Source organism: Pelodiscus sinensis, chromosome 6, assembly GCF_052426305.1.
Source record: "Pelodiscus sinensis isolate ZL-2025 chromosome 6, ASM5242630v1, whole genome shotgun sequence".
NCBI lineage: Eukaryota > Metazoa > Chordata > Testudines > Trionychidae > Pelodiscus > Pelodiscus sinensis.
Genome location: NC_143057.1, coordinates 12,167,078 through 12,238,610, shown reverse-complemented (window position 1 = coordinate 12,238,610; position 71,533 = coordinate 12,167,078). Strand labels below are relative to the sequence as shown.

The 71,533-nt window shown below is 45.6% G+C and overlaps 2 protein-coding genes across 3 annotated transcripts in view; both read right to left on the bottom strand.

Annotated features, from left to right (window-relative positions):
- Positions 1-1,170, bottom strand: part of NDUFB6 (NADH:ubiquinone oxidoreductase subunit B6) — a 6,448-nt gene extending 5,278 nt beyond the window's left edge. The window contains exon 1 of the mRNA XM_075931452.1: positions 829-1,170. Coding sequence (XP_075787567.1) covers positions 829-1,008 — 180 coding nt within the window. The 5' untranslated portion in view covers positions 1,009-1,170. The remainder of the gene's footprint in view (positions 1-828) is intronic.
- A 31,128-nt stretch (positions 1,171-32,298) lies between these two features.
- LOC102444904 (SUN domain-containing protein 3-like) lies at positions 32,299-63,909 on the bottom strand. Of its 2 annotated transcripts, none has more exons than XM_075931447.1 (13): positions 63,810-63,909; positions 50,798-50,906; positions 46,854-46,949; positions 45,248-45,332; positions 44,198-44,268; positions 43,094-43,155; positions 42,687-42,727; positions 42,062-42,221; positions 39,533-39,617; positions 38,824-38,939; positions 36,952-37,119; positions 33,676-33,765; positions 32,299-32,537 (listed from the first exon to the last, which is right to left on the bottom strand). In XM_075931447.1, exons 2-13 carry the CDS (start codon positions 50,883-50,885, stop codon positions 32,418-32,420), a joined length of 1,182 nt encoding a protein of 393 aa, XP_075787562.1. In that variant the 5' UTR covers positions 50,886-50,906; positions 63,810-63,909; the 3' UTR covers positions 32,299-32,417. The 2 variants fall into 2 exon arrangements, with proteins under 2 accessions (XP_075787562.1, XP_089635299.1); XM_089779173.1 differs by having other exon boundaries at positions 43,094-43,152.
- Between the last annotated feature and the right edge of the window lie 7,624 nt (positions 63,910-71,533).

The following is a 71,533-nucleotide window of genomic DNA, read 5'->3' as shown; positions in this document are numbered from 1 at the left end:
AACACATCTTACATCATGTTTCATCATCGACCCCACAATGGGAGGTTGATGGGAAAAATGCTCCTGTCAGCTTTCCTTGCGACTGCTGCAGAAATTGACATTGTGGGAGTCGATCTTCCAGAGTTTAATTTAGCAGGTCTAGAAAGGATTCGCTAAATAAAACACCAGAAAATTGACTGCCACGTCAATCTCCGCAGCAGCGAAGACATAGCTTAAGGGTATGAAGCACTTTGGTTTGCATGGGGTTATTAGGGAAAAATAACTCTAGAATGTAGTTAAGAAGCCTCCATAGGGAACAAGGTGGTGGCTCTGCCCCAAGATAGGTATCCCCTGTAGTAGTAAGACTTGCAGGGGAGAGGGAAAGGGGCTGGTGCTCCCTTCTAGTCTAGGCTGCCCCAGGATGGGGGAGGGAGCTCCCAGTAGGAAGGAGGGGAACCATCTGAGTCTAATTTGTCTCAGGGTGAAACCCACCTTCCCAAGCAAAGTAGGATTAACATAAGAACAGCTACACTGGGTCAGACCACAGGTCCAAACACCCCAATATCCCGTCTTCCAACAGAGGCCAATGCCAGGTGCCCCCAGAGGGAATCATCAAGTGACCCCTCTCCCGCGGCCCATCCCCAGCTTCTGGCAAACGGAGGCCGTGACACCCTCCATTGCTGGCGAAATAAACCCAGCGCCGAGCAGCCCGCGGCAGACCCCTCCTTCAGGGATGTCTGTGGCTCTTTCTTACGCGCCCCTCCAGTCTCGGCCTTCTCGACTCCCCTGGGCAAAGGCCTAAGTCCGGGTCCCGGCTCCCCCAGCCGGGCAGGGCCGGGCCGCGCTGACCTTGTGCCGCCAGAAGCCGCCGGGCTGCAGGAAGCGCTCCCAGAACGCGGCCACGGGCCCGAGCTTCGGCGGGGGCAGGACGGGCTCGCGCGGGCTCAGCTCCTGGTCCTTCAGCCAGCGGCGCCGCAGGGCGCGCAGCTGCTGCAGCCGCAGCTTCTCGTCGGGGGAGTAGCCCGCCATGCCGGGCCCCGCGGCGGCCGCGCGCGCAGCCCCGGGAACGCGACCTTGCCGAGGACAGCCAGACGGCAACGGGCGCTCTCTGGCAGCGTCACCGTCACGCACGCGCCCAACTGCTCACGGGGCCGCCCGCGCAGGATGTATCTCCGACACCGGAAGCGGCCTCTCAGTGCTTCCGGTATCGTGTGTTGTCAATCACAGGCTTCCGGAAGAGATCGTGCGTGTTCCGACCGAGCGCATGCGCAACGCAGTCCCTGTTGCCTGGCTCGCCCCCTGCTACTGGGAGGCCGAATCAGCAAAGGACATTTGGAGCCACTGCGCATGCGCTGCGCCAGGCTCACTTGTCCCTGTAGACTAGCGAAGAATGTGGGGGGCGGGGCAGCGGAGCTGATAGGGGCTTGTGCGTGGGACAGGGCTGGTGGGTGAGGAAGGGATACAGGCGCTGGGGGCAGTTAAAGGCTGGTGCATGGGGCAGGACTGAGGGGTTGGTAGCAGCTGGTGTGTGAGGAGCAGACGGCAGAGGAGTTTGCGAGCCCGTCCAGTTCACTAGCCCAGTATGGGATTGTAGGGGCAGCCTTGTGACTTTTTACACAACTCTGGGAGACTTGGCCTGCGGCTCCTTTGTGTGCTTTGCATTGTGTCTCACCTCAGACCAGACTCACTCGGACTAAGTTGGGTTTGGGTCCTCGGTCACCAGAGACTTTATTCTCTAAAGAACATAGAACAGGATTAGCATTCAGCAGCCTCCTCTCTGCTTGCAGCCTATGTAGGGTGACCATATTTTCTGAACCAAAACTAAGGTCGCATTAGCCAGGGCCCTGGCCTCATTAGTCACACCCTCTCATCCCTTAGGCCCTGCCCACCTATCACAAAGTACTATTCCTGGGCTACGTCTACACTGGCATGATTTTCCGAAAATGCTTTTAATGGAAAAGTTTTCCGTTAAAAGCATTTTTGGAAAAGCACGTCTAGATTGGCAGGATGCTTTTCCGCAAAAGCACTTTTGCGGAAAAGCGTCCGTGGCCAATCTAGATGCGGTTTTCCGCAAAAAAGCCCCGATCGCCATTTTCGCAATCGGGGTTTTTTTGTGGAAAACAGTACTATGCTGTCTACACTGGCCCTTTTGCGCAAAAGTCTTTCGGAAAAAGACTTTTTCCCAAACAGGAGCAGCATAGTATTTCCAGAAAAGCAGTGATGATCTTACATGAGATCGTCAGTGCTTTTCCAGAAATTCAAGCGGCCAGTGTAGACAGCTCGCAAGTTTTTCCGCAAAAGCACATGATTTTGTGGAAAAACTTGCCAGTCTAGACACAGCCCGGGAGGTAGTCCTTTCAGGGTTAAGATGACACATGACCGGAAGTAAAAGGTGTTGTGTGACCCTCTAAGAATTCTTCCCACTGTCCTCTGCCGATATGGATGGATTTAGCCTCCACAGTACTCCCCTTTGCAACTATACTGCAATTGCATTTATCCAACTTGCATTGTATTAACTCTGGGGTAGAGCCAGGAGTGCCTGTATTTCAGTGGTTCTCAGACTTTTTGGATTCTAAACCACCTTGATCAATGTAAACCTTTCTGAACAACCAGTTGCCCATTAACTCACTGTTAATTACATAATTATGATCAAGCCATTTTGCTAGTGCTGCAACTAGGAATAATAGTTTAAATTATTAAACATTAAGCATTTTAACTTTCTTGTGTTAGTTTATCAAACTTCATTTTAAATAAAGTAAATTATTAATTTATGACTAACACAAGGTTTCAATGTTTTCTTTATTTATGACAGGGGCAGGGAACCTTTTTTGGGTTGGAGGCCACTGTACACAGAAAAATCAGCTGGGGTCCACACAAGTGAGAAGCAAAAAAACTCCTCAAAAAATCCCCAACCCTCACTGATCTGCCCCACAACTGAAACACCTCACTCCTATGGACTAAGTCTAGACTGGCATGATTTTCCGCAAATGCTTTTAATGGAAAAGTTTTCCGTTAAAACATTTGCGGAAAAGAGCATCTAGATTGGCACGGACGCTTTTCCTCAAAAGCACTTTTTGCGGAAAAGCGTCCGTGCCAATCTAGATGCGCTTTTGTGCAAAAAAGCCCTGATCGCCATTTTCGCGATCGGGGCTTTTTTGCGCAAAACAAATCTGAGCTGTCTACACTGGCCCTTTTGTGCAAAAGCTTTTGCGTAAAAGGACTTTTGCTCGAATGGGAGCAGCATAGTATTTCCGCAAGAAGCACTGATTTCTTACATGAGATCATCAATGTTCTTGCGGAAATTCAAGCGGCCAGTGTAGACAGCTGGCAAGTTTTTAAACTTGCCAGTCTAGACACAGCCATGGTGTTTCAGCCACACAGAGCAAGGAGAAGGGACAGAGAGGAATGAGGTTCAAGGTAAAGATGTTAAGTTGTGGTTATCAGGCCAATGGTGTAGTTATCAGGTTGTGGTTATCAGACCAATTTGTATAAACCACATGATTAGTTGATAAGCGCCACTCTGTAGAGCCACAGTGGGGGTAGCTTCAGGAGCCAGCTCAAGCTGGGATTCAGCAGTCCTGGCTTGTACCGGCTCTGGGAGCCACCCATGCTGCAGCTCTGCATTTTAAATGTAGTAAGAGCTGCTGGACTCTTACTACATTTAAAATGCAAAGGCGCAGTGACCAGTGCAATCCAGGACTGCTCTGTCCCAGCTTGCACTGAGTCCAGCAGCTCCTGTTCACACCAGATAGCCCAGGCCACCATGGACAGGGGATACTTGGTGGTAGTAGCTCCTGTCCACGAAGGATGGGGGAGGGGAAGGGGAAGGGAGCTCCCCATTGGGACCCCTGCAGACTGGGGCTGCTGTCTGAGTAGCCTCTGCCCACGGTGAGCCTCAGCCTGCCGCAGGCAGAAGATACTTTGCAACCCTCCACCACTGCTTCTGAGAGAGTCATCAGGAGTGCGGGGCAAGGCAGCACTGTGGAGACGGTACAGGGAGGAACCAGCTTTTAAGCCAGCTCCCCCCCCAGCACTGGCTGTTACCCCCTCCTTACTGCCTCTCCTCTAGTCAACTACTCCCTAACATTCCTAGTTCAGGGCTTCCAGATTTACTTTTCTGGGATTGTGGAGTTAGTGGATTTTTTTAACCCCATTAGGGTTCAAAAAGGGGTTCATTGTGTGGGACAAAGCTACTAACGTGTGGGAAAGGGATAAGGTGCAGGATCTGGGCATGAGGTGGGGTGCAGAAGGGGAAGAGGTTGCGAGATCTGAGTGGGAGGATGCTGAGACAGGCTGGGGGTAGGGTCTCTGTCCAGAAGGGAGGGTGCAGCAGGGGATTTGGGGTAGGCTAGGAGTAAGGGTACAGGAGGGGACTTGGGGCAGGGTGTCTGGCTAGGAGGGACAGTATAGGAGCAAAGGATGGTGTCAGAGCAAGCTGGAAGCGCGGGTCTTGGCAGGGGGAGAAGTGTGAGTGAAGGGGATGTGGGTGTGGGATTTGGGCATGAGGGGAGATGCTTACCTGGCTTGGCACCCCCTTGCAGTGGAGAAAGCCTCCAGACAGCACGCTGTCATTCCCCCAGCAGGTAGGAAGGGAGAGGGATCTCAGTCCCCACCTCCCCCATGCAGCAGGGACCATAGCACAGCTGCAGGGCTTCTCGCTGGGCAGGTGTGGGTGCATGTGTGAAGAAACTCCAACCTTCCCTGCCAGACCAGGCTTGCTGCCATTCCCCCGGAGGGGTGGGGAGAGAGAGCAGCAGTGCACAGGGGGCACTGAGCCCAAGTTCACCCTGAATTGGTGGCAGCACCCCAAAAGGATGGTAGCACCCCACCTGGGTTCCATGCAGCCCCTGCCAGGGCTCAGGCAGCAGTTCAAAAGTGCCTAGGTCCAGGAGTGGCTACTCGGTGCCTTTTGTCTCGGACCCGGCCACCCCTCCCAATCCCAGCAGCAGCAGCCACCTACACACGTGGAGACAGCGGCTGAACGGCTGGACTGGGACCCCACGTAACAGATGCAGTCCTGTTGGGGAGGGAGAGGACTACACACTGCACGGTGATGGGACAATGGGTGGTGGAGTAGGAAGAAACCATGCTCCACCAAAAGCCCACCCCAGCCAGCAAAGCTCCAATGGCAGTGCACAGATTCAGTCACTTCTTCCCGCAAATCCGTGTCCCCATCAATTAGTGAAATGTCTGTTGGGGCTTTCCCGGGACATTTCACAACTTGATGGGGCACCAGGACAGAGTACTTAAAATCGGGACAGTCCTGGAAAAATCGGGACTTATGAGCAGCGTAAACATATGTCAGTGCTGAGACCCTGCCAGGGAGCTGAGGAAACATCCTGGCAGGAACCAGGAAGTTCTCCCAACCAACATGCCACAGTTTGTAGTCCATAAATTATAGTTCCCAGGGCTGCTCTTTAAGTACATTGGATCTTGGGCTACACTAATATCCAACCTAGACTTACAACTTGAGATCATTGCTATTTGTTCTGTCATCTGCCACTACTGAAAACAGCTTAGCTGCTTCCTCTTTAGAACCCTCCCTTCTAGTAGTTGCTATCAAATCCACCCTTGTTCTTCTGCAGATTAAATAAACCCAGTTCCCTCAGCCTCTCCTCATAAATCATGCACTCTAGCCCCTTAATCATTTCCATTGCCCTCCACTAGCCTCTCTCCAATTTGTCCACATCCTTTCTGTATGGAGGAGAAGAGTCAAAACTACACAATATACACAATATTCCAGATGCAGCCTCACTAGTGCCAAATAGAAGTGAATAATTACATCCCTCAGTCTGCTAGCAACGCTCCTACTAATGCAGCCCAGTATGCCATTAGCCTTTTTGGCTACAAGGACACACTGTTGACTCATATCCGAATTCTCATCCACTATAATCCCCAGAACTGCTTCTTATCCAGTCAGTCCCCAGTCTGTAGTGGTGCTTGTGATTCTTGTTGAACCACATCAGATTTCTTTAGCCCAATCCTCCAATTTGTCTAGGTCACTCTGGATCCTCTGCCTATCCTCCAATGTACCTCTCCCCTAGCTTAGTGTCATCTGCAAACTTGCTGAGGGTGCAATCCATCTCATCACCCCAGATCATTAATGAAGATGTTGAACAAAACCACTTTTAGGACCAAGACCTGGGATATTGCTTGATGCCAGCTGTCAACTAGACATCAAGACATTGAATGTGACCTATTGAGTCCAACAATCTAGTCAGCTTTCTATTCACTTTATAGGCCATTCATCCAATCCATACTTCTTTAAGTATAGTGTGTACTTAGCTGCAGAGAGTAAAATATGCTCTCTCTCACACGGCCAAGGAATTAGCATGTTGATTCCTTAAGGCTTCATTGTGTCCTTTTCCCTGGACAGTCATGGTTTGTTACATAGTTTGTTTTTAATGATATTTCTGAACTGGATACAACACACTGGATAGTGCAATTTTGAAAGCGCTATGGAAATCTCCAATATAATCGTGAGCTATGTTCTCCAAGCAAAAGCCTTTTCTTGAGTTAATTATTCTGAATCAGAATGAGTGTCAAACATGACATTCCAGTAATCCTTTCATTAGGCTGAGTGTGTCAGATAGCCTACCCTTTCCTCTCCTTAAACTTGAGAGTTTAATCTTGAGAACTTCAGAGGGTTCTCTCACTCTTAAGTGTTTCTGAACCTTGAGAAAAAAAGGGGGGGGGGGAGAAATGAGCTGGAAATTTTTTTAAAAGTGATGTTCATTGCCTTGTACTTGGGGGTTCATTTCCAACTAAGCACCAAGTGGATATGGGCAAATGCTGCCCCAATAGGATGGAGAATCAGACTGCTTGTTATGGTGAGAAGGTCTTGGGAAACGCAGAAGCCATTTTGGAATTTGTAAAACTAATACAATGAGGCTACATCAACATGACGAGTTTTCTCGGCAAAAAATATGTTAATGAGGGGCTCATTTGCATGAGTCAACCTCATTTGCATATTTTCTGCCAATCCGTTTTTGCAGAAAAACAAGCAGTATGGATGTTTTCTTTTTGCACAAAAAACCGTTTTCTGCAAGATCGGTAAACCTTTTTGTGGGCATAAGGATCTTGCAGAAAAAGGGTTTTGCGCAAAAAGAAAATGTCCACATTGCTTGTTTTTGCACAAAAATGGATTGGCAGAAAATATACAAATGTGATCATGACTCATGCAAATGAGACCCTCATTAGCATATTTTTTGCCAAGAAAACTCGTAGTGTAGAGACAGCCTAAAGGTTTACATTGGCTAAAGGAACAATACTGAGATGTTGGAAAGATAATGCTGTGGATAATGCTCCACTGGATATTTAAAGCTGTTGTGGCAAAGCTCCTCCTCTGTTTCGATGGGTCGCACATTTCCAGGCAGATTGCTCGCCTCAAAGGCTCACGGCAGCACTCAGTTTAGACACTTTCCGTAGGGGCACAAACTTGCTGTTTATTTAGCCACTTTCATCATTGGCCAGTGTGGGGAAAAGAGAGGAGACCAAGCCCCATAGTCTTTGTGCTCCTCCACGTGGTACAGAGTCAGACTCTCCCCCAAATTAGTCCTTCCCCTAGGATGTGACACACTCTTCAGGTCAACTCTCCCATGGCAAGTAAGCAGTTGATGGAGGGGAGAAGAATCCAGGGCTACCCTCCACTCTGGGTTTCAGCTCAGGAACCTTGTGATAGCAGCTGCCTGTAATGTCCCCAGTACCAGCTGCATGACAGCTTCAATTCCCTAGGCTACTTATCCACAGCCTCTCCCAGCACCTTCCTTTGCACAGGCCTTTCTTCCTGGTTCTTGATGACATTCAGGCCTCCAGACTTCCACAGTACTGTCTTTAAGCCCCAACCGCTCCAGGCCTTGGGTACAGTGAGCTAATAGGAGAGACTTTGAAACCAGGACATGTTGGACCTCCCTGGTCCGACAGCCTGGGGACCTGAGTGGTCTCGAAGGAGGGATTTTGCCAGACAAGGGGAGGTCATTTCTGCCTCCCCCCCAGTCCAGCTCCACTCCTGGTCTGGCCTCCCGACAACCTCCCCACGTGCAAGCAGCCCTGCTGGCCTGCCACAGCAGCCTACAGCCCCACCACTGAGGCTTTCAGGTTCACTGCAACAAACCACTGCCCTGCCACCGCTGCTCCCAGCCCTGACAACCCCGCTTTGGCAGCACTAGTCCACCCCCCCACAGTTCCAATGCTGGGACTCCCCCCAAACACTGCTGCGCAGCCACCAGGGTTCCCAACCCCCCAGCCTTACTGGGGCAGCACTGGTCCTGCTACTGGGGCTCCTGGCTCTGTCAGCCATGCTGCGGCAGCTCCACAGTCTGCTGCCATGGCTCCTGGCCCCACCACAGCAGAGCCACTGGCATTCTGGCCACCGACCCCTGCAGCAGGGCTGCTGGCCTTTCTGCAACCAGTCTAGATGGGTTCCTAGCCCCTGCAGGACTCCTGCCTCTAGCCCTCCACCAGGTCTCTGTGGTCCAGCAACAGCCAGGGGTCCTACTGGATCACAGATATTGCCAGACTAGGGAGTCCTGGTTGAGAGAGGTTCAACCTGTACTACTAGTTGGTTCTTCACTGATTCCAGATGCCCTGATCAGCCGGTCCTAACTAGGTCTAGAAAGTTCCTGATTTACTTCAGGTGTCTTCATTGGCCTGTTTGCCTTCATTGAGTTTGGCAAGTTCCTGATTGTTCTGGATTAAACCTTTTTACCTTACCCAGGGAAAGGAGACCTTTTCAATCGGGGACCAATATACTTGCCTTTGATTACTCTCCTGTAGCTATCCAGATTGACCCTATCACACCAAGGCTTAGTTCTATAATGTTTGTAGAGTACTTTGAGATTTTCAGAGAGAGGATCAAATCTAGATGCTCTTCAGATAAAGATACAAGGACAACGCACTGTTATGTGCCCAAAATTCTGACACATACAGCTTTATTAACAAATTCTAAACAACACAGTTCCATTCTACGGGGGCAGATACACTGTGACATTGATGAAACAGTAAACAGAGTTACTTACTTTGAAGGAGTTTGGTTACCAGTAAAAAGCTGGGCTGTGTCTAGACTGGCCAGTTTTTCCGGAAAATCAGACGCTTTTCCGGAAAAACTTGCTAGCTGTTTACACTGGCCGCTTGAATTTCCACAAAAGCACTGACTTCCTACTGTAAGAAATCAGTGCTTCTTGCGGAAATACGATTCTGCTCCCGTTCAGGCAAAAGTCCCTTTTGTGCAAAACTTTTGTGCAAAAGGGCCAGTGTAGACAGCTGAGATTTGTTTTCTGCAAAAAAGCCCCGATCGCGAAAATGGCGATCGGGGCTTTTTTGCGCAAAAGGGCATCTAGATTGGCCACGGACGCTTTTCCGCAAAAAGTGCTTTTGCAGAAAAGCGTCTGTGCCAATCTAAACCCTCTTTTCCGAAAATGCTTTTAACAGAAAACTTCTGGCAGAGGTAGTCATGGCAACACTTGCAATATTCTGGAGCACTGGGGATAGTTGGAAGGATGACTAGACTGTAGAGAGCTTAGCTGGAGTCTAAGTTTCAGCTGGAGCAGCTGGGCTTTTCGTTCTATTGACTGTCATCAGTTTTTTTCAACTAGTGAGGGTGGATTTGGGGCTTAGCTCAGAGATACTGGAGGAAAGCAAAGGCAGCCTCAAGGTATGCAGCTATCAGTGAATGGAAACTGCTGCATTCTGCAACTCCACAGTGAGTCTCATTGAACAGTCATTCTCTGCTCATCTTTCCTGGTGCACAGAACAAAGAGATGACACCACCCTAGAGATTACCTCAGAAAAAGGGCCCTTACTGAAATGGGAATTTATAGAAGAAGACCAGAATGGTTATTGAGAGGAAAATAAAATGCTGCAGACTAGCTAGTCTGAGGCCATGGGACTTGAGTTAACAGTTTCAACACTTAAAAACAATGACACAATTAATGATTTAACATAGAGACAAGGCTGCAATTTGCTCCATCATAATGTTGATCACATATATTCAGACATTAAAATCCTCATATGGGAAGACTTATTTATAAGTTATCAAGAAACCAAAAAATGTTCAGCATTCACTGAGGTTTGCCATTGTCACATACTGTTTAACTTGTAGCTCTAATATTTGAGTATTTCAAGTGCATCCAGAATGATTTTATCTATAAACTCTCACAAGATAGTAAGTTGTTTCAAACCATAGCACCTCCATCTTACTGTCAGCATTTGGGGCCAACAGTGGTGTGCCAATGAGCCAATGGCTTTGAGTTCACCTTAGACTGGACAACTCTTACAGATTTAGCCCAAGGTTTGGGTACCTGTCCTGGCAGCCCCAAAAGACAGAAAGGTCTGACCCATAAAATAAATGAACTTTAATGACATGTCAGACAATCCAGACCTGACAGACTGACCTTCAAAGGGCAAGCATCTGACGTGTAATCATTGCATCTTTCCAACACAGACTTTGTTGATCTGATGGCAGTTGATCTGTTGACATCACAGCAGACTAACCAGGATGGTTGCTGGCAGTTGACAACTGGCATTTGACAGTTTCTGGCTGCTGGCTCAGAGATAGAGGATCAGTATGACAGCGAGAAAATCCTCTTGGTTTCACAAAGGGGCAGCGGCTGAACAGTCCCACATCTTAGATGTTATGTGGGAAAGAGACTTTACTGGTACACGTAAAGCTGTGTAACCACTTCTAAGGAATAGTGATAGAAATGTAGCCGTGTTAGTCTGGGGTAGTTGAAGCAAAATGCAGGACAATGTAGCACTTTAAAGACTAACAAGACTAATAAACCATCTTGTTAGTCTTTAAAGTGCTACATTGTCCTGCATTTCACTTCTAAGGAGGCATCAATCAAGGGCTGAGCAGCTCAGCTAAACATAAAGGCCTTGACTAGCCTTGACTTAGGTTTCAGTCATCTAAAAATGACTTCCATCAGATTCGGATCAAGAAGCAACCCACAGGCAGCTATGTGGGCCGAATGAATGGTGGCCCTGAGGCGCTGGAGAAATGAAGTGACTGAATTCTATGTGAGGTCTGGTAGGAGGCGCCCTGACAAGTGACAGGAAGATAAGCAGCTTTAGGGAAATATGGGGGCCAGCGAGCTGAGTGTGTCCAGAAGAGGGGGCCAGAGGCCGGGTGGTACCAGGAGGACACTGACAGGATGTAAGAGGAGCTGTCCCAGAGTGAAAATGACTGGGACTACAGTCTGCAGCAGCAACCCCAAAGGCTGCACTAACAGGGAGCTGGAATGAAAGAAGCAATCCCCTAGGTACCCTGCAAATAAAAGGGAACAGTAAGCCTAAGGGGGCATTAGGGTAATGTGGGTCAAAAAGGGATGCATCCAGGAGGGCTGGATATCCCTTAAAAAAGAGAAGGCCTTAGAATTAGGTTCAGGTCAGGTCAGAAGCAATCTTTGCAAAAATGGGAAGTTACCAGCAAGCATGCAACCTGAGGGATAGTCAGCACAGTATCATACCAGTAACTGCCACATCTGGGTACCAAAATCAAGGGGGGCTCAACTACACACTGTCACCCACCACAAGACACTATCAAGTAGAAAATATAGCATGGTTAGACAAAGTGAAAGGTCTCCTAAAAGGCCTTACCACACTGAACAGCTTGCCATTAAACAGTCCAGTCTAGTGCACATGTTCCCACAAGAGGGCAGCAGCGGCTTATTCCTTGAACACTTCCTTAAGAGGATTGAAAAATCATTACAACTGTATTGCAAAACATGTCTTTGAGGCACTCTTTTAAAAGTGCCTCTGTGAGATTTATTGTTTAGGTGTTGCTGATGCTCAGTTATTCATAGAATCATAGAACTGGAAGGGACCTCAAGAGGTGGAGTCCAGTCCTCTGCCCACATGGCAGGACTAAGGGGGTTGCCAGGTGTCCGGTTTTGAACCAGACAGTTCAGTATTTGAGCTTTGTGTTCGGAAAACAAATTGAGGAAATAGAAATGAGAAAATAGAAATGTCCGGTATTTTCTAAATAAGATGTAATGTAGATTATAAGGTCGTGTCAAGTGTGTCCGGTATTTTTGTTGAAATCATCTGGCAACCCTACCAAGCACTGTCTAGAATTCTAGATCAGGGGTGGGCAAAGGGCCCTCTGTGGGCCAAATCTGTCCCACAGATGCCCTGCCACTCCCCCTGCCCCTGGCTAATCAGGGCCAGGGGGTGGGGGGATTGCACAGCAGCTAGAGAGACATGCCAGCTTAAAACAAAGGGGCTATATCTAGACTGGCATGATTTTCCGCAAATGCTTTTAACAGAAAAGTTTTCTGTTAAAAGCATTTGTGGAAAAGAGCATCTAGATTGGCACGGATGCTTTTCCGCAAAAACACTTTTTGCGGAAAAGCATCCATGCCAATCTAGACGCGCTTTTGTGCAAAAAAGCCCCGATCGCCATTTTCGCAATCGGGGCTTTTTTGCGCAAATCAAATCTGAGCTGTTTACACTGGCCCTTTTGCACAAAAGCTTTGGCAGGCTCCTTCCTTCCCGCACTGCTTCTGGCTGGGCTGGCACCTACAGAAAGCTAAAGACCCTCTGGCCCAGGGCACTGATTAGCAGGAAGAGCCAAGTCCTGCATGTTCCAAAGCCCCACACAGTGCTGGCAGGGGGAAGCTTCTCCACTGCTCACCTAGGCTCTGCAGTGGTGGGGAGGTAGCTATTTCCAGCCTGTTTGCACCCCAGGATCTGCAGCAGCCTCCAGGGCAAAGGCATAGCACTCTGTTCTAATACTGCCCTCACCCTAGGTCCTACCCCTATGCATACAGGGCTGCTCTATCCCCTAGGCATCCTTCCCTGCTGAGCCATCTCTTTGGTCCAGTTCACTAAAGACCCTGCAGACAGATTCTCCGAGACATGTTGCACAATGCATCCTTAGGGCTTAACCGCTTCTCGTCTGTACTGTAGCCAGGAGACAGAAAGTGGCTGGGTGATGTGAGTGGCCAGCAGCAGCGTATAGGTGTTAGCTTAAGAAAATATGGTTGCCCGGCTGTTGGGTGAGAAGGAATAGAGAGTGGTATGTACTTTAGGGAGCTACCCAGCAGCTGGGTGAAAAGAAACATGGGGTGGGGATTTGGATGCCTGGCAGTGGTAGGTGGTAAGCTGCATGAATGGGATGGGAGCTTGGGGCAGCAGTGGAGTGGGTTGCCTGAGTGCTGGAGACTTGATTCATCAAGGTGATTGGTGGTGCTGTGGCCAGGGCTTGACTGGAGAATGGAGGACCTTGAGAAGGAAAGGCTCCTGGGTGAATGGATGGATTGTTTGGGGCTGATGCATGGGGTGTGTGCTGTGGGATGTTTCCTGGGAGTGTACTGAATGTGTCATCCGTAACTGCTTTGTAGGTAGCATTCCCATCTCACAGGAGGGGAACATGCTTCCCTTCTACACCGAGCACTTTAATATTTACTGTCATTATTGTTTTGAAGTGCTTTGAGATCCTCAGCAGGAATGCATAGAAGTTACTTAATGACAGAATTGATTAGCACAGCAGTTCTCAAACTGTGGGTCAGGACCCCAAAATGGATCACAACCTTGTTTTAATGGGGTCACCAAATCTGGCTTGGACGTGCAAGGGCCAAATCTGAAGCCTGAGCCCACTGCCCAGTGGATGGCTTCAAAAGACTTTTTATCGGAAGCCCTATGACTTCATCTGTGGCCTCCCTTTTCAGGGCAGTTGGGATGAAGCTTTGGCTTTGGACCTGAGGTATCAGGGCTTGGGCAGGCTCAGGGTTTGGTCTCCCCTCCAGGGGTCATGTAGTAATTTTTATTGTCAGAAGGGGATAACAGTGCAATGAAGATTGAGAACCCCTGGATTAGCATATGCTACAAAGCAGCTTGAATGAGTATGAAGAGAATGTATAGATCTTATTAGTGAAGTTTCCCTTTACAGGAAAGGGTGTATTTGTATAATAATTTTTAGAAATGAATAAGTTGATCCTGGTAAATTGACTGCCTAGTAGTCATGGCTGGGTTCAGGCCCAATCACTCATTTGCATGCAGTAAGTTATAAACCATTTTTTAAAAATGTATGTTTTGAATGAATTCCCATTTCTCTGAACCACAACTGGCCCTTGATATCCTAAGAGGTAGGCAGTTCATTAATTTTTTCCAGTGGTTACTGGGGATAAAATGAATTTTGTTTCAAAGTCAAACCTGAAAACTTGGTTAAGGGCTATAGCAATCAGTGAGACTGCTGATGATAAAACTACAGAAGCAAACCATTTTATTAATTCATTCACACACGCTATTGTAGCTCCTGTTTTCTGCTTTGCAAATTTCTGTTTCCTTGGTGCTTTTTTCTTTTATTCTTTGTTTTCCATGCAGCTGCTTTGAAAGGTGCACCGGCTCATGTGGTATATTTATGTATCAGTAATGAGATGAGTGATTTGAGTTTTTGAAAAGCCCATGTGTTCTCTTTCCTGTGATTATGAATTTCATTTGCATTAGGATGAACAGGGTCTAATGATAAAGCTGTGTACTGACACTCAAGATTTTCTATCCCTGTCTTACCAACATCACTGCCTTCTACCTAAACACCATCATTACTGCTATCACTACTTTTGGCCGCATCATGTGCTCTAAAATCTCCTCTTTTATTTAAAAGATAATGTAAGTCTCTAGCTCTTGGGAACAAAAACAACTTTCAGAATTAAAGCTGAGTGTAAGGTAGCAGATTAAATTAAATGCTGATAAATGCAAAGTAACAGAAATGATTAGGGGTATGGAACAGCTTCCACATGAGGTGAGATTAATGAAACTGGGACTTTTCAGCATGGAAAAGAGACAACTAAGGAAGAATATCAAAGAAGTCTTTAAAATCATGACTGATATGGAAAAAGTAAATATGGAAATGTTATTTACTCTTCATACCACAAAAACTAGACCTCACCAAATGAAATTAATAGGCAGCAGGTTTAAAACAAACAAAAGGAAGCATTTCTTCACACAATGTACAGTCAACCTGTGGGACAATTTGCCAGAGGATGCTGACGTAGGCCAAGAATATAACAGAGTTTAAAAAGAGAACTGAATAAAGTATATAGTCATTCAATGCTATAAGCTAGGATGGGCAGGGCTGGTGTTCTTAGCCTCTTGCTTATCTGGGCTGTGAATGGGTGACAGGGGATGGATCACTTGATGATTACCTGTTCTGTTCATTCCCTCTGGCAAGACAGACCTTTTGTCTGACCCAGTATGGCCATTCTTATGTTAACCACTGCAGTGTTGGCTGAATGAGTCTTCAGACAGCCTGGAAGAGTAACCGAGAGGAACAACCTGACTCATCCATGCATGAAACATAATAATGACAGTTTAAATGTCTACCCTGTGCAACATTAGCGTCCTCATGGCCAAGTCTGTTCTGCAGGTAGCTCTGGCCAAGAGAAGACACACACAGGAATGCAGCAGGGAAAGTCCCTTCCATCCCACGGGTACTTGTTCCACTGCACCTGCCTCCCCACAAGGGGATACACACACACCAGAAGAACACAAAGAACATTGTGAAAGGAAATGTTTATTTGCAGAGGGATGAAAAGAGAAAAACAAAAGGGGGAAAGAAAGGAGCAGCAGTACAAATGGGTTGCATCTAACTCAAGGCCCAACAGGCCCAATGTAAAAGGGCGGAGCAATGTGTCTGCACAAGGGCTACGTCTACACTGGCACGATCTTGTGCCAGAGATATGCAAATGAGGCTAAGCGTGGAATATCGCTGAGCCTCATTTGCATATCTAATGAGCCGCCATTTTTCAGAAGAGGCTCTTGCGCCAGAAGGAGCTGTCTACAATGCCCCTTCTTGCGCAAGAAAAGCCCTCTTGCGCAATGCTGCTATGCTGATTATTTTCAGGAATAACAGCGTTGCGCAAGAGGTTTTTTCTTGCACAAGAAGGGGCAGTGTAGATGCTCCTTCTGGCGCAAGAACCTCTTCTGCAAAAATGGCGGCACATTAGATATGCAAATGAGGCTCAGTGATATTCCACGTTTAGCCTCATTTGCATAACTCTGGCGCAAGATCGCGCCAGTGTAGACATAGCCACAGAGTTCAGGAATCATGGGCAAAGTTCCATCTGGCAGTGAGGCTTGGGGGCTCCCAGTCATCTCTGCCACCAGCCAGCTTTCAACAACAAAGCCTTCTGGTGTCCTCTTCCATTGCTGTCTGCAAACCCACCTAGCATGACACTAGCTATAGCCTCTCGCTTTATTCCCAGTGTGTAGTCCCAAGTCCCAGAACACTTGGCCCCATGCAGCTTTGGGCAGCAGTGATAGTGGGTCCAGTTCCAGTTTGTCCTCCTCGCGCAATTCCTTCCTGGCACAATGCTCGTCCTTGCGCCTATCTTGGGTGTCCCTGATTGGCTGCTCTGTCCAACCCAGGCAGGTTCCTGGCTGCTTCACTCTGAGGGTCTGCTTGTTGCTCCTTGTCTAGAGTTCTAGTCACACCTTCCCTGTCACTATCCCCTTTCTCTCTCAGCTGCCTCCTCGTTCACTGCTCTTCCTCCTTCTGGAACCATCAGCACTTACCGCCTCAAGAAAAAGATTTAAAGGGGCCTTCTCTCTAAACACCAAAAGGTTACAATGGTTATCTATTTCACTTTAAAGCATGCCAAATGAAGAGAGACAGTCATGCTAACAAGTTCTATACAGTCTACCAGGAGCAGAGTCTCATGAGTAGCATTTGACATCAGGAGAGTATGGAGCTAAGGTATTGAGCAGTGCTTGGGAGAAAACCAAGTTGTTTTCCTTATTCTGGCCCATTTACAAAGTGCCTGTCTTCTTGGTATCTCTGTGCTTTTGTGCAGGAAAGCTCCAAAAGAGTCAACACAGTAGGTCTCACCGCCCTTAGAAGTAGTGCTGACTATCTGTCATTTCCACTTCATCCTTAAACGAAGTTCTTCTTTTGGATATGACAAAATAGGATTCTCCCTGCTCCTTGCCCCACAACTTAACATCTGTGCTCCCTTGTCTTGGTACCAGACCCAGAGTACAAATGGGAGGGACAGCTGCCTAAACTTAGGAGCTTTAGAGCAATGTACACCGGCTCTAAATTATCATAATTTAGGTTACACAGAGGGTCCTCCCTTTCACTACATAGCAGGCTAACAAAGAATAAGAGGGAGCACTGGTTGGAGTGCACTAATCCTCAGCCAGCAGAATTGATTCTAGCGAGCAATTGCAGCTGGGATAAGTCAGAGCAGCCCAGAGGCATTCTGTGACTTCTGGGACACAGCATGGTCTAGCACTAGTGTCACACCGATGATTGGGTTTTAGTCAGAATTCTGAGCAAGGCTCTCTGTATCCTAGATAAAATATTTAATCTCTCTGCTGGGTGTCCTCATCTGTCAAATGATTTTGAGACCTAGCTTCTTCACAGGAGTATTGTGAGGCTTAGGTCTATAATATTTGAAATCCTCAGAGATGGGTCATGTCCAGATGATCTTCAGAAGGAGATATAAGTGCAACGTATCGTAATGTGCCCAAAATCCACACCTGATGACAATACAGCTTTATTAACAAATCCCAAACCAATTCCATTTTAAGATCGCTGATATAATGATGAATTGTTGGTAACTGTAAATAGTATTATTTACTTTGAAGGAATTCTGGTCTTTTGATGCAGCATAGCATTTAGCGTATTTCCTAGGCACCAGGCAGTAATTCATAGGAACACCTTTAGTATCTGAACCTCCCAGCAAGTAGTGTTGGCTACACTGTTACATTCCTATTCACGTTTCTGTAGTGGAAGGGCCTATGTCACAAAAACATCTCCACAGCTAGCACCAAGTGGCATCCTTAAAGGGAGAGGCCAGGGAGTGACTGACCTGAAGATAGAATACCCTCTCTTCCTGCTTAGGGTGCGAGCACATTAGCAGAGCAGATTGAGGGAAGCTGACAAAAGCTATGCAAACTGATTTCATGAATAAATATGCAGCTTCCATCGCTGCACTTTGAATCTGGAATCTTTCAGAGGTGCCACACACGCCCATACACACCCTTTTTTCAAATATGGGATTGAGCAGTGTACTCAAAGCAGGGAGTCATCCACTTGTCACAGCGCTTGCCCTATTCCAGTCCTCTGGAATCTCTCCCATCTTCCATGACTTTTCAAGATGGTAGCGAATGGCTCAGACACTGCCTCAATCGGCTCCTTGAGTATTCTAGACAGAGGAGCCAACAGCCACCGTGCGTCCTGCGGCAAGGAGTGGGGGAAGGGGTCTGGCTCCATGCCCTCAGGTGGGGCAAGGCCTTGAGTGGAAAGGGCAGTCAGCCCTTAGCCCTCCGCCCCCCTCAGCCTTCAGCAGCAATTCAAAGGGGCCCAGGGCTCTGGCTGCCACTGCTGCCACAGTAGCAACGGTGACAGCCAGGAGCTCCAAGCCTCTTTGAATTGCTGGGCCCCCGGGCAACTTCCCCCTTTGCCATCCTCCCCTTTCCCCCATCAGCGGTCTTGATTCTAGGGTGCATTTCATCAGGACCTGGTGACCTGAAGGCTTCTGGCATGGCCCATATCTGAGAGTGCCAGTCCCAGGACAGATTGTCAAAGCAGGGCAGACACCCCATGGTGGTATGTTCTCGAATTAGATTTTTCCAACTCAGTAACAAGTGTGAATTCCTAGAGCCCTGTAACAGTCTTTCCATGGAACCATGGACAGTTGCCATGTGCTCTGCAGTTTATCTTGCCACCCAGGACTTCATTATAAATGCTCACTTACATCAAAGAGCACAAAATATTCAAATTGCATCCAGTCCCAAGAGACCAGGAACTCACCCCACATCAATTTGTACCTCAGATCTCACACCAAAGACAACACTTGTAGCTAATCCTGGAATAAAATAACTAAAGGTGTATAAACTAGGAAACAAAAATACAAGAGTTATGTACAGGTTAAAGCAAGCAAGTATATATTCACAAATGAGTTTCAGTTTGTGAGTCAAAAGATGTAGGAACCTGTCAGCATTAAATGTCTTTCAGTGCTTAACTCTGGGGAGCTCTGCCTTTTTGTTTCTTATAGAATCATAGAACCATAGCACTGGAAGAGACCTCAGAAGGTCATCAAGTCCAGCCCCCTGCTCTAGGCAGAACCAATCCCAACTAAATCAACCCGGCCAGGGCTTTGTCAAGCCGAGACTTAAACACCTCTAGGGATGGAGACTTCACTACTTCCCTAGGTAACCAATTCCAGTGCTTCACCACCCTCCTAGGGAAATAGTTTTTCCTAATATCCAACCTGGACCTCTCCCACCACAACTTAAGACCATTGCTCCTTGTTCTGCCATCTGTCACTACTGAGAACAGCCTCTCTCCATCCTCTTTGGAACCTCCCTTTAGGAAGTTGAAGGCTGCTATCAAATCCCCCCTCATTCTTCACTTCTGCAGACTAAACAGACCCAACTCCCTCAGCCTCTCCTCATAAGTCATATGCTCCAGCCCCCTAATCATTGTGGTTGCCCTCCGCTGGACCCTCTCCAATGCATCCACATCCTTTTTGTAGTGGGGGGCCCAGAACTGGACACAATACTCCAGATGTGGCCTCACCAGAGCCAAATAAAGGGGAATAATGACATCTCTAGATCTGCTGGCAATGCTCCTCTTAATGCACCCTAATATGCCATTAGCCTTCTTGGCTACAAGGGCACACAGTTGACTCATATCCAGCTTCTCATCCACTGTAACCCCCAGGTCCTTTTCTGCAGAACTACTACTTAACTGGTTGGTCCCCAGCCTGTAACAATGTTTAGGATTCTTCTGTCCCAAGTGCAGGACTCTGCACTTGTCCTTGTTGAACCTCATTAGATTTCTTGAGGTCCAATTCTCCGATTTGCCTAAGTCACTCAGGACCCTATCTTTGCCCTCGAGTGTATCTACCTCTCCCCCTAGCTTAGTGTCATCTGCAGACTTGCTGAGGGTGCAATCCATCCCCTCATCCAGGTCATTAATAAATATATTGAAGAAAACCGGTCCTAGAACCGAACCTTGGGGCACTCCACTAGAAACCGACTGCCATCCTGACATCGAGCTGTTGATCACTACCCGCTGGGCCCGGCCTTCTAGCCATCTTTCCATCCATCTTACTCTCCATTTATCCAAACCACATTCCCTTAACTTGCTGGCAAGAATATCGTGGGAGACCGTATCAAAAGCCTTGCTAACATCAAGGTATATCACATCCACTGACTTTACCACATCCACAGAGCCAGTTACCACATCATAGAAACTAATCAGATTGGTCAGGCACGACTTGCCCTTTGTGAATCCATGCTGACTATTCCTAATCACTTTCCTCTCTTCCAAGTGCCTCAAAATGGATTCCTTAAGGATCCCTTCCATGATTTTTCTTAGGTGTAGCCCTTGTAAGAGATAGACATCAAAGAGATAGAAAGAACTATCATGAAGATTTTTTTCATTTCCCGCTTCCAGCATGCAAAACCAATTCGATGAGCCCTTTTGCCTGTACTTCTCCATGGGCGAATGGGGCAACCAACAAAGCTTTTTTCCTACAGTAGCCCACTCTTTCCATCTGAATTCACAAGTTCAGAGCAGGCATTTTTACTGTGATAAAACAAACTTGTGTTTTACCTTCTACCATGGAATGCAGACATTACAAGTGAGATTAATGCACGCAACAACTTATAAGCATTTCATACATTTGAAACACTAAATATATTCATATAAGACTAATGTCTCTTATGAACAAAACTAAAGGTTGGAACTCTTTAAACTGGGATTCCTTGGTCCGGCACCATCTGTGGTCTTGGAGCCCAGCCGGGCTGGCTGCAGAGGGACCGGCGGCCAGAAGCTCTGCCACTGGAGTCTGGTTGAGCCCTTGGCAGAGTACATGGAGCACCAGCTTGCTCCACCAGAGCATTGGTCTGCCAGCCCCAGCAGCAGGGCAGTGGTCAGCCACAGTGGACTGTGGACTGCTGCAGCAGGTCTGGCAGGACCAGGAGCCCTGGGTCAGCAATGGCAGAGCTGGTGGAGTTGGGAACTTGGCATGGCAGCAGGCTTGCTGGAGGGGCAACAGGACGGTGGCAGGAGAAGGATGGGATGCAGCAGGGAGGCTGATGGCTGCCAGGAAGCTGGGCTGAGGAGCCAGAAATGACCTCCCTTGGTCCAGCAAAATCCCTCATTCAGACCAATCAGGTCCCCAGGATGCCAGACCAGGGAGGTCCAATCTAATGTACACAGGTGAGCTAGTTTGTTTTTAGCTATGAATTTATCAGCTCTCAGTGAAGACCTACAGCACAGGCCAGAGCTGGCACTTGGTTTGTCAGCATCACAAAAACCTAAATATGGAACTTGAAGTCTAATTTCAAGCATCCATTTTCACCAGTCCTGGCCATGGTCTTCTCATTTTAGTGCATATCCTCTGCTCCCCCATACTCCTTCCTTTGCGAGGATTATACATGCCCCTTGCCTATGTGCATATGGAATCCCCAAAATACAACAGACAGAATTATTCTCCATCCATTTTCAGAGGGGGAAAAGCAAAGTGAACCTAGATTTGGTTCTATGTATGCAGCATTTGGAGTTCTTCTTCAATCACTGTAACAGGGCTAATGAATTGCCTGGTAAGTCGCCACAAACATCCAGAGAAGAACAGATAGCTATAGCTAAATTGTTTGTTCTCTCTTGCATTAACATCTGTATAGCAAATAAAAACTGTTCAGATAGCATGAGCCTTCAGACCAAACCACTAGTGATATCTGTTTTGCCATCAACTGCCCTCCCTAAAGGAACATCTATTATGCTGATTAACTCCAGTTTTATTTTTTTTCTTTTATAATACAAGGCATCCTATTTTGGATAGTATGGTTCATTTGTTCTGAAGTGTATTTTTTTAAAATGATGCTCAACTTGCTTCTGATTAGTACAGCCTATTTGCAGCTTTAATGAAATGATTAATTGATTCAGCAGGGTATGCAGACAAAAAACAGATACAAAATAAACCCCTTCAAATAAGATCACTAACAGGAGGTAGTCCCCATGGAAACAGGTTAATTATAAGGCTGATAAGAATATGAAAGGATGGCTGATTGCATAGTTCAATAGTGGGAAAAGGATTTTGTTTTGAATACAAAATTGTTAGCCAACTATGCACCAGATCATCAGCTGGTATAAAATCAGCAAAGATTCACTGAAGTCAATAGATTTATCTTGATTTTCACGACTTGGGGATCTGGTACCTAGTTTTCTAATTATACAGAACAGCCAAAAAGTTGGAACAGAATTAAAAGTAGTGGAATGACACTGATTCTAAATGATGGTTATTACTCACTGATGCCTCAGTGGCCATTCACTTGATAACGTGAAACATATGGCTTAATATCATATCTACTGTCTGTGCAATGCCATGTGCAAGTGAGTTGTTTGGAAGAACGGCAGAACTACAGCTCTTAGAAATTACAGGCTGGATCAGGCTGTCAGGAAGAACTAGAAAAATAATCTTTAAAGGTGATGGGGGTGTAAAATGTGCATAGCTGTGGCATAGATAAGCTGCATTAAATCACAACATACAGTAAAACTCCAATAGTCCGTCATCCAATAGTCCGGCACTCCTGATAGTCCGGCATCAAAATGGCAAGAGCCTACTGAGTGAGCTTTGGCAAAAAATGAGTCACAAGGTAACAGCAGCAGCAGCTGAACTGAGCAAAAAGGGTAAAAAAGGCTTTAAAAAACTAAAACCTTACAGTATACTGTATACAGTATGTACAATAAGGGCTAGGAACACTTTATATACAGTATATAATGTATACAGTATATATATAACTAGCTTATAAATACCTCCTGATAGTCCGGCATATCTGATAATCCGGCACCACCTAGGTCCCATAGATTCCAGATTATCGGAAGTCTACTGTATATGGAAGCAGAAGCTACAAGGTGAGTAGGGAAGGGTGGAAAAGGGATATTTGGTATTGCACAGAGAAACAAGAGAATAAGGGTATGTCTGCACTACCCCGCTAGTTCGAACTAGTGGGGTAATGTAGGCATACCGCAATTGCAAATGAAGCCCGGGATTTGAATTTCCCGGGCTTCATTTGCATAAGCGGGGCGCCGCCATTTTTAAATCCCCGCTCGTTCGAACCCCGTGCCGCGCGGCTACACGCGGCATGAACTAGGGAGTTCGAACTAGGCTTCCTAGTTCAAACTACCGTTACTCCTCGGGCTACACGTGGCATGAACTAGGTAGTTCGAACTAGGCTTCCTAGTTCGAACTACCGTTACTCCTTGTGAAATGAGGAGTAACGGTAGTTCGAACTAGGAAGCCTAGTGCGAACTACCTAGTTCGTGCCCCGTGTAGCCGCGCTGCATGGAGTTCGAACCAGCGGGGTTTTAAAAATGGCGGCTCCCCTTTTATGCAAATGAAGCCCAGGAAATTCAAATCCCGAGCTTCATTTGCAAGTGCGGTATGCCTCCATTACCCTCCTAGTTCGAACTAGGAGGGTAGTGTAGACATACCCTTAGTTACCAAGATCATGTTATCTCATCAAACCATCCCCATCATAAATCCATCTAGTTTAATCTTGAAACCAGATAGATCTTTTGCCCACACTACTTCCCTTGGAAGGCCGTTCCAGAACCTCACTCCTCTAATGGTTAGAAACCTTCGTCTAATCTCAAGTCTAAACTTCCTACTAGCCATCTTATATCCATTAGTTCTTGTGTCCACATTGGTATTAAACTTAAATAATTCCTCTCCCTCCCTGGTATTTATCCCTCTAATATATTTAAAAAGTGCAATCATGTCCCCCCCTCAGCCTTCTTTTGGTTAAAGTAAACAAGCCAAGCTCCTTGAGTCTCCTTTCATAAGACAGGTTTTCCATTCCTCGGATCATCCTAGTGGCCCTTCTTTGTACCTGTTCCAGTTTGAATTCATCCTTCTTAAACATGGGAGACCAGAACTGCACACAGTATTCCAAATGGGGTCTCACCAATGCCTTGTATAATGGCACTAACACCTCCTTATCCCTACTGGAAATACCTCGCCTAATACATCCCAAGATCGTATTAGCCTTTTTCACGGCCATGTTGCAATGGCGGCTCATAGTCATTCTATAATCAACCAGGACTCCGAGGTCCTTCTCCTCCTCCGTTACTTCCAACTGATGTGTCCCCAGCTTATAACTAAAATTCTTGTTATTAATCCCTAAATGCATAACCTTACACTTCTCACTATTAAATTTCATCCTATTGCTATCACTCCAATTTACAAGATCATCCAGATCTTCCTGTATGATATCCCGATCCTTTTCTGAATTGGCAATAGCTCCCAACTTTGTGTCATCCGCAAATTTTATTAGGACACTTCCACTTTTGGTGCCAAGATCAGCAATAAAAAGATTAAATAAAATTGGCCCCAAAACTGATCCCTGAGGAACTCCGCTAGTAACCTTCCTCCAACCCGACAGTTCACCTTTCAGTATGACCCGCTGTAGTCTCCCCTTTAACCAGTTGCTTATCCACCTCTCAACTTTCATATTAATCCCTATCTTTTCCAATTTAACCAATAATTCCCCATGTGGTACTGTATCAAATGCCTTACTAAAGTCGAGGTAGATTAGATCCACTGCATTTCCTTTATCTAAAAAATCTGTTACTTTCTCAAAAAAGGAGATCAGGTTGGTTTGGCACGATCTACCTTTTGTAAAACCATGTTGTAATTTGTCCCAGTTGCCATTAGCCTCAATGTCTCTAACTACTTTCTCCTTAAAATTTTTTTCCAGGATCTTACATATTACAGATGTCAAACTAACAGGCCTATAGTTACCCGGGTCGCTTTTTTTCCCTTTCTTAAAAATCGGAACTATATTAGCAATTCTCCAGTCAAATGGTACAATCCCTGAGTTTAGAGATTTATTTAAAAATTTTGCTAATGGACTTGCAAGTTCATGTGCCAGTTCCTTTAATATTCTTGGATGAAGATTATCTGGGCCCCCCGATTTACTCCCATTAAGCTGTTCAAGTTTGGCTTTTACCTCGGATATGGTAATATCTACCTCCTTATCTTTAGTCCCGTTTGTTAACTTACCATTATCCCTAAGCGCTTCATTAGCCTCATTAAAGACTGAAGCAAAGTATTTGTTCAAATATTGGGCCATTCCTAGATTATCCTTAACCTCCACTCCATCCTTAGTAATTAGCGGTCCTACTTCTTCTTTTTTTGTTTTTTTCCTATTTATATGGCTATAAAACCTTTTACTATTGGTTTTAATTCCCTTTGCGAGGTCCAACTCTACCTGACTTTTAGCCTTTCTCACTTTATCCCTACATGCTCTAACCTCAATAAGGTAGCTTTCTTTACTGATCCCTCCCATTTTCCACTCCTTATATGCTTTCTGCTTTTTCTTAATCACCTCTCTGAGATGCTTGCTCATCCAGCTTGGTCTAACACACCTGCCTATATTTTTTTTCCCTTTTCTAGGGATACAGGCTTCTGACAGCTTCTGCAACTTTAACTTAAAATAATTCCAGGCCTCCTCCACTTTAAGATCCATAATTTCTTTAGTCCAATCAACTTCCCTAACTAATTTCCTTAATTTACTAAAGTTAGCCCTTTTGAAATCAAAAACCCTAGTTTCAGATTTATTTTTGTGTATCCTTCCATTTAATTTAAACTGAATTAGCTCATGATCACTTGAGCCTAGGTTGTCTCCTACAACCATTTCATCTATGAAGTCCTCACTACTCACCAAAACCAAATCTAAAATAGCATCCCCCCCTTGTTGGTTCAGCAGCTACTTGATGAAGGAATTCATCAGCTATCACATCTAGGAAAATCTGAGCCCTATTATTATTACTAGCACTTGTTCTCCAGTCTATATCTGGAAAGTTGAAATCTCCCATGATTACACAGTTTCCATGAGTATTTACTTCATTAAAAACATTAAAGAGGTCTCTATCCATATCCAAATTGGATCCTGGTGGTCTATAACACACCCTAAGCACTATCCCAGGGAAGGATCTGATAGTTTTCTTCTCCAATGTGATTTTTGCCCAAACAGACTTTGTCTTCTCCATTCCATCACTTTTTATTTCTTTACAATCTACCTCATCTTTGATATACAATGCGACTCCACCACCTTTACCCTTATTTCTGTCTTTCCTAAACAGCACATACCCTTCAATACCTGTACTCCAGTCATGCCTAGTATTCCACCATGTTTCTGTTATTCCTATAATATCTGGTTTCACTTCCTGAACCAATAGCTCTAGTTCCTCCTTTTTGTTACCTCGGCTCCTCGCATTGGTGTACAAACATCTTAATTTTTGCTGTTTGGCCTCATTCACATTCTTTACCCAATTTGGCACAGACGTTATACCTCCAATATGACCTATTAGACTAGTATCCATCCCACCCTTCCTCATGTTCATTCTCCTATCCCCAGCTATATCCTTTCTTACTTCGTTTTCCTCCCTCTCAGTGTTAAAGTCTGGCGTAGAGATTACCTGGGCATCTCCCAACCGTCTCCCCCAAATTCCTAGTTTAAAGCTCTCTTAATCAATTGAGCCAGCCTCCATCCTAGAAGTCTATTTCCCTCCCTACTTAGGTGAAGTCCATCTCTAGAGAACAGTCCTCTGTCCATAAATGCCTCCCAGTGACCATACATCCCAAAGCCCTCCTTATAGCACCACTGCCTAAGCCATCTATTGATCATCATAATCCTGTCACATCTTAGTTGCCCTTCTCTAGGAGCAGGCAGATGCCTAGTTTTGTCCCAGCCTCCAGGTGTGATTTAGGGCAAGCCACTTAATTTCTCTGTGTCTTAATTTGTCATTTGTAAATTAGGGATGATATTTCCTTTATCCAACCCTCAGTCTATTTTATGTTTTTCTATAGCATCTAGTACAATGGAGCCATGATCTCAGGGCTCCCAGATGTTACTGTCATACTACAGTAAGGCTGCATCTAGACTGGCAAGTTTTTGCTTTTGCGGAAAAACTTGCCAGCTGTCTACACTGGCCGCTTGAATTTGTGCAAGAACACTGACAATCTAATGTAAGATTGACAATCTTACATTACATTGTCAGTGTTCTTGCGCAAATACTATGCTGCTCCTGTTCGGGAAAAATCCCTCTTGCGCAAATGTATTTGCACAAGAGGGCCAGTGTAGACAGCTAAAAACTGTTTTGCGCAAAAAAGCCACGATGGCGAAAATGGCGATCGGGGCTTTCTTGCGCAAAACTGCGTCTAGATTGGTACGGACGCTTTTCCGCAAAAAGTGCTTTGCGCAAAAGCATCCATGCCAATCTAGACGCTCTTTTCCGCAAATGCTTTTAACGGAAAAACTTTTCCATTAAAAGCATTTGCGGAAAATCATGACAGTCTATACGCAGCCTAAGAGTAATGTGTATGAATGGATAAAAGCTGTGATAACTTGATCACAGTCCTCAAGATCATCTGTGTGACTGTCTTTAGCACAATAGCATAGACTCATAGAACACTAGAACTGTAAGGGACCTCAAGAGATCATCAAGTCCAGTCCCTGCCCTCATGGCAGGATTAAGCATCATCTAGATAAGGGCTACTCAGCATGTGGCTTGTGGGCTGCCTGCGGCCCATTTGTTTGTGGCCCGCAATGCGGTTTGGGTTTATGTGGGGCTCAACACATGGCCTGCAGGTGGGGTCCTTTGAACATGGTCTCCTATGGGAACACGCTCCATACCGGTAAAACAATATAATGATCTTCTGTTGCTATGCGTTTTAGTTGTTAAATTCCTCGACTGTCATTGCTCATTAAAAGTGCTGTCAGATGGGTGGAAATTGGGTAACTGTTGCATGTTATTAATATCAGTAGAACTGACTTAAATGGGGCCTGTGTGTTGTATATTCTTGCCTTAATCTTTGCATTCATGACTGTCAGTGTGAAAGATGCTATTTGCATATACTTGCATGTATATTCACATGTATATGCAGCCACACTTAAGTTGCGGCCCTCATCATGTGCTGTGAGTATCATTGTGGCCTCTAAGGCTTCCGAAGTCGAGTAGCCCTGATCTAGATCATCCCCGACAGATGTCTATACAACTTGTTCTTAAATATTTCCAGTGATGGAGATTCCACAACCTCATTAGGCAACTTATTCCAGTGTTTAACCACCCTGAGTGTTAGGAAGTTTTTCCTAATGCCCAACGTAAACCTCCCTTGCTGCAATTTAAGCCCATTGCTTCTTGTCCTATCCTCAGAGGCCAAGGAGAACAATTTTTCTCCCTCCTCCTTGGAACACCTTTTTAGAAACCTGAAAACTGCTATCATGTCCTCTCTCAGTCTTCTCTTTTCTAATCTAAACAAGCCCAATTCTTTTAGTCATCCCTCACAGATCATGTTTTCTAGATGTTTAATCATTTTTCTTGCTCTTCTCTGGTCCTTCTACACATCTTTCTTGAAATGTGGTGCCCAGAACTGGACACAATACTCCAACAGAGGCTAATCAGTACACAGTAGAATGGTAGAATGACATCTCATGCCTTGCCCGCAACACTCCTGTTAATGCATCCTAGAATTATATTTGCCTTTTTTTTTTTTTGGTGTGCAACACAGTCGACTCATATTTAGGTCCATTACAACCTGTAGATTGCTTTCTGCAATACTCTTTCCTAGACAATTGCTTCTCATTCTCTATGTGTGAAACCGACTGTTCTTTCCTAAGGGTACGTCTAAACTACATGGCTCCGTCGACGGAGCCATGTAGATTTGTTTGTTTGGCAAAGTCAAATGAAGCCGCAATTTAAATGATCGCAGCTTCATTTACATTTACATGGCTGCCGCGCTGAGCTATCAAACAGCTGATCAGCTGTTTGTCCGCTCAGCGCGCTAGTCTGGACGCTCCCCTGCCGACATCAAAGCCCTTTGTCGGCAGCCCCGGTAAACCTCATCCCACGAGGAATAACGGGGCTGCCGACAAAGGGCTTTGATGTCGGCAGGGGAGCGTCCAGACTAGCGCGCTGAGCGGACAAACAGCTGATCAGCTGTTTGTCAGCTCAGCGCGGCAGCCATGTAAATGTAAATGAAGCCGCGATCATTTAAATCGCGGCTTCATTTGCCTTTGCCTATGTGTCTAATCTACATGCCTCTGCCGACAGAGGCATGTAGTCTAGACACAGTCTAAGTGTAGTACTTTGCAATTGTCTTTATTAAACTTCTTCCTATTTACCTCAGACCATTTCTCTAGTTTGTCCATCATGAACCTCTGGCTATGCGATTTGCTGCTGTAGGGTTTTATTTTGATTTATTTTTAAGTGTAGGCATACCCACAATGTTTTGGAAAGGAGCTAAATACAATTATTTACAGGAGAAGCTGAGTCACAGAATGAGGAGGTGACTTGCCCAAAGTCATTCAACAAGCCAAGTAAAACACCCAGGGGTCTTGTGAACCCTAATCTCTATTCATGGAACCCCAGAGCTCTATCTAGGAGGCTACAGTGCTCCAGATGTTAATAATTCAATGTGTATGTAAAGAAAGCTTTCTATGGTGGCCTTTAGTAAAAATAATTTACAAAGAATTAGGGCTAGGGTTAGGCCTAGGCCAGACAAGAAAACTTCTTGACTGGTAACAGGCCAGTAAAATAATTAGAGAAGTCTAGAGTCTCTTTGGTAGAAGGTGGAGAAAGATAGTTGTTATGAAAAACACTTTATGAACCAGTGGCCACAATGCCAAGAGAAGTATATCATGATAATTGGAATTGGCATCAGAGGGCCTGTGTTCTCTCGATAGATTGTGTGGTTCCCCCTCAATAACAAACAGCGAATACAAGGTGTTAGGCAGATGCTCTGGCCAGATGTCCATGCCCCACTCTGATGAAATTCCACACATTGTTGAGCCACTTGCAGTGCTTGTACCTTCCAGTCAGAAGCCCGATATCCACCCCTTCCAGGTTTTACATAGAAATCCACCGGAAATCAAAACAAATAGTCTTTCACTGTCACAGTATTCTCTTCTTTTCCCCTGTTGGTGGAGGGTGCTTCCTCCCTGGGCTAAATACTATCTTCCTTTCTATGAGCCTCTAGCTCTTCTGTAGCCCCTCTTCAGGCGCCATTCTCCATTCATCTCTTCTGGCTCAGCAACCATTGGCCACAATGATGTAGAGAGCTTGAGAAAGGGGCCTTCCACTCTTACCATGTTTTGCAGCCCATGCCCCTAATTAAGTGCAGTCAGTACTGCCAGACCCTTTCCTACTCTCACCACCCTCCTCAAGGTGATTCTATGTTCTGCTGCTATGCCATTTTCAGGAAAACCATGACAGCCACCGTCATCTCCCTGGCAGCTCTCAGCCTTCTGCCTGCCTCTAAAGCTAGGCCTCCTCTAGCCTGAAGCACCAACTTACCTTATCTCCTGCCCAGTTGCATGACTTTCCTCTGGGACCATCGCTTCAAATCCTTCCTCATGCCCAAATTTAACACATTCCCTCTGCCTTATAGACCCAACCCATCCAATGATGCTTATGGCATCTGCTCTTCATTACTGATGGTACAAGCTACAAACTCTCAGCCAGGCCTGCTTCCCTAGCTGTCACAGTGCATGGAGTGTGACTGACAAGCTGCTCTCAGGCAGCAGCAGGCATGGTAAGTGTAAGGGGGAGCCCAACATATGTGGAGATAAAGGACAGAGGGGAAACCCTAGCAGAAGGGGAAACCTCATAGTAGCAGGCAGCATTGCTACCTTCATAGGAGACTGTTTGCTTGGTACTGTCATGCAAATATCCCAATGAATGCCCCGCTCACAGGGAGCTATGACCCTCTCCTCCACACAACAAGAACCCTTACTCTGTCCAATCACTAGTACCAAGAGTCTCTCAGCACTTGCACCAAGAGCTCCTGTCTGTCTGCCTTCCACTGCTGGCCTTGGGCTAACATGTAGCCGTAAGCAGCTGCTAAGGAGTGGGTGCTACTGATGCCCAGTGTTTGTGAAGTTTGGAAGGAAGGCAGTGATGGGGATGGCTTGACTTTGGACTAGCACGGACATCAATCTCATCCCCTAGCTCATCACCACCTATGTCTCCATTACCCAGAGGAAGGAGCAGGCTATCCTTAGATGGATTCTTACTGTGTCTTGGCTCTCAGCTGCAGCAAAAGTCAGTGTGAGGCTCCCACCTCAATGCAGTCTAGGTGGGGGAGAGTAGGGAACTGCAGTCATGGTGCAACTCTAGTCTCTGCTTCTCATGATACAATTAGCAAGGGGGAAGGGCCTCCACTCCAAAGCAGTCCCTTCTGGGTGGGGAATACTATTCCAGCTAATCTTTTCCATCCATGTGTGGAATAATGTATTGTCTGTGCACCCAGGCCTGTGCAAATGTGCACCACCCGTAGGAACAAAAAACTAGCTGTGGGTGCTCTGCTAATCAGCTGAGTGGCATTTGACTCTTTCCTGGGTGGATGCACAACAGCACAGCTTACAAGGAACACTGGTGGAGAGAGGAAGTGAACAAGTCAGAACCAGTGTTGTGGTAGCACCAAGCATCTTCCTGTCCTGACAAATCCCTCACAATCAATGATACTTCCTCATGCACCCTGTATCTCTATGGATAGAGAGAAGATCTGCCGAGTTAGGCCAGGTCTACACTATGCAAGAAAGTCAACCTAAGATACACAATTCCACCTATGAATAGCGTAGTTGGAGTCGATCTACCTTAAGTCAAATTTCTGCGGCATTCCCATTGCAGGAAGTGGGCAGGCAAAATTCTCCCATCGACTTCCCTTACTCCTCACAACTCCATGGACTACCTGGGTTGACCAAGGCAGCATCAGTGGTTGATTCAGCAGGTTCTTACTAAACCCACTACATCGTATGCCAGAAGATCAATCTCCAAAGCGTGGATCTTGGAGTAAGTGAAGACAAGCCCTTACATATAGTTGCTTTGAAATTCTTAAGTCATAAAGGAAGAGAGAAACTCAGAGTCTAGTAGGAAAAATGTTTCCAAGAATGGAAAGAGTGAAGACCCACAGACTTAGCCACAATTTATCATTCACTCCGAAATGTACCAGTGAGTAATGCAGGGGACAACTTTCAACTGAGATGAGGTCAGCAAGGCTGTTATTGATTTGGAGGGAGGTATTCCCACCACTGCACCCTGGTCAGTTCCTTCCTGGAGTGGTCAGTAATGCTCTACTGCATAGGTACTGAAAATAGAACTGCTGGGATTGCTGCTGCATCCCCTGGCTTGAAGTGGTTTTCATCATATGCAGGATTTACAGTTTGGTTCAATAGCCCCACTATACAAACTGTTCCAGCACTCCTGCTCTAGTGTTTTTCTAGAGGATCCTGTAAGATTTAAAGCTTTTCAATCCATAAATATAATTAAGACTCCACTTGCCAGTACTCATGACTTGGCACACATCCAAGTTAAATCTTGTTTATTTCTTTAACAGAGCATAGGAGAGTCACTAGTTGACAAAAATCTGTCATTTTTAGGTGTCTTTATTGTTTTCTCGCTGCATGTCTTCGCACTAAGGGCCTCAGCTGCTGTTTGTCCTCTTCCCATGTACCCTGACTCGATAAACACAAGTGTACTCTGCATTGCCCCAGTTACTCAGCACATTGAATTTAATGTAAACAAAAGATTTGGAAAGCTCACCCTGAAATTAAAAAAAGTTAAGAGAAATAAAACTTGTGTTACTTTAAATGTTTTTCTTTAGTCCTAGTCTCGTTTCTATTAGTAACTCTAGTATTAGACCAAATTCAGTCCTGAAGTAAGAGGAGAAAATTCCCATGGAAATTAATGGGAAATGGTTCTACCTATGCCAGAGCTGAACCTGTCTCAGGGTATGTTAAATCAAATCCCAGAGCTTGGAAAGCGGTTGGCACCACCTGAAATTCTGTGCTGAGAACAGCTGCAGCATGTGTCTGGAACAACAGGAAATTTCAGCTCCTGTGCATATAAATCTGAAACCCTTCCACATTGCCTCTCCAGCTTTGTTTTCCCACTGCTTTGTTCAAGGTGGTACTAATGAAATCTAGGTGTTTCAAAAACCCAGCTGCCTAGCTTCAAAAGCACTTTTCCTCCATCGCTTCGGATACAAAAGACGAAGGAAGAGAAAGATGGGAGATTGATTGAGAAAAATAGAAGGAAGAACAGAGTTTAAATTTGACTCTCATGTACACCGTGTCAATTCTGAAGTTGGGACAGATGCATCTTTTGCTGAATTTTACCCTACACATCTTTTACTCCCTTAGGCCTGGCCTATACTAGACCAGGAAGGTCAGCTTAAGGCATACAACTCCAGCAATGCAAAATGCATAGCTGGAGTCAGCTTATCTTAAGCCAAGCCTTGATGGCTCCCATCGGCTTCCCTTATCCTTGCAAAAGGAGGAGTACTAGATGCTGGGCTGCCTGCAGCATTTGATTTATGGGTCCATATTAGACCCGCTAAATCGAAAGCTAGAAGACTGACTTCTGGAGCGTCGATCTTGTGGGAAGTATAGACGTGCCATTAGAGCCACTGTCTTCTGCAACTTAGAAGGGCTGTTGCAGAAGTGGAACTTTGATAAAAGAGGGGCCTCCCTTGAAATCCATGGGCCTCCCTTGAAACCCAGTTCACATAACTGCCTGTATTATCTATCCATTCCCACACTGTCCACAAATACAGTTCTGTTCTCCAAAAACACCAGTTTAACCGCTTTGGAATCCTCTCAACAGAAAGGAGAAACAAAACTAAAAAGCAAACCTGCATGTATACAGTACCATTTGCCCAATCTCACCACCCTTTAAAGTACCTCCAGTTGGAAAGTTTGAATACTCTCTTTTCCTGAGTCATAGATAAAAGTTCCCAGCAGAGTTTCTTTCCCTGTTTCCTCATTCAGTCCCTAAAATCAAAGTGGAAAGACAGCTGGAACAAATGATGATTTATTGAAATGAAACAAAATAAGTCAACCATGTTTTCCATTCTGGACTGTACATGCTGGGGAACAGTATTATTCACCCAGTGAGTTCACTGTTCCTTTGAAAATCAGCACTGTTCCTTTGAAAATCAGGAGGAAAGAAACTGAGGGATTTTGGGAGCAATATGGACGTCTCCAGAAGTTAAAAGCAGCTGATTTTGACAAAGGATGTTAGCCACGTTCTCTTAGCAAAAGCCTTTTCTTGAGTTAACTATCCTGCATCAGAATGATGGTAAACACAACATATAGTCACATGTTCATCAGTTGATTATGACAGGCTTAGCTCTGTGGGCCCCCGTTCTCAGATCCAGGACTTTGTTAGTAGTATTGTGGGGGTATAAAATAAAGAGAAACTGTACAGGAAATACAGGATGAAGTTTATTTTTAAAGGGACAGATCTCAACAATAGCTTATTTCTGACAGAAAATCTTACATTTGAGTCATGGAGTCTGGTCCTTTGCATCATCACTAATGAAGCATAAGACTGTGTCCGACAGTGAATTTTTGGGGGTGTGAAATGTCAGACTCCAGATTAGCAGTCTCTCAAACTAAGGGACCTTCTAGGAGACATGAGCTAGTGGCACAAGAATGGTCAGATCAGATTAAGCAATACTTGGGGTTTTTAAAATTAAATAGTTATTTTTAATTTTATTTGAAGTCTCAAACTACAAAGTTGGAAAAGGTCAGTACTTTGATCAGAGACTTCCAGGGAACATCTCTGCATCACGTGGGATTGGTTAGTCAGTAAGGTTACATCTTCAGTGCAAAAAATGAAACAAAAAACAACCCACACAAACACTCCACCCAAAACAACATCGGCAAAATCCTTGGCAGCAAGTTTCAGAGCCCAGGTCAATCGGCTTGGTTTCTTGCTACTGAGCTAAAATAGCAGCATAAGCATTATGGCTACGTCTAGACTGGCATGATTTTCCGCAAATGCTTTTAACGGAAAAGTTTTTCCGTTAAAAGCATTTGCGGAAAAGAGCGTCTAGATTGGCACAGACGCTTTTGTGCAAAAGCACTTTTTGCGGAAAAGCGTCCATGCCAATCTAGACGCGGTTTTGTGCAAGAAAGCCCCGATTGCCATTTTTGCCATCAGGGCTTTTTTGCACAAAATAGTTTTTAGCTGTCTACACTGGCCTTCTTTCACAAAAGCATTTGCGCAAGAGGGCTTTTTACCAAGCAGGAGCAGCATAGTATTTGCGCAAGAACACCGACAATCTTATATTAGATCGTCAGTGTTTTTGCACAAATTCAAGTGGCCAGTGTAGACAGCTGGCAAGTTTTTCTGCAAAAGCAGCTGCTTTTGCAGAAAACTTGCCAGTCTAGATGCAGCCTATCATTAAGGCTCTCAATCCCAGAAACCCAGAGGTTCAAGTCAAGTGGGGACATCTATACTGCTGTTATTAGCCTCATAGCCACGGGCAGCACATGAACTCCCTGTTTGGGGATGCTCGCTCCCTGCACCCTCCACCTGTCTCTTCTACTCCACACCCTTCCTCCCAGTTCACTGGAGTCAGATGAGCACTGGCTGACCCAGCTGAGCCACCCTGAGGTCCAGACCACTTGCCCAAGCCACCCTGAATCCTGCGCTGCCCCATGTCCCTGGCCTATCAGTTACCTGAGCCCTGGGCCACCAGCTAGCCCCAGCCAACCGACCAAAGGGTCTCAGCTGTCCTGGGATGCCAGTGGGCCCCAGCTGCTCTGGGTCCAAGCCAGCCCCATCTCACCTGACCAAGACCCCGACTGGCTTCAAGGGGGAGGTGGAAGGGAAGAGGAGCAGCACGGTCAGGGTCATGGGGAGAAAACTGAGACTCAGGATTGGGGCCCCAGGGCAGAGCATAGGTGCGTGCATGGTCTAGGTTGCCTTTCTGCAGCAGTGCTCAAGAGAGAGCAGGCCAGCAGCATACTTCCAGAGAGAGGTGTGCCACATCCTGTTTGGGGAGGCTTAGCCTTCCATGGCTAATTATACCTGCTACCCTTGCTCACTGCATGAGCCCCATGAACTCAAATCAATTGACCCAGGCTCAGAGATTTGCTGGTTTTTTTTTTCCAGTGTACCCTAAGTAGAATTCCTCTCTGATTCAGCATTAATATTTTATGACATTGAGCTCATGGACTGATTCCATCACTGATGCTGAATTGCTGGAAAGGCTGTCTTTTGGACATGTTATTAAACCATTTGTGATTGCTGAAAATCCTAAATCATTTCTTGAATGCGTACTCATCTTTTCCTCGTTATCCTAGTGAAATTTCAGTACAGGTAATTGTATTTTTCCTCCTAAATCTCTGCCGCAGTTTCAGCTGAGCTGCCTGAAACCTAATGGATAGAGTTGCTGTGTGATAATGTTAAACAGCTGCTGTTTTTACTTGAGAGGTGGATGATGTTAATCATTCTGTATCCTTTACTAGCAGCATCAGGTTGTTGTGAGGCTGAATTGTTTATTATTTGTCAAGCACTTTGAGATACTCAGAAAAAAGTACCATAGAAATGATCACTGTTAGTAGTGATAAAATTACCACCTCATCTGAAAATTCCTTAAACTGTTGTGAAGAGAACAGAACTGATACCATGTAAATAGCAAGGCTACATCTACATGGCAAGGTTTTTGCGCAAGAACCCGTGGAGCGTCCACACCTCAAATGCGCTTTTGCACAAGGAAATCAAGAGTAAAACAGCAGAACAGAGGGCTTTTTCTGCCGTAGGTAAACCTCCTTTTACGAGGCATAACTCCCTTTTGCACAAGAGTTCTTGCACAAAAAGGCAAGCATGGATGCTACAGAGGGGTTTCTTGTGCAAGAAACCCCTATGGGAAAAAGCACAGGTGCTCTGATGGCCATTCTGTGAATGGGCATCAGAGCTTTCTTGTGCAAGAGCATCCATGCAATGTGGATGCTCTGTTGCTCAAAAGCACATCGCTTTTGCGATGCACTTTGAGCAGTATGGACGTGCTCTTGCGCAATAAGTTTTTGTGCAAAAACTCTTGCGCAAAAGGCTTCTTGAACAAGAAGCATGCAGTATAGACGTAGCCCAAGTGTAAAGCCAAGTCTCTTTTCTTGTACTTACCCATCATAACATTTCAGTTTAAAAAGTTAAAGGCAGATACTCACACATACAGCAAAATCCTTGGGGGCACTAGTTACATCTCCTGAAGGAGAGATTGCCTTGGAGATATGCTGAATTGTAACAGCGGTTGGGTAAATTTTTTCAGGCAGCCTAATTACTACCTGACCCTGAGATCCTTGGAAAGCCCAGCAGTTTCCGGGGTGAACATCTGGCTGAAAGCAAAAATCAACTCCAATTATCACTAATGAAGGAACTCTCCCCACATACATGTGTATTCAGTGAAAAACAGAAAGATTGATGCTTTCTGTTATTTGACTTTATGTTGTTAAATTAATACAGTTCTGTCAAATCTGCACAAATGTAGATTTCCTTGCCTATCACCTGAAAGAGCACATTAATATTTCATGACATTGAGCTCACAGATCAAACCTGAGATGGCCTTATTATTTATTATAGGGAAAATTGCCTTTCCCAAAACACTGGGAGTTAGGCCATAGCACCATCAAAGTCAACACAGTTCTGTCTTTCTCCCACACACCTGAACTGGAGCCCAGGAATAATTTTTAAATCAGGCCAAAGGTGTTTGCAGTCATTCAAAGCATGAGTTTACAGATTAAAGATCACAGACAGCAGAAGAGAACATGGTTTTCAGTGATATTAAGTACACTTTTGCCATCAAGAAGTTGGGGCAAACAGTGAATATTTCAGGAGGCACTGGATCAGTTGCTAAGGAGGCTAGCATCATATGAAGGGTGGAGGAGAGAAAGACCATTAAAATGTACGGATTTTTATATGCATTAATGACATATATGGAAGTTTTTATTTGTAAAAAGAAGAGAGAATTCCACTGACTACAGTGGATTTCAGATCGGGCTCAAAGGCTCTTATCCAAAAAGATACATAGGTGCCTAAACTCCAGACTTAGGCGCTTACGTCTTGGATTTAGGTGCTTATGTTCCAGTTTTAAGCTTCACTGCAATCCAAAGAATTTCTCTCAAACCCTGTAGATGCTTGAACAGACTTGGTGCCAAAGTCTTTTAGGTAAAAGTTCTGTTAGCAGCTGTATTTCTGTATCTACAAGCTACATGGGAACCCTCTGCCTCCCTCTAGGCCACCAGACACCTCTCTCAAATCTAAATGTAGGGGGGAGTGCAGGTGGCGAGGGGGGAGAGAGAAAGAGAGAATATGCATGAGTGGATGATTCTAAAATATCCCAGAGCTCAATGGTTTGAGCACTCTAAGGAAAAGACTTTTATTCAAATTCCTTCTCCTTCCCACCCCCACCCCCACCCCCCCAGAGGGAAGAATTTAACCTGGGTCTCCAACATCCCAGATGAGTGCTCTAACCACTGTGCTAAAATTTATAAAGTGAGCACCTCCTCCTCTGGCCATTTATGTAGAACAAGGGAGGCATGTAACTCATTCTCACAAAACATGACTTAGGTGCCTAAGGCATGTGACTTCAGCAAAGGGGTTCCTCTTGTGAATCACTAAGTAGAGAAAGAAATCTATCTCCATAAGAGGGAAGGAGCTTAGGACATCCTCTATCTCATCAGCATCTCCCATCTGCTAGCTTAGGAGATTTCTGGCCTACCATGATGTCTTTTGTGGATTTAATTGTCAGTTGCCTATCACTTCCTATTTATTGTATATGAAGTTGACGTGCCTAATTCAGTCTTTGTGGTTCAGAGTTATTTCTGTGATTTTTCAGGATAGCAACCATGGTACTGAGCATTACAATACCTTTGTGGGTAATGCTTTAAATGCAGGTTATCTATACCTAACTGCTCCTCAACCTTTCCTTAACTAGTTGGCTAACTAACTGAAGGCCCACCATTGAAGGAGGAGTTCTTGAGAAGATTTTTGAAAGAAGATATTTGAAAACAGAATAAGAGAACACACAAAATGTGCTTTACCTGCAAAATAATATCTGGAGGATTTGCAGAAGAAAAGAACCATGAACTAAAACAACACCCCTCTGTTTTCCCAAGTTCATAACTTTTAGATGTTCTGTCTGTATCAATGGTGGCACCTACAATTATAATATAAATATATTAACAAAGATCAGACCCTATGATAAGCAGCGGACTACAAGATATTTCTAATGTCACATATAAACCATAAATCTGTCCATCCTATGTTCCTCATGTTTGTATCTGAGTTCCTATGTGTCAAAGAAAAACAGTGAATACAATATCTTATGGCTGGATTCATGTCACAATATGGTGTAGAGAACATCCCACAATGGTCTGATATGGAGATTACTAATATGGTATAAATGATGACTCATTACCTAAAGTTGGTTTGTGTCACAGTAGTGTAAGGAAGATCAAGATTTCCCATTCACCTTTGATTAAGTGCGTAAATTAGTGCAGAGGAGAAGAATATCTCAGATACTTCTTAAAAGTTCATAACATTACCAGAGACATCATGGTGAAGGGAGAGGATGGGGATTCTAATGACTTGGGTTATATCCTTGATGCTTGCCACTGACTACCTGTCTGAACATAGGCAAGACAACTTAGTGCCTCTGTGTCTCAGTTTCTCCAGTCCGTTAAGGAGGAATAATTGTACTTACCATTGTAAAGGTGCTATATAAGAGCAAAACGATATTAGTATCCTTACCTATGGATTTCTGAGCCCAATCAGGCATCTGGACACGGTCCTCATAAACTTTCTTAAATGCTACATTTATCATCTCAAGCACTTGCTGAAAAAAAATAGAGAAGACATAAGGTAATCAAAGGAAGATATTTACAAGCAACAAACACTCATTCATAGGCACTTAAGGTGAAATATGCGGTGTGAATGAGAATTAATATTATTATTATCATATATATATATAGTAGCCCAGTGTCTGTGAGTCTGTAACGCCAAAATGCTGGCTGTTCCCTCTGGGGGGTGCTATTGCCTGAAATGCTGGCTGTTCCCTTTGAGGGGCCCGTGCTGCATGGGGAGTGCTTGCGCTGCTTGCTCCCCTGCGGTAGCCTGGCTGAGCGGCGCAAAAGTCAGACAAGTGCCATGGTGGGAGGTGAAGGGGGGGTGGGACAGTGATGTGCAGTGTGACAGCCGCTCCAGGCCCTGCCCCCTAGCTGTGCACATCACCATCCCGGCCCCCTTTGCCTCCCACCGTGGTGCTCGGCTGACTTCTGCACCACTCAGCTGGGCCGCCACATGGGAGCAAGTGGCGCAAGTGGCCGTTTGGGCTCTGCGCTCCCCAAGCAGCACGGGGAGTGTGGAGCCCAAAAGGCCATTTGGACTCTGAGGTCCCCCGAGTGAGAGGCAGGAGGTGGAGGAGTGCGGCGAGGGGGGGGGGGGGAGGCAGTAGCAGGAGGCAAGAGAGAGGGACACGGAGCGAGACACTGGAGGCTCAGGAGAGAAGACCGATGTGGAGGAGAGACCTGAAAATCCCATCTTATGATGGGCTAATTGTCTAGTCATATATATAGTAGCCCAGTGTCTGAGAGACTGTAATGCTGGCTGTTCCCTCTGGGTGATGCTGTTGCTGAAATGCTGGCTGTTCCCTCTGGGTGGTCCATACTTCATGGGGAATGCGGGGCCTAGACGGCCGCTTGCGCCACTTGCTCCCCTGTGGCAGCCTGGCTGAGCGGCGCAGAAGTCAGCTGACCACCACGGTGGGAGGGGCAAGGGTGCGGGGTGGTGACGTGTGGCATGACAGTGGCTCTAGGCCCTGCCCCCGGCCGTGAACATCACCGCCTTGCCTCCCACTGTGGCGCTCGGCTGACTTCTGTGCCGCTCAGCCAGGCATGGGAGCAAGTGGCACAAGCGGCTGTTTGGGCTCCACGCTCCCCATGCAGCACGGGGAGTGCGGAGCCCAAAAGGCCATTTGGGCTCCACGGTCCCCTGAGTGAGAGGCAGGATGGGGAGGAGAAGAGAAAGAGAGAGAGAGTGGGGAAGGCAGGTAGGAGGAGGAGGAGGAGGGAGGGAGACAGACAGACAGACAAACACACACTGAGAGACCGGAGGCTCAGGAGAGAAGACTGACATGGAGAAGAGACCTGAAAATCCCGTCTTATGACGGGCTAATTGGCTAGTTAATAATAATAATAATAATGAAATGCTCAACAGCAATTTCCATCTCAGATAAGTTGTCCCAGTAATCGTTGGAAGTATGTAAAGTTATTCAACTACTGAGCTGGAGGCCACACAATAAAGCTCTTCTCTGTTATGTCAGAGACTGGGTTTGTTTTCTTCAACATTCTGTTGTTTTAGGGGCCAGATAAATGTGAGAGCACCATGCAGACAGTGCAATCCAGGCCTCAGAATGCAAGAACAAGTATCTTGCCACTTAGTAATGATTCAGATAGATAACTAAGGAGGCCTGACTGGGAATCGTATCTACTCCTCAGCTAAAATTGGTGGCTCAGTTAAATGTGACGTTGAGAGTAGGTGTCAAGGATAAGGAAATGAACAAGTCTCCATGATGGGAAAAGAGGGTTAAGTTAGAAAGCAAAAACTAATCCTTAGTGTTATAAGATGCATAGTGTTTCCATCCAAGGAGTTCAAAGCGCTTTGTAAAGACAGGGAAGTGTTATCTCAGTATAAATGGAACAATAAATGCATAAAGAGGTTAACTGACATGACCAAGGTCACAAAGCAAGACAATGCCAGACTCAGGGTTACAAGCCAGCTTTCCTGACCCTCAGTTCAATGCTTTATTTGCTATCCAGGAGTGTACTGTGAGAGACCCCTTGGGTCTCTAGCTGCCATTTGGGATCAACTGTTGAAGGATTTACGGACCCTAAATTGTACATTTTCATGAAACAGTAAAACAAATTCATATGGTAGTGTTAATAGTGTTACACTTGTGAGACATTTTAGTGAGAAATGGCATAATTGTCAAAGTTCTATCCGATACTATCAGAATACAGCAGTGATAAAGCTCCAAGAGTGAGATTTTCAAAAGTGCTCCGCACTCGCACAACTGTGCTCTAAGCAAAGTCAGGGGTAAATCTCCCACTGACTTCAAAACAGTGTCATCCAGTGCAGAGTGTTTTAGAAATCCCATCCCTAATATTCAGTTCTATGAACTGGACTAACAGGGCCTAATTGGCTAGGAAGGGTGGGACAGGAAGCAGTGAGGGGGAATGGGGAGAGCTACAGAAGGGTATTTGTACAATTCTAGCCTCTTACATCTCTGTTCTCTCCTGGGATGTCACTCTCCTCTAGGATTTCTTGAACAGAATGCAGGATGCCCTCCATCACACCATTGATCTCTGCACGCAGATGATCCATCTGCTCTTTAAGGAGCTCGATTTCATGGACTTTTTCTTCCAATAGTGTGTGTGACTGCCTTGTAAACACGGGTGGAAAAACAGATATTAGACACCATTCTTCATTTAATGAGAACAGGAGACTGAAAATATGCCCATGCCTCTTTTATTTGGTCAGATGGACAAATAGGCCCCATTCCCTCTATTTTGAGGAGAATGAGGTTTCATTGATACCAGATGAAATGCTGCCTCTGGTGTGTGCACAGGACCTCTGCTGCTGTTGTGCACTCGGAGTGCCGTGGTTAACTCGACACTGCATTCTTGAGGACATCACTGTTATCCCTAGAGATAGAACCCAGACCTTCAGCTGCAAAAGCAAGAGCCCTACTGCTTCCGTAAAAGAAGTCACTCTATTGGCTAAGTATCCAGCTCTAACGCTCAAAGTGAACCAGCTACTAGAAGGAGACATAATTATGCACAGTTAGCCAAGGAATTACAGTGACCCCTTCATTGAAGTCAATTCATTGTCAAGAAATCCCTCTTACCACAGTGAATTCAGCTCTGTCTCATGTAGATCTGTCATTTCCTGTAAGAGAAAAGCAAGCAAAGCAAATATACTAACCATTAACACAGCCACAATGGTGACTTCTCAATGCAGGCAGTGCAGATGTTCCTTCCTCTCTTTGGAATCAGATAAAATATGCTCAACTAATTGAAGCCAGTAATCAGGTGGTGGTGATGGAGCAATATCCTGCAGCCCCAACTTTTTCTTTATAATGGCAAAAGTATCATTGATGTTAATGGTCATTTTGCCTATATGATGAAAGTGCAAAGACCGCAGGAGGCTGCCACAGAAGCTGAGGGTAACAAATTTGTCTAGGAAGGCAATTACTGAAGCTGCTTCTCATTTTGACTCAGAGGAGTTTACTTTCCTGTCCCAAGAGACACTTACCGGTGATGCCAGTCCCTCTGTCAATCTCTTGGATGATAGTGAGCCAACACAGTAAACACCTGCTGCAAATCACACACACAACAGAATTATTTCACCTAAATTGGAATCACTACTATGGCCTAGTTATCTACTTACAAACTCCCATGGTAACATGTTAGCTGAAGAGAAATGAAGCTGGGCTGCATATAACTCTGAAAAGACTAAGCTCCAGCCTATCAAACTTATTATGCCCAGCCTTGGTCACCCATATACCCCTGACATGATTATTGCAGCTCAGTATATCTATGAATGATGTCACACCTCTTGAGTGCTCCAGCTGGTACAGAATGTAGCATTCAGTCTGCAAGACAACACTAATCATGGTGAGCACATCACCCTGATACTCCTTTCTCTGAATTGGTTCTTCTCTGAACAGAGTTCAGGTCTAGGTCTCTGTCCCAACATTCAAAGCCACCCCTGGAATTGGCCAGGCTAACTGAGATTACCTCTCCTTTCACATCTGTGACTTCCCAGAATGTTCCCCCTGAACAATGTTCCCATTATTGGTCAACATTACGTTGTAATGTTGACAAATAATATGAGGCTTCTGAGGAGGAGAGACATAACTTTCATAGGAGCTGGTTCTAGACTGTGGAACTTCCTCCCACATGATATATACATGTAAATGGCCAGAGTCCTCACCCATATTCAAAACTAAATGTGGAACTCAGCTCTTCAGCTTTGCTTCCATCACAATAAAGCAGTTCCTTACAAAAAAACAACCTCATCATACAACCCACCTACTCCATCTCCCACAAACACTGATCCCATTCTTCCCCCCCAGAGCTATCAATTAGCCAACCTATTTACTCCAGCATGATGACAAGGAAAAGAAAATTGATTGCAATTTTTTGGAAATACAAGGAGATGCTTGGAGATGTTGAGCCATGGAAATATCTAGCTAGACATTGAAGAAAAAAACTTGTATAATAGTACAATCATAGTCTCTAGTCATAAGAATCCCTCAATCAATGTAATTAGATTAATTCTGTAAACGGGCATTTTTTTTCTTCACTGAAAGTTGAGATTACCTTTACATATCCCCTGAATTCAATGATTACTCACCATAAATTATTGGAACCAGAAATAACAGAATCTTGAAGATTTTTTTGCCATTCTGCAAGGTGATTAGGTCTCTGAAGGAAACCAAGCACAGAATTATCACAGCATCCACATGCACTCACACAATCTTGTTCTGATACTACTTTCATTCAGGCTAGGGCAAATCCTGTCATCCCCATTGCAGGCTTGTAGCACCCATTTAAGAGTCTACATAGAGGTCTCTTCCATCTGTGTTTCATAAAAGATTCTGCATGCCCTCATCCAAAATGCAGGAGAATTGTGGATAAGGTGGAAGATGAGGCAGAGAAGAAGCAAGATATTGTGGATGGATCTGTGACTAATGAAACCACTGATCAAACCACAGCCATGGACTCTGAGGGAAGAAGCAACAGCCAGAGAGGCTTCTGTGACCCTACAGTTTCAATAGCAGCCATGGACTCTGTACCCTGGGTCTCATAGCATTCTCCTCTGATTAGCTTGTTAACTCAGGCTGTTTTCAGGGTCTGAGATTTTGGCCAATGGCAGGTCCTGGTGATGAGCCAGCAGATGGACTTTGTTATTGCTCAGTTTCATGAGCAGCTGCCACAGAACTGCAGAGAAACCTGTATTAGTAACAATCACAGACACATTGTTTCTAAGGGTATGTCTACACTACAGAGAAGATCAAAGCTGCTGCTGTCGATCTTCCAGGGTTTGATTTAGTAGGTCTAGTGAAGACACGCTAATTCGAACTGAGATGGGGGACTCCAGTCAATGCTGGTAGTCCTGCTTTCATAAGGAGTAAGGGAAGTTGAAGAGAAAATGTTCTTCTTTAACTTCCTGCAGTGTGGACAGCACCAAAAGTCAAGTTAAGGTACTTTGACTTCAACTACACAATTAACAGCTAAAGTTGTATATCTTTATTTGACTTTTTCACATAGTGTAGACATACCCTAACTGAGCCCATCGCCCCATTAACTCCTGTGCCAGTCTCTGGCCGAGTTTTCTGTTGTCTCCTGAATATCAATTTACCCTTCAATACACCCTTCAGAAGAATTTTACTTTCATGCTTACTTTGTGGAGATACAAGCCTTTATGAGAGCTCTTGGGAGGGAGAGAAAGGCCATTATCAGAAGGAATGGGATGTTAAATATTGTTCCTGTGAAAACAAACCATATGGTTGTTAGGGCTTGATCCAATGGCCATCAAAATCTGTGGGGTTTTTTCTATTCATTTCAATTGGCTTTGGATCTGTCCCTTGCTTTAAATTGCTTCTACTTTCACATCTTCATTAACCCACACATGGAACATCATACAAAATATACAGTAGCACATACATACATAGGATTTTCCTACATCACTACATTTGTTTACATCAGTGGTTCCCATCTCAAAGTCACACAGGAGTTCTCCGGTGGTGGTGCAGGAAGCGCCACTTTTTATGTGAAAGAGGGGAAGTTACTTTAGCCTTTATTACTATGAACTATCATTATGTAGCCCCAAGTGTATAACACGCCCGTTACAGACAAATGTAAAGACAAGATATATGTCCAAAAGAGGCAGAAAATTTAACCATCTAAATATAAATTTCTGATAGAATAGGTGTATTTAATTATGGTACAGCATATTCTTTCAGGAGCCTGTAGGAAGACCATATTTTAGAATATATAAAAGAAACTATAGTTATGCAATGCAGGCCTAGAATTTCAAAAGTGATTAGGCTGAAGGGCTCTGTCTGGCATAACTCTAACCCTAAAGTTGTTGCCTCATCTCTGTCTCCAGAGTTGAAAATCAGGCTTTTCCAGTTTTCTGATTCTCACTAAAGCCAATAGAGTTCTGTCCATTGGTGCCAAGGACATTCCCTAGTATTCTTGAATTGATTGGATTGTGTTTTCCCGGAATTGCTGTGTTACAGACAGACAAACAGACATCTTTGGACCAGTAAGAAAACAAAATAAAAAGTGCATGTCAGCAGTTCCTGGATCAATGCAATCCTTTGTAGTGCTTGAACTCCACTCTCCATGTCAGACTACCTGCCCTTGATGCAGCTTTTGCCTGAAAAATCTTTCCTTATTCTTGCTAATGAACATGAGGAACGTATATTACAGGTGGGACCTTCCTGGTCTAGCACCTTCAGGACCTGAGCAGTCCCAAACCACGTGAGTCAAAGCTCCCCTCCTGGCTCTGCTCCACGACACCATCCCTGCTGCCTCCAGCCCTGCCAGCACTGCGCTTCCACCTGCGGTCAGGGTTCTGCTCACCACCGTGAGTACCAGTCCTGGCTGCTCTCTCAGCCGCCAGTCCTGCTGCCTCTGGCTGGGCCAAGATTCCACTTCCCACTGTGCTGGGCCCCACTCCTGGACCCCACGGCCTCTGGCACAGGTGAGGCTGCGCTCCCTGTCATTACCGGTCAGAGCGCTCCCAGGTAAGGGCCCCGACGCCTTCAGGCCAGGTAGGGCTGCGCTCCCTGCTGTGCCTGCTGTCTTCATCCCGGCCAGGGTGACTGTGCTCCCCACCATGCCGGCCCCACTGACTCTGGGACCACACTCCCTACTTCCAGTCCAGCCCCTGAAACAGGCCAGTTGGGACTCTTTGGTTTTGCAACATCTGTTGCCGAACCACAGAGCCCTGGATTTTAGAGGTTTAACCTCTACAAGAAAAAAATTTCCATTGTACATACTTAGAACACTCTTTTGGCGTGGCAAAGATCTGCTGGATGATGAAGCATCGGGGTTGGTCTCAATTGCCAAGTAGGACATTCTGGTAAATACCTCACCTGTCAAAGAAACATCATGTCATTAGGCAGGCAACCTGTCTCAGCTTCCTTTTTATTTACCTCCAACCATTCAGGTATAGTCTAAGTGCTGCTGGTATCTAAAATTTGTTTTCTTTGTGTCTCCCCTTCCATCTGCTCTTCTCCTATTTTCTCCTATTCCAAAATAATATAGTCCGTGTCTACACAACAAGCCCGTTATTTCGACATAATGTCAAAATAATGGTGACCGGGAGGACTTCTTGCTCCAACTCCTGTAACCCTCATTTTACAAGGAATAAGGGAAGTCGGAGGAAGAGTTCTCTTTCTTAAACTTCCTTCTGTGTAGACAGTGCCAAAAGCCGAAATAAAGTATTTCGACTTAAGCTATGCAATTGACATAGCTCATGTTGCATAGCTTCGTTCGGCTTTATCCCTGCTGTGTAGACATGCCTGGTATGCCCACATCTTGAATACTGCATGCACATCTGGTCACCCCATCTTAAAAAAGATACATTGGATTGGGAAAAGGTACAGAAAGGGAAACAGAAATGATTAGGGGAAGAAAGGACTTCCATATGAGAAGAGATTAACAAGACAGGGACTTTTCAGCTTGGAAAAGACATGACTAAAAGGTGAGGGATATGTTAGGGTACGTCTAGACTACATGCCTCTGGTGACAGAAGCATGTAGATTAGACTACTCGGCATAGGAAAATGAAGTGGAGATTTAAATAATTGCCGCTTCATTTAAACTTAAATGGCTGCTGCGCTGAGCCGATCAGCTGTTTGTTGGCTCAGCACGGTAGTCTGGACGCTCTGCGGATGACATCAAAGGCATTTGTCGACCTCCCAGGTATGCCTCCTGTTAGCTACTTGCTAAATAATTTGCCAAAAAGCCTAGAGTTTGCCTATGCTTTAGTAGCCCCTGGAAAGAGGTGATGGGTGTGTGTGGGAGGGTGGATGGGGTTGCTTCCCCCCAATTTTATGCTTAGCTTGTACTGACTTGCACTGCATTCGCTGTCATAAGTCTCTCGCCCATGCTCTCATTCTTCTGCCCCCTCCCCATCATGGCATGCACAGGTTTCTCCCCCCCCCCCACATCAAAATCTGAAATGGGGTCCCTGAGCTTCAGCGGAAACTGAGACATGATCCATGCCTTTTCATTGGTTCAGAGAGATATCATTGGCCCTTTATTCTATGTAGCTATCGATTACATTTGACCTATGTGATTGTGCGGTAATTACTAGTTATGATTAGATAATATTTTATGTGTATGTCCACTCAATTAGCCTAATGAAGAGCTAAAATGCACATAAGGAGTCCATTCCTGTAAACCAGTGGTCACCAACCAGTAGATCGGGATCTACTGGTAGATCTTGGAGCCTCTGACAGGTGATCCTGACTGGTTTGGCCAGGAAGCTCTCAAGTGCTGGTACTTCAGTTGCCCTTCCACCCACTGTCACGCTGCTCCTGTTCTCTGCCTTGGAGCTGCCCCTTGGAAGCCTCCTGCTTGCTGTGCAGGATGTCGGAGGGAGAAGGGGGAGCCCCTCCCCCAACTCCTGTTCCCTATCTCCACAGAGAGAAAGGGATGGAGGGAGTTTGGCAATGCAAATCTCTGTCACTCTCACACACTGTGTGTGTCTCTGTCATTCTCACAAACACTCACTGTTCTTCTCTCTGATCTCCTGACTCAACATGTACATGGGGGGGTTGTTGCTACTTTTACTGCTTGAGAAGTCGGGGTTGTTTTTTTTGGTTTTTGACTGGACTGTGCATTTCATAACGTTCATTTCTCTCTTATGCTTAAATTTAATTCTTTGAGTACTAAAATGTCATGTCTGGTGTAATTATCCTTATGGTTAGGTGTGCTCCTGGAGGTGCCTGACATGTCCCTGCCTCCCCCTGAGAAAGGCAGAGCAGGGGTTCATGCTGTCCTTACCTGCAGACACCACTCCTGCAGCTCCCACTGATCAATAATAGAGAACCTTGGCCAGTTGCGGCTGTTGGTGCCTGTGGATGAGGGGCCAGCTGCTTTTGGGAGTGAGGCAGGGCCAGGGGGATAGTAGGGCTGCCTTGGCTCTGCTGCTCCATTGGTGAGGCAGCTGTCTAACTGCTCCCAGGGTTGGCAGGACTAGAACTCTTCACTTTGTGCTCCCCAGGCCATCCCTACCCTAGTAGCCTCTAATCGGCTGTGTCTAGACTGCATCCCTTTTCCGTAAAAGGGATGCAAATTAGATACATCGCAATTGCAAATGAAGCGGGGATTTAAATCCCCCCTGCTTCATTTGCATAAACATGGCTGCCACTTTTTTCCGGCTCAGAGTTTTGCCGGCAAAAAGCGCCAGTCTAGACGGGGATCTTTCGGAAAATAAAACCTTTTCCGAAAGATCCCTTATCCCTCTTAAAATAAGGAATAAGGGATCTTTCGGAAAAGGCTTTATTTTCCGAAAGATCCCCGTCTAGACTGGCGCTTTTTTCCGGCAAAGCCCCGAGCCAGAAAAAAGCGACAGCCATGTATATGCAAATGAAGCAGGGAAGATTTAAATCCCTGCTTCATTTGCAATTGCGCTGTGTCTAATTTGCATCCTTTTTACGGAAAAGGGATGCAGTCTAGACACAGCTATCCAGTCTAGCTCCTTGTTATCAGAGGGTCCCTCATCATGTGTCTGGTTACTCCCAGGGTATGTGGAGGGTGGGGGGCTTAAAAGTAGGGAGGTGGGATGGGATCTCCAGTGAACTTGGGGATGGACATCAGCCTCTGGAGCACAGGGTGGTGGGCTTGATCCCGCCCCCCTCCAACCATTCAGGCAAGGGCTGGGCCACCAACACAGGCTGCCCAAGGGATGGACCTGGCTCCCATATTAGGAAAGAAGGATAAGAGACATGCTGAAGTGAAGGTGGGGTCTGGGCTCTGGAGTCGCTTAGAGTATAGGGTATTTGTCTGAGGAACACAGGGTGGTAGGTTCAAGTCCCTTTCCTATCCCTCCCTGGGAGCAACAGGATAAGGCAGCCTCAGGAAGTAGGGTGGGCTCTGGAATGGGACAGGGCAGCAGCTTAGAGAGCACAGAGTAGCAGGTTCAACTCCTGGCTACCCCACAGATAGACCAGAATCTAGGAAGGCAAAATAAGGGACCCCCAGAAATCAGGGGGGCTGACCCTAGAGCAGCCAAGGGAAGAAGGCATTTGCCCCATGCCTAAGACTAGAGCCTGCATCCCCATCCCAGCCTAGATACAAGTGAATGAGATGAAAGAAGGGGGACAGGGCAAGGCCTCAGGGAAGGAAATCAGGCAAGGGTATTTGGGTTTGAGGTAGATCTTACATTGCACTTTAATTGAGAAAGTGTTTTTGTGTAAAAAGGTTGGAGACCACTGCTGTAAACCTTCTTGCTATGACTTCCCACTTGCTTGAGCAAAGGCTGCAGGATCAGAACTAGTGGTATTGTAGGCAGCATTTCCATGTAAGATATGAGATTCAAAAGCTGCCAAGCTGATTAGTAGAGCACCCACAAGGTTTTTTGTTTCTACTGATGGTGCACATTCACATATGCTTTGGTGCACATAAATACATTTATTCTGTATATGGATGGAAAAAACCCACACATGGATGGAAAAGATTAGAAGGAAATGTTTTTGTAGGGAGGGATTAAGATTGCTATGAGTGCCAGTGTTGTGAAATGTTCTGCTGAACTCTTGCCTTTCTGCCTGTCTTGATGGGTGTTTTAAAACATGATTTGCCAATCTTTTCCCATGAAAAGCAGGGAAAATAATAATCTCCCTTTTACACCAATTATAGTATTTTACAGTTTCATTCCCAAAAGAGCAGAGTGGTTTAAAAACAAAAACAAAAAATTATTCTGTAGTTGGACTTACTCTCATCTGCCTGGCGCTTCTCAGAAAGATTTGAAGACCCATGGCTAGAAGATGTGAGAGATGATTCAGAAGAGTTACTCCCAGGCATTATAAAAATGATTCTAAGTGCCTGTTGAGAGAAAGAAGGGGCTACATTACCTACTTGTTCCATTATTTAACTAGGTAAGAAGGAACAAACAGTTTTTTAAATTACAGAGGAAACATCTGCAACAACAAAAGTTACAGAAAAGGTACCTGCCCGCACTCACCTTCACAAGTCCCAGAATCACACTGCTTGTCTCCCAGATGGGAATCTCAATTATCCCCACTTCATACCCCAGTTGTCCAGTTTAGAACTAGACATTCAATTTTAACTCTCCCTTGGAAGAAAATTCCTTTAAATTTGCTTTTACAATATGGATATTATTATAGTTTCCCTAAATAATCACCAGTAAAGAAACATGGCCTTACCCTCCCATGACCCCACAAGCAAAGGTGTAAATAAAACTTTTATAAATGATAACTAGTAAGAGAAGGCTGGACTGAAGGTGAGTGCTAATTTAAGAGTGACCCATAGCAACCTGTTTCAAGTATGTTAAGTCACTATAAAATAATGGTGGACAACCTGTGGACTGTGGACCCCATCTGCACCCTACCACATGTGCCTCTCACACACTCATGCTCTGGAGCCCTTCACTTCCTACTCCTCTTTCTCCCTACCAGCACTTTTTGAGTGCCATGAATTTGCTGATTTGCGCTTTGTTCCCACCCTTCCAGAGCTGAAACACTGTGAATCAGCTGTTTGCAGATGTTCAAGCACTGGGAGGGAAGGGGAGAAGCATGGACGGAGCACAAATCAGGTGATTCATGACACTCCAAAAGTGATGAGAGGAATGGGGATGTGTAGTAACATGTGAGCAGTGCTCAAAGAATACCCTATTTTTTTCCCCTATTCCAGTGCATTTTATAAGGTGCCCGTCTTCTTGGCATCTCAGTGCTTTTGTACTGAAAAGTACATAAAAAGTTAATATAGTAGGTCACATCACCCTTGGAAGTAGTGCTGTCATTTCCATGTTATCCTTAAATAAATCACTTCACTCTGTTATGAAAACTTGCTTTCCATTCTCCAGCTGCCAGAACAGGCTCAGCATCCAGGACAGAACTGAGAAGAGAAGAGAAGAGAAGAGAAGAGAAGAGAAGAGAAGAGAAGAGAAGAGAAGAGAAGAGAAGAGAAGAGAAGAGAAGAGAAGAGAAAAGAGGCAGTGTCCTCAGAAAGGCTGAGAAAGGCAGGAAAATCCCACCCTAAAGAGCAGACAAAAATAAAGAAAATAGCAGAGAAAAATACTTTTCCTTTCATGAAGCCTCACACAGTGCAAGGGAAAGACTGTACTGAGAGCTTTGGAGATGCCATTACAGTTCCACTGATGCTGGAGAGATACTCTGTCTGTCCAAGAAAGTCTTAACAGTGAATCAGCCCATCAGGGAGCCCTGAGTCAGAGGATGTGGAGAGCACCTCAAAGAAAGGCAAACAAAGCCATTCAAAGAGCTAAAGGGAAGAGAGAGAGGTCAAGATTAAAGGTAAAGGAGAAGAGTGGAAAGGCCAAGTATAAAGCCAAAAGAGAAGGAAAAGCAAGGGAGCCAAGGAATGATCAAAGAAAAGGACAAGCCTAAAGCTAAGAAATAGGTCAAATCTAAAGTCATGGGAGATAATGAAGCACAATAGGCAATTAGATGGGCAGGAAAATGAATTCCTAGATAAAATATTTAATCTCTCTACCTCAATGTCATCATCTGTAAAATGGTTTTGAGACCTAGCTTCCTCATGAGAGAGTTATGAGGTTTAGTTCTTTAATGTTTACAGAGGGCTTGGAGATTGTTGGAGGAGGGTTATGTCCAGACGAGCTTCAGATGTACCAAAAATTCTGAAACATGTAATTAATAATGATGATAATACAACTGTATTAACAAATCCAAAATGAATTCCATTATAAGGTGGCAAATACACTGTTGCATTGTTGGCAATATAATTGCATTTACTTTGAAGAACTTTCGGCACCAATAATAAAAAGTTTACGTCTTTTGAAGCAGAATAACATTCTGGCAGATGTAACTATGGCAAACCCAGGATACTTTAGGGTCTTGAGGGAGTTGGTAGAATTGGGAGATTTCAGAGAGCTTCTGGATCGTAGCAGGAGTATAGGTTTCAGCTAGCCTTTAGTTTCCACTCATTGTCATCAGTTTCTGTTTCAACCAGTGAGGGTGGACTTGGGGGTCAGCTCAGAGACAGTGGTGCTTAGCACAAAAATGAAACCAAACTCAAGACATGCAAGTATAGGTTGAACCTCTCAAATCTGGGATTCTCTAGTCTGGCAACATCCATTGTCCGGCAGGCCATGCATATTGCTGGACCAAAGAGCCCTGGAGCAACCCAGAGGCTGGGGAGTCCCCAGCCTGGCCAGGAACCCACGGCTTGATGTCAAGTTGGTGGTTGGTTTCTAGCGGAGTGCCCCAAGGATCTGTTCTTGGACTGGTTTTATTCAACATCTTTATTAATGACCTGGATGAGGATTTCACCCTCAGCAAGTTCACAGATGACACTAAGCTAGGGGGAAAGGTAGATACACTGGAGGGCAGGGATAGGGTCCAGAGTGACCTGGACAGATTAGAGGATTGGACCAAAAAAAATCTGATGAGGTTCAACAAGGACAAGTGTAAAGTCCTGAACTTGGGACGGAAGAATCCCAAGCATTGTTACAGGCTGGGGACTGAATGACTAAGTAGCAGTTCCGCAGAAAAGGACCCGGGGATTACAGTGGATGAGAAGTTGGATATGAGTCAACAGTGTGCCCTTGTAGCCAAGAAGGCTAATGGCATATTAGATTGCATTAGGAGGAGCATTGCCAGCAGATCCAGAGAAGTGATTATTCCCCTTTATTCGGCTCTGGTGAGGCCACATCTGGAGCATTGAGTACAGTTCTAGACCCCCCACTATAGAAAGGATGCGGGTGCATTAGAGAGGGTCCAGTGGAGGGCGACCAAAATGATTAGGGGGCTGGAGCACATTACCTATGAGGAGAGACTGAGGGATTTGGGTTTGTTTAGTCTGCAGAAGAGAAGAGGGAGGGGGGATTTGATAGCAGCCTTTAATTTCCTGAAGGGAGGTTCCAAAGAGGATGGAGAGAGGCTGTTCACAGTAGTGACAGATGGCAGAACAAGGAGCAATGGTCTCAAGTTACAATGGGGGAGGTCTAGGTTAGATTTTAGGAAAAACTATTTCACTAGGAGGGTGGTGAAGCACTGGAATGGGTTACTTAGGGAGGTGGTGGAATCTCCATCCCTAGAGGTTTTTAATTCTCAGCTTGACAAAGCCCTGGATGGGTTGATTTAGTTGGGATTGGTTCTGCCTTGGACAGGGGGCTGGACTTGATGACCTTTTGAGGTCTCTTCCAGTTCTATGATTCTATGATTCTATGAGCATCAACTGGGACAGGCTGGGTACAGGTGGCTGGGTACTCCCTCCATTAGCAGGGCCATGAAGCTGCCTGCTGCTGGGCGGCCCTGGCTAGGAATCCCGGTAAACCCCTGGTGGCAGTGGGGTCAGGGGAAACAGGCAGCCTCTGCTGGGGAACAGCTGAGTGAAGGGGGCTGGTGGAGACAGGCGGCCATGGCCAGAGAATCTGCAGAATCCCTAAAGTCAGCAGGGCAGCCCGAGCTGGGGAATCCCTAGCGGCAGCAGGGCTGGCGGCACTGAGTGGCCCCAACTGGGAACCCTGGGGGACACCCTGTGGCAGTGGCCAAGCAGTTCCCAAACCCCAGGGGACCCTGGGACAGTGGGCAGGCAACAAGGTAGGGAGCCCCTGCTGGGCCAACTTCAGCGGGGTCAGCAGCATAGCAGAGAACCCCAGGGAGAGGAGCCCAGGAACCAGGCAGTCAGCAGGGGAGCACTGACTCCGTTGGTCCAACAAACTCCCTGGTATGGGACAGCTCAAGTCCCTAGAATGACAGACCAGGGAGGTCCAACCCCAACAGTGAACTGAAACTATTGCATTCTGCAAATTCCCAGTGAGTCTCACTGAGGAGTCACTATTTGCTCATCTTCCTTGCTGTACAGATCGAACGGATGACACCATCACAGTGCTTACTTCAGAAAAATGACCACCACTGCAATGGAAATATTACAAAATATGAGAGGGATTGAATGCGCCTTGACAGAAAAGTAAAATTCTGCAAACTTGCTAGGTCTGAAGCCATGGGACTTGGGTGACCATTTTTAAAACTTAAAACAGTAGTCAAACAATTCCTGACTTAACACACAGTGGCTACGTCTACACTGGCCCCTCTTCCGTAAGGGGCATGTAAATTTCAAGAGTCGTCGTAGGGAAATCCGCGGGGGATTTAAATATCCCCCGCGGCATTTAAATAAAAATGGCCGCCGCTTTTTTCCGGCTTTTAAAAAAGCCGGAAAAGAGCGTCTAGACTGGCCCCGATCCTCCGGAAAAAGCGCCCTTTTCCGGAGGGTCTTATTCTTACTTCAAAGTAAGAATAAGACCCTCCGGAAAAGGGCGCTTTTTCCGGAGGATCGGGGCCAGTCTAGACGCTCTTTTCCGGCTTTTTTAAAAGCCGGAAAAAAGCGGCGGCCATTTTTATTTAAATGCCGCGGGGGATATTTAAATCCCCCGCGGATTTCCCTACGACGACTCTTGAAATTTACATGCCCCTTACGGAAGAGGGGCCAGTGTAGACGTAGCCAGACAGGATTGCCACTTGTTCCATTATAATAATGGTTAAAGATTGTTGTATGCCAAATGTGTTGGACAGGAAGATGTATTTATAAGTGATTTGTGAAACCAAAATAGTTTAGCATTCACTGAAGTTTGTTGCTGACAAATACTGTTTCGCCAGCTCTAGATTTAAGCATTTCAAGAGCACCCGTAATGATTTTATCTATTAACTGCCACAAGATGGTAAGTTGTTTAAACCACAGTACCTATGTCTGATTGTCAGCATTTGGGAACAGCAATGGTATTGCTATAGTCCAGCAGTGGTGATGACTCAGTGTCTTTGGGTCCATGTTAGACAGGGCAATTCTTACAGATTCAGCGTCGGGTTTAGGGGTATGTGTCCTGCCACCCCCAAAAGACTGACCCACAAAATTAATAACATTTAATGAAATACTAAACAAACCCAGATCTGACAGTGGTCATCCTTAAAAGGACAAGTATCTAACATGTAATCATTCTGTCTTTCCAATAAACTTTGCTGATTTGATCTGATGGCAGTTGCATTGGTAACTTAACAGACTAACCAGGATGACCATTGCTGGCAAATGACAGCTAACATTTTACAGTTGCTTAGAGAAATCCTTTCAGTTTCCCAAAGGGGCGGCAGCTGAACAGTCCCACATGTTAGATGTTATGTGGGAAAGAGATTTTACTAGTACACATGAAACTGTGTAATTAATTCTAAGGAAGCATCAACCAAAGGCTGAGCATCTCAGCTAAAGATAAAGGCCTTGACTAGCCTTGACTTAGGCTTTAATCATCTAAAAATGACTTCCATCAGATTAGGATCAAGAAGCAACATTTGACCCACAGGCAGCTATGTGGGCCTAATGAATGGTGGCCCTGAGGCACGGGAGAAATGAAGTGACTGAATTCTATGTGAGGTCTGGTAGGAGGCGCCCTGACAAGTGACAGGGAGATAAGCAGCTTTGGGGAAATATGGGGGCCAGCGAGCTGAGTGTGTCCAGAAGAGGGGGCCAGAGGCCAGGTGATACCAGGAGGATGCTGAGAGATTGTAGGAGGAGCTGTCCCAGAGTGAAAACAACTGGGACTACAGTCTGCAGCAGCAACCCCAAAGGCTGCACTAACAGGGAGCTGGAATGAAAGAAGCAATCCCCTAGGTACCCTGCAAAGAAAAATGGCCTAAGGGCAATTAGGGTAATGTGGGTCTTAGTCACTCCTAAAAGAGCTGCATCCAGGAGGGCTGGTTAGCCTTAAGAGAGCCTTAGAATTAGGTTTAGGTCAGGTCAGAAGCAACCTTCAGCAAAAATGGGAAGTAACAGGCAAGTAGCCACCCACTGGGAAATAGCTTACCAGAAGCTATCACACACAGATTGTAATGCCTGGATGTGCAATATCAAAGAGGGTCACACCTACCTATTGTCACCCACAACAAGACACCATCAAGCAGAAGACCCAGCCTGGGAAGGTCTCCTAGAAGGCCTTACCAGACAGAACAGCTTCTGTCTTGCAATTAAATAATCCCGTCTAGTGCACATGTTCCCACAAGAGGGCAGCAGCTGCTTATTCCTTGAACACTTCCTTAAGAGGATGGAAAAATCATTGCAATTGTATTGTGCAACCTGTGTTTGAAGTACCAGTTTTAAAAGTGCCTCTTTGAGACCTAATTGTTTAGGTGTTGCTGATACTCAACTACTGATCAAATGCAACTTTTTTTCTTTCTTTGTCTTTGGTATATATGGTACCTGGCATGACGGGCTGGAGAGGGTAGCCTGGCTGCTGGGTAAGGAGGAATGGTGAGTGTTATGTGCTTTAGGGAATTATTCAGCTGCTGGATGAAAAGGATGATGTGGTAGGGATTTGGATATCTGGGGGGGGGGGGGGTATGATTATGAAGAGAATATATAGATCTTATTAGTGGAGTTTCCATTTGGAGGAAGAGGTGTATCTCTAGAATATTTTTAGGGATGAATGAGTTGATTCTAGTAAATTGACTGCCTAGTGGTCATATGCAGTAAGTTATAAAATAAGTGGTTCAGTCATACGCAGTAAGTTATAAAATATTTTTTCTTTAAAGATCTATGTTTTGAATGAACACCCATTTCTCTGAGACATGACCAATCCTTAATATCCTGAGAAAAGTTCATTATTTTTTTCTAATACAGGTTGGACCTCTGGTCTGGCACCCTGAGGACCTGAGCTGCCTGGGCCAGGAAGTTTGCCAGTGCTCCCCTGCTTGCTGCCCAGCTCCCAGACTCCTTTTTCTGGGGCACTCTGTCCTGCCATTGGCCCCCTAAATCTGGCTGGGCATGGCTCCTCACCCTACTGTCCGCCTTCTGCCCCAAGGTCTCCTGGGGTTCCTGGCAGGGACTGCTTGGCTGCTGCTGGTTCCACTGCTGCAGGGTGTTCCCCAGGGTTCCTGGTTGGGGCCACCCAGTGCCACTGGCCCAGCTGCTGCCACAGGGGTTTCCCAGCCAGGGCCACCTGGCAAGTCTGCCCCACTGCGAGGGCCACCCTGCTGCTGCTGGGGATTCTGGCCGACCGCCTCCACCAGCCCCACTTCAGTCGGGGGTTCCCCGGCAGAGGCTGCCCAATCATCCCAGCCCCACTGCCACCAGGGGTTTCTCAGGGTTTAGACAGGGCCACCTGGCCACAAGCAGCCCAGCTGCAGCTGGGGGCTCCCCAGCTGGGGCCAGGACTCCCCACCCATGTGGCCTCACTAACCCCAGGGGTTCCCCAGCCCAGGCAGGAGCTCCCAAACCGCTGCATGGCCCTGCTAATGCCGGGGGTTCCCTGGCCAGGGCTGGAGCTCGCCAGCCACCATCTGGCCTTGTTGATGCTGGGGGCTCCAGGCAAGGGCAGGTGCTCTCCAGATGCTGCCCGTCCCAGCGAGTGCTCCCCAGCCCCTGCATTGCTTTGGGGCTCTTTGGCCCAGCAACATCCCTGGCCCTGCCAGACCACGGATGATGCCAGACTGGAGAGTCCTGGATTTGGGAGGTTCAATCTGTACTTACAGTAGGTAAAATTAATTGTTTCAAAATCAAATCTGTAAGCATTGTTAAGGGCTATAGTAACCTGTTAGACTGCTGATAATAAAACTACAGAAGTAAAATATGTTATTAATTCATAGAACCATAGAGCTGGAAGAGACCTCAAGAGGTCATCAAGTCCAGCCCCCTGCCCAAGGCAGGAACAATCCCAACTAAATCAACCCAGCCAGGGTTTTGTCAAGCTGAGACTTAAAAACCTCTAGGGATGAAGATTCTACCACCTCCCTTGGTAACCCATTCATCTCTCTAATTGGCTACAAATGCTGTTGTGACTTCTGTTTTCTGCTTTTGAAACTCTTCTTTGTTTCCTTTGTGCTCTTCCCTTTTATTGTTTGTTCTCCATAGAGGTGCTTAGAAAGGTGCACTGCCTCATGTGGTATATTTATGTATTGGTATTGAAATGAGTGATAGCATTTGTTCTCTTTTCTGTGATGTTGAATTTCATTTGCATTAGGATGCACAGGAGCGGATGATAAAGCGCAGTATCTGACAAACTTTTCTATCCCCATCCTACCTACATGCTTGCCCCATTACTAAATGCCATCACTCCTGGCAGCTACACCAGGTGCTCTAAAATTTCCTTTTTCATTTAAATGATAATGTAAGTCTCTGGTTCTTGGGCACAAAAACAACATTCAGAATGAAAGCTGAGTGTAAAACACTGCAATGAAAAGTAACTCTGACAGGGGTGACCTTACCCATTCATCTGTGAAAATTAATGATGGAAATCTAAAAGTCAACCACTATCTATTTCACTGCTAATCAAAACATACCAAAAGAAGAGAGGTGGTCATGCTAACAAGATCTATAGTCTATTAGGAGTAGAGTCTCCTGAGTAGCATTTGGCATCTGGGTGTATGAAGCACAGGTAATGAGCCATGCTTGGGATGTTTCTTCCTTATCCTGGCCTATATATAAAGTGCCTGCCACTCTGTTATCTCTGTGCTTTTGTGCTGGAAAGCATATGAAGAACAATAAAGTAGGTCTCATCATGCTCAGAAATAGTGCTGATTATCTGCCATTTCCAATTGTCCTTAAATACATCACGTCACTCTTTTATCACAACATGGAGATTCTCTGTACTCCTTGTCCCACAGCATGAGTCAAATCATTTCTGCATCATCATTGTAGCAGCCCCAGGGTGCAAAAGAGAGAGATAGCTGCACAAATTCAGGAGCTTGTGGCAAGAGGGGAGGAATCCCCAGCTGGTATAAAGCTACATACAATGTCTCTAAATCAATGAAGAGCAACTTAGGCTAGTGAGTGGGCCGCATGATTGGCCCTCCATCTCAGTGAGCTGCAACAGTGTTGTAACCAAGCTGTCCTTCTGGGACAGGATAGTTTTGCTATCTGTACTTGCACTTTGATTGGATGCAGAGGGAATGCGTAGCTTTCACAAAGTTGTGTACAATCAGCATGCACCTCACTTCAGGTGCTCCTGCTTTAAGTGCATATCACTTTTGTAATACTGGTAGGAAAAAAACTATATGGATGAAAACTAGAAGAAACTGGCAATCCTGTACATGGGCAGCAGTAAACAAAACGTTCACATGGGTGATGCATAGAACCCAAATGGGCCATATGCAGAGCTTGGGGTTCAAGTTGTATACCACTGCTCTAAATTATCCTTTCTTCTGGCCCCCAGCCTAGCAGGCTCACAAAGAGTAGTGATCCTTGGCTACCGTAATTAATTCTAAGGAGAAATTGCAGCTGGTGAAAATCACAGCAGCCTTCAAGATTTTCTAAATTATGCTTGGGTGAAATCTATTCCTAGAGGATCACAGAATTGAGGAACACAAAAGTGGCTGTTAATAACCTCTGTGATTGGTCACTTGGCTCCTGCTCAGCTCATTAGTCCAACTCAAGAACCTAATCCTTTGTTTCCAAATACACTAGATTCCTCTCCAGAGAGAGGGGGAAGAAATCAAGGGAAAGGAATAAAGGAAGAGTGAGTGGCAGTCTATACTGAAGGGAGAACTTGCCTTACATTTTCCAAGCACTGTAGCAGCTGCCAGAACATACTCAATAGTCAGGACTGAATTGAGAGAGAAGAGGCAGCATCTTAGTCTATGTCTAGACTGCAGGCTTCTTTCGGAAGAACCTTTTTTTGGAAGAGATCATCCGAAAAAACTTCTTCCGAAAGAGAGCCTCCACACACAAAAGCGTATTGAAAAAGCTATCTGCTTTTTCGAAAGATAGCGTTCACACTGAATGGATACTATCTCGTGTTTAAGCTGTGATTACTATGCACAGAGTGGCCACCAGAGCACCTGTGCTTTTTTCCTCTTTCCTCTTCTTTCAAAAGAACTCCATCTTCCCCGTCCACACATGTCTTTTTCTGAAAGAGCTCTTTCGGAAAAAGGCTTCTTCCTTGTAGAAAGAGGCTTACCAACACCGGAAAACCCCACCTCTTCTTTCAGTTTACTTTGGAAAGAACGTGATTGCAGTGTTGACGTAACTCAGGTTTTGTTAGAAAAATGGTCGTTTTCTGACAAAACTGTAGTGTAGATGTACCCATAGGTTACACTGCAGGGTTTTTGTACAAGAAGAAATAAATCTACACTGCAGGGTTTTTGTGCAAGAAGCTTTTTGCAGAAGAAAAATTCTGCAAAAACTTCTTGTGCAAAAGTGTGTCCACACCTCAAAAGCACATTGCAAAATTAATGTGCTTTTGTGCAAGAAAGCATCCATATTGCATGGATGCTCTTGCGCAAGAAAGCTCTGATTGCCATTAACAGAATGGCCATCAGAGCACCTGTGCTTTTTCTGATAGGCTCTTTTTGCCCTGTGGAGTATTCGCACATGCCTTTTTGTGCAAGAGCTGTAGCACAAAAAGAAGTTGTTCCTCATGGAGAAAGGAATAACTCTACCAGCAAAAGCCTTTTGTCCTGTCATTTTACTGTATTTTTTTACGCAAAAACGTGCTTGAGATATGGATGCTCTGCGGTTTTTGTGTAAAAACGGCCATTTTTGTGCAAAAACCTTGTAGTGTAGACATAGTCACAGTGTCCTAAGAAGGGCTGAAAAAGGCAGGAAAGGCCCATCCTAATAAGCAGACAAAAATAAGGAAAACAGCAGAGAAAAATAAATTTCCTCTCATGAGGCCCAGAGTTCACACAGTACAAGAGAAAGACTGTATCAAGAGCTGTAGAGATGACATTGACAGATCCACTGATACTGGAGAGATGCTATGTCTCTCCAAGAAAGTCTTAACTGAGAATCAGCCCATCGGGGAGTCCAGAGTCAGAGGATGTGGAGAGCACCACAAAGAAAGTCAAACAAAGCCATTCAAAGAGGGAAGCAAGAAAGAGCTAAAGAGAAGAGAGAGGGCAAGATTAAAGGTAAAGGAGAAGAGTGAAAAGGCCAAGTATAAAGCCAAAAGAGATGGAAAAGCAAAGGAGCCAAAGAATGATCAAAGAAACGGACATACCTAAAGCTAAGAAATAGGTCAAATCTAAAGTCATGGAAGATAATAAAGCACAATAGGCAATTAGACAGGCAGCAAAATGTGAGGCAGAAAAAAAAACTTTCAGTAGGCTCAGTGGTTCAGGTAGCCCACCCTGTCCACCAATTAAACTTGAGAGGTCAGCTTCATTGGGCTTTTTGGCTTTTATGTATTCCTGAAGTTAAAAGAAGGGAGATGGCTGCAAAGCATTTTAAAAGCCTGTTTTTCCATCACCTTGCACCTTGTGTGATCATTTATACCAGAGCACCACGTGGGTGTGAAATGCTCCCACAACAGAACAAGCAATCAGGCTCATTATTATAGGGAGAAATATGGGAGCCATTTTATATTTTTGCAGAAATACTAAGCCTTGGGTTTAATATTATCTAATGGAAAAATACTTAAAACACTGTGAAATAATGCTGTGAATAATTTTCCATTGGGCATGCAAAGCTGTAGTACAACTATTTCTATTTTATGACACTGTAGCTTCTGAAGCAAAGTGGATATCATTACTTACTAAATAAGCAGTTTGTGACAGATTAATTTGTTTGATCACAAAATATAGAAGATGTATTCTGTGACTTATAGGGAGCACCATGGTTTAGAACAGGCCCAGGCATCAAGATGATAAAGTTTTAGTGCTGGTTCTGCTCTAGACTCACTGTATTCCTAGATAAAACTTTTAATCTCTCTGCCTCAGTGTCTTCACCTGTAAAATGTTTTCTTCACAGGAGTGTTGGGAGGCTTAGTTCTTCAATGTTAGCAAAGTGCTTTGCGATCTTCAGAGAAGTGTCATGTCCGGAGAATTTTCAAATGAGGAAACCAGTGCAAAGTTCTATGATATATCCAAAATTCGGACATGTGATGATACAGCTTTATTAAGAAATCCAAACCCAAGTCCATTATGAGATGGCAGATAAAATGTTGCACTGCTGAACCGTAAACAGTAATATTTACGTCAAAGAACTTTGGGGAGCAGTAAAAAGCGATGTCTTTTAAAGCAGCATAATGTTCAAGCAGCTGTAATTGTGACAGCCCCATGGATACTCTGAGCCTTAGGATAGCTGCAGAATAGGGAGACTGCGAAGAGCTGCTGGATCTTAGCTAGAGTCAAGGTTTCAGGTAGATGTTGGTTTCTTCTCGCTGTCATCGGTTTCTGTTTCAACCAGAGAGGCTAGAACTGGAGCTTAGGTCAGAGACATTTCCTGTTTCTCTTCTCTCCCACTGCAGCAATCGTTAGTGTGGGGATGAACTCCCACCCCAATGCTGCCTTGCCCAGGGAGGAGGCTGCAGTCTTGGGGCAACCTGGGTCTCGGCCTCTTGTGCTGCAGTTGTCATGGAGAGGGGCTGGAGGGACTGTGCCTGTTGAGTTACAAGGCCCAAGGAAGGGGGAGGGATAGCTCAGTGGTTTGAGCATTGGCCTGCTAAACCCAGGGTTGTGAGTTTAATCCCTGCAGAGGCCATTTGGGGCAAAAATTTGTCAGGGATGGTACTTGGTTGTGCTGTGAAGGCAGGGGCCTGGACTTGGTGAGATCCCTTCCAGCTCTAGGAGACTGCCTATCTCTGTTAATTTAACCCTGCTGGGTGGGCACAGGGTGCCAGCAACAGCCATCTCTGGGACACAAGGGAGGGTCACGCTCTGTCCCTCACAGCCCAGGCCCCCTGGCTGTGCTGCTGTGACACTGCGGGCTCTGGGTGGCAGGGCCCTTTTCCCCAACGTCAGCCCCTCCCGCCTGGTGGCATCTCCCTGCGCTGGGCCCCGCCCCCTCCCACTGCCCAGCCGCTCACCACACCTGGCTCCGCCTGCTCCAACTGCACTGCTGCTGCGGCCCCTGAGCGCCCCCTGCTTTTCCCTCAGGCAGCGCCCGCTCACACGGAGGGCGGGACCCTGGCTCCTGACTCTCTCATTGGCCTGTCTGCCCTGTCACTCAGGCTCACCTAGGCCACTGGCCTCTCCCCATTGGCTTTGGGGACTGTCTGTCTTAGAGTCTTGATTTCTCATTGGCCTGTCCCCTTTCTTATGGTACTGGGAGAGGGTTAAACAACTCCCCCTCCAGTAAGTTTCAGTAAGGGGCTGTAGGGAGGCAGAGTGGCCTGCCACAGAGCATGTCAGGGAGCACAAGAGCCCCCATCTCCCAACTGGTCCCTTACTGGCTCCCTTGGGACTTTGCCTGCTGCACCACTGCACAGATGATGTGACGGCGACAGCGGCTTCTCTAGCAATGCAGGGAGTGGGAAGGGGGAACCAGAACGCAGACAGGAAAGAAGAGGAGAAACCAAGCAACTGACAGTAGAGAATTGGTTGCTGGAGCAACTTCACAGCATTCAGTGCCACTCTGGGTTTGGGAAACCAGTGTAGATTTGGCATGAGATTGACCACTGGCGTGCAGACATGGGATGCCCTTCAGGCCCTATTTTCCCTGTGGAATCTTCTACAATCTGGCCAGCTCCAATAGTCAGGAAGCAGGAGAGTGTGTGTTGGGGAAGAGGAGACTCCCCAAGGTCCTGTTGTGTTTTTCGGTTGAGCTTCAGACTTTTCCCTGAGTGTCCTTGGCCAGGTCAGCCCAGGGCTCCAGCTAAATGACAGGCACAAGGCCTTTCAGAAGAAGGTTTCAGGAAGCTGCCCCTTTCCTCCAGGTTCCATGTCTACTCCAGATAATCTCCTTATGCAGTAGATGTCAAATATTTTCTGAACCCTGCTCAGCACTTGACAGTGAGTCCCCACAGGCCAGCTGGGCCTGATATAAAACTTGCCCGCTTCAAACTTTGATGATTCGTCTCCTTGTCACTGTGGTAAGAGAGAAGAGAAGCTCCTGACCTCTCCCTGCTTCTCCAGCTTCATTCAGAAAGCTCCTTGCATGGGGGACCTGTCAGACTTTGTGCAAAATTGGTTCAACATGCAACTGGAATAAACTCTGGCTTTGGATTTCTGTGCAGGGTAGTAAGGGGAGTGTCTTTTTTTCCTGCTTCTCATTTGGGGGCCACATCTGTGAAGTTTCTTTTTTCTTCCTTTTCACTTGGGCAGCAGGTCAATGAGGGTTTTTTTTTTTCTCCTTCTCTCTTGAGTATGGTCCCTGATATATTTTTCTCTGGGTCAGTGGCTCCATCCTAAAAAAGGTTCCCCAAACCTGCCCTATACCTACTACTAATGGAACTGGCAATGGTATATTCTGTTTTATCCTTAATATCTGTTATGCTTCTGCTGTTTCTAAAGACATAAATGGAAGAAGATTTGCTGACTATAACAGAAAACTTGGAAATGGCAGAGGAGTTTAATGATTTCTTTGTTTCAGTTTTTGTCAAGAAGATGGATGGTGATGGAATGCCTAACATAGTGAATGCTAGTGAAAATGGGGTAGGTTTAGAAGTTAAAATAAAAAAAAGAACAAGTGAAAAATCACCTAGAAAAGTTAGATGCCTGCAAGTCACCAGGGCCTGATGAAATGCATCCTAGAATACTCAAGGTGCTGATAGAGGAGGTATCTGAGCCATTAGCTATCATCTTTGAAAAATCATGGCAGTCAGGAGAGATTCCAGAAGACTGGAAAAGGGCAAATATAGTGCCCATCTATAAAAAGGGAAATAAGACCAACCCAGGAAACTACAGACCAGTCAGTTTAACTTCTGTGCCAGGGAAGATAATGCAGCAAGTAATTAAGGAAATCATCTGCAAACATTTGGAAAATAAGGTGATAGGTAAGAGCCAACATGGATTTCTCAAACACAAATCATGTCAAACCAGTCTGATAGCTTTCTTTGATAGGATATCAAGCCTTGCGGATAAGGGAGAAGCGGTGGACGTGGTATACCTAAACTTTAGTAAGGCATTTGACATGGTTTTGCATGACCTTCTTATCAATAAATTAGGCAAATACAGCCAAGATGGGACTACTATAGGGTAGCTGCATAACTGGCTGGATAACTGTTCTCAGAGAGTAGTTATTAACAGTTGGAAGGGCATAACAATCATGCTGGAAGGGCATAACAAGTGGGGTTCTGCAGGGGGCTGTTTTGGGATCAGTTCTGTTCAATATCTTCATCAATGATTTAGATGATGTGGACAAGGTCTACAGAAGAGCAACAAAAATGATTAAAGGTCTAGAAAACATGACCTATGAGGGAAGTCTGAAAGAATTGGGCTTGTTTAGTTTAGAAAAGAGAAGACCGAGAGGGGACATGATAGTGGTTTTCAAGTATCTAAAAGGGTGTTACAAGGAGGAGGGAGAAAACTTGTTCTCCTTGGCCTCTGATGATAGGAGAAGAAGCAATGGGCTTAATGTGTAGCAAGGGAGGTTAGGCTGGACAGTAGGAAAAACTTCCTGTCAGGGTGGTTAAACACTGGAATAAATTGCCTAAGGGAGTTGGGGAATAAATATCACTGGAGATATTTAAGTGCAGGTTAGACAGACAGCTGTCAGGGATGATCTAGACAGTGCTTGGTAGTGGGCTGGACTCTTGCAGGGGACTGGACTCAATGACCTCTTGAGGTCCCTTCCAGTTCTATGATTCTATATATATAATTTTAGAAATTTGTGCGTCTGTCTGTGAGTCTGTTTGCAGTCTGTTTGTTCAAGAACTCCTCCTAAACAGTAAGGCTACATCTACACTGGCATGATTTTCCGGAAATGCTTTTAACGGAAAAGTTTTCCATTAAAAGCATTTTCGGAAAAGCGTGTCTAGATTGGCAGGACGCTTTTCCGCAAAAGCACTTTTTGCGGAAAAGCGTCCATGGCCAATCTAGATGCGCTTTTCCGCAAAAAAGCCGCGATCGCCATTTTCGCGATCGGGCCTTTTTTGCGGAAAACAAATCTCTGCTGTCTACACTGGTCCTTTTGCGCAAAAGGTTTTTGGAAAAAGACTTTTGCCCGAACGGGAGCAGCATAGTATTTCCGCAAAAGCACTGACAATCTTACATGAGATCATCAGTGCTTTTGCAGAAATTCAAGCAGCCAGTGTAGACAGCTGGCAACTTTTTCCGCAAAAGCAGATGATTTTGCGGAAAAACTTGCCAGTCTAGACACAGCCTAAGCATTAAAACCACCAAATATGGTTCTTCACCTAACCTAAAGCAAGGTCATGGTTTGGCTGTGTCAGCAAAACCAAAAATGCCAGAAAAGGGACTGTTGTCCATAACATGGTAAGGGAGGGGGGCTGGCAACACAGAGAGTGACTACTAGGGACAGATGTACCACCAAGGGAGTGGCCAGCAGGACTGGGAATTTGCCATCTTGCCTATGAGTGCACTGTGGGCACATTTAGACTACTTTTTTTTCCAAAAGGAGATATGAAAATTCGGTGCTAATTTGCATATCATCTTCCGATTGCAATTGCAAAAGTGGGTCTTTAGAAAGTGTGGATTTTTTCATGAAAAAAAAACTTTTTCAAAAAACCACATAAACCTCCTTTTTTAAAGAAGAGCGGTTTTCCCCCAAAAAAACCACATCCAGACTACTTTCACTTTCAAAAGACCCACTTTTGAAAATGTGATTAGAAGAGGATATGCAAATCAGTGCCAAATTTGCATATCTCCTTTCGGAAAAAAACCCATAGTCTAGACATGCCCTGGGTAACAGTTGTTGTGTCCATTGATCTGTAAACACCCTAAATTTCAGTCCGTTTGGGGGTGTACCAATTACTGACCATTCCTCAGGTAATCTCACATATCTCCCAGACACGGCTTTAAATAAAATTACACTATGTGAGGCCATAGTTCCCCTGACAGCTATCAATATTAAAGGTAATTTTAAATTCTAATCTTAACTCTATTGATTGCTCCTTTTCTCAGGGCTCTATTTATTGTCCCATTCGTTCTTTCTACTTGTCCTGAGCTTTGAGATGTCCAGCAATATGCAGTCTTTGCTTAATGCAGTGGTCATCAACCAGCAGATTGGGATCTACCAGTAGATTTTGGAGCCTCTTACAGGTGATCCTGACTGGTTTAGCCAAGAAGATTTCAAGAGCTCCTTCCCTCTGCCTTGGAGCTGCCTCTTGGAAGCCTCCTGCTTGCCGTGCAGGGTGCCAGAGGGAGAACAGGGAGGCTGATGTCAGGGTGTCCCTCCTCCCCCGCCCTCCACAGAGAGAAGGGGATGGAGGAAGCTTGGCAATGCAAATCTCTGTCACTCTCACACACTGTGGCTATGTCTACATTGGCATACCTTTCCGGAAAAGGGATGCTAATGAGACACTTCGGAATTGCAAATCCGCGGGGGATTTAAATATCCCCCCACGGCATTTGCATTTACATGGCTGCCGCTTTTTTCTGGCTCAGGGTTTTTGCCGGAGAAAAGCGCCAGTGTAGATGTGATTCTCCGGAAAATAATCCCTTTTCCGGAGGAACCCTTATTCCTACTTTAAAAGTAGGAATAAGGGATCTTGCGGAAAAGGGTTTATTTTCCGCAAGATCCCGTCTAGACTGGCGCTTTTCTCCGGCAAAACCCCGAGCCGGAAAAAAGCGGCAGCCATGTTCATGCAAATGCCGCGGGGGATATTTAAATCCCCCGCAGCATTTGCAATTCCGAAGAGTCTCATTAGCATCCCTTTAACGGAAAAGGGTGCCAATGTAGACACAGCCACACTGTCCTTCCCTTTCATCTCCTGACTCAACATGTACATGCCACTTCTTTTACTGCTTGCAAAGTGGGTTATTTCTAGTTTTTGACTGGACTATGCATTTCATAACTTGCATTTCTCTCTTATGTTTAAATTTAATTCTTTGAGTACCAAAGTGCCTAACTGGTCATGTCTGGAGTATCCCTGTGGTTGGTTGTGCTCCCGGAGGTGGCTGACATGTCCCTGCAGCCTGCTGAGGAAATCAGAGCAGGGGTTCTCCACATGCCAGTAGATGCCACTCCTGTAGCTCCCCTTGATCAATGATGGAGAAGCATGGCCAGTGGAGGCTGTGGGGTCAGTGCCTGTGGGTGAGGGGCAACACATGGAGCCATTGCTGTACATGCCAGCTGCTTTTGGGGGTGGGGTGGAGCTGCCTTCGTTCTGCTGCTCCATCCCTGGGGCAGCTGTCTGGCTGCTCCCAGGATAGTCAGGACTTGAACCCACTATGCTGCGCTCTCCAGGCTGCTGCTGCTCGATCCCCTAGCCCATTCCAGAGCCCACCCCACCTCTCTCCCTTCAGCGGGTCCTTTATCCTGTGTCTTGTCACTCCCAGGGTGGGCGGAGGGGGTGGCTTGAAGGGCAGGAGGTGGAGTGGTCCAGTGAACTTGGGGATGGGCATCAGCCTCTGGAGCACAGGGTGGTGGGCTTGATCCTGTCCCCCTCCACCCACTCAGGCAATGGCTGGGCCACCAACACAGGCTGCCCAAGAGATGGACCTGGCTCCCATATTGGAAGGCAGGATAAGGGACCTGCTGAAGTTATAGGTGGTGGGGTGGGCTCTGGAGTGGTTTAGGAGCTAGGGCATTTGCTTGGGGAACACATAGTTGCAAATTCAAGCCCCCCAGGCAGTCCCAGCCCACCCCACCCCACCCCACCCCAGGAGCAACTAAACACAGGACAAGGGACCTCTCAAAGGCAGGTTGGGCTCTTGAGTGAGCTAGGAGATACAGCAGTTGCCTGAGGAGGACAAGGTTGTGGGTTGGGGTCTCTGCCCAGAAGCCCAAGCCCTGCCCACCTGCAACCAGACAGCCAAACACAGCATACAAAACCCATCAGAGGTGGGTGGACTCAGCTTAGCTCTGGACTGGCCTAGGGCAGTCACATGGACAGCACAGGGTGGGTGGGTTCAAGTCTTGGCTGACTCTGGGAGCAGCTGGACAGCCACCACAGGATGGAACAGGATCCTGTACTTGGAAGGCAGGATAAGGGACCCCCTGAAGGCAAGGGGGGTAGACCCTGGAGTGGACCAGGACAGTGCCTCTCAGCCAGTGGTACTAGTACCCTTAGGGGTACTCAAAAGAAATCTGGGCATACATCAACACAACTGAAAGTTGGAGAAAACTGAATTTTTGTTTTAAGTTTTACAGCATTTCATTATTTTTGTACTTTTTACACCCAAATATTTCATTATCCGCCCAGCTACAATTAAGTTGTTTAAACAAATGTGTTGAAATGGGTTAAAAAAAAAGTGTGTGTGGAAACTGTAGGTACTGGGGGTACTTATAATTTTTTTTAAAGGGGTACTTAATAAAAAAAGGTTGAGAAACATTGGCCTAGGGGATAGGGCATTTGCCACACGCCCAAGACTAGAACCTGCAGCCCTACCCCAGCCAGGTGAAAGTGAATGAGATTCAGGGAGGAAAGTCAACAGAGTGAGCACAGTGAGGCTTCAGAGAAGGGGTGGAGGAGGGACAGGGCCCCAGAGAAGGGAGGGAAGGAAGCCAGGCAAAGGTATTTGGGTTTGAGGTAGATGTTATATTGCACTTAAATTGAAAAAGTGATCTTGTAGTTAAAAAGGTTGGAGACCCCTGGCTTAATGCAAAAAATCTTGACATAATCCCTTTGTAATTTCTCCTATAAAATGTGGTCCTTGATCTGAATCTATTTCTTCAGGGATGCCCTACCTCATGATAACACAATCCATCTGAACCTTAGCTGTGGTTAAAGACATCTTATTTCTTGTAAGCATTGCTTCAATCCATTTAGCAAAAGGATCAATTATTACAAGGCAATATTGATTCCCCTTTGCAGTTCTTGCAAGTGGACCAAGAAAATCAAATATTAATCTGACCAAAGGACCCTCTATTCTCTAATGTCCTAATGGTCCTTTTATCATCTTAGTATCTGCATTATCAGCTGCAAATGTTTGCATATTGCTTTACATCTGCCCTTATACTTGGGAGCAATCCTGCCAGGTCTGCTCAGGTAATCCCCGAGGCCATGTCCGTTGGGGGACAGAGTGACACCGGGGGAGAGTGTGAGGTGATCACAGGAATGGGCAGGGCTTGGGCAATGGGAACAGACAGGCTCCCCCTGATCCACCAGGACTTTTGGAACAGATGGTGCAACCGGAGTTGTTCAGGCTGAGAGCTTGAGACCCCTGTTTTAGGCCCTCTGCCACAGACTGGCCAGGGAAATAAACATTGTCTCGTCATTACATACTCTTTTCCCAAATGGCTAGAAGGCTATCCCACAAAGAACAATACAGGCAGTGCGACAGCTAAAGTCCTTTTAGAGCAGACATTCACCAGGTTTGGTCTCCTGCACACTACTGACGCTGACCAAGGCCCTTTTGTGATGAAACGATAGCTGCTAACTGGAGCACTAGGTCAGTTGGTTGAAACTTACTAAGGGTTCAAATGATTCGGTCTATAGCATTTCTGGACCTAACAACATTGCTTGCTTTGTGAGATAATCCACTTGGTTGTTCACCTCAGCAACCTAGGCTATATATACACTATGAGTTTTCTCTGCAAAAAATGTGCTAACGAGGGACTCATTTGCGAGAGTCGCGATCTCATTTGCGTATTTTCTGCTTATCTGTTTTTGCGCTGGGGTCTTTACACAAAAACAAGCAGTGTGGATGTTTTCTTTTTGTTCAAAAACCTCTTTTTCCACAAGATCCTTA

Coding starts and splice junctions, on each gene's coding strand:
- LOC102444904 (XM_075931447.1), bottom strand. CDS start 50,885: ATGCCTGGGAGTAACTCTTCTGAATCATCTCTCACATCTTCTAGCCAT. Junction 44,269..45,247: donor AAGGCTTGTATCTCCACAAA/GTAAGCATGAAA, acceptor GGTTTCCTTCAG/AGACCTAATCACCTTGCAGA. Junction 42,728..43,093: donor CAGAGGGACTGGCATCACCG/GTAAGTGTCTCT, acceptor TTTCTCTTACAG/GAAATGACAGATCTACATGA.